The sequence below is a fragment of the Bactrocera oleae genome, chromosome 2 (genome assembly GCF_042242935.1).
Source record: "Bactrocera oleae isolate idBacOlea1 chromosome 2, idBacOlea1, whole genome shotgun sequence".
NCBI classification, from domain to species: Eukaryota; Metazoa; Arthropoda; class Insecta; order Diptera; family Tephritidae; genus Bactrocera; species Bactrocera oleae.
This window is the reverse complement of record NC_091536.1, coordinates 89,854,172-89,926,260: the sequence shown is the minus strand read 5'-3', so window position 1 is coordinate 89,926,260 and position 72,089 is coordinate 89,854,172. Positions and strand designations below refer to the sequence as shown.

The window sequence follows — 72,089 nt, the reverse complement described above, 5'->3', positions numbered from 1 at the left end:
GTTAGTGAACAAACAGTAAGCGTAATATACAACAAATAAGAATAAAAGAAAAAAATTGGAATAGAGTGTAAGGATGCTAAGTTTGCAGGCTGGACGGCTTACGGATTTATTTGAAAAAGCAGTCATTTTCACCAGGTGGCACTGTGGTCGGAATTCAGAACTTTTGCAAACCTAATATACGAAATACAAATCAAACCAATCTACTTAGTTTTTTAAAAGAAGATATATTTCAAAGAAGAATTTTAGGTACATGTCTTTAAGAGGTCTGTAGACTAAGTTAATTAAAGCTTATGTTCGAAATTCATTAAAATATTATTGTACTAAATTCACGAACTGTCTTAATGATTTTCAATGGGGTGGAAACTCGTAGTCTTGGTCTTTCTTTTTACCCTGAAACATAAATCTTTTAAAATCTTGACAACAGTTTCGTATATACAAGTATTTAAGGGAAATAATTCAAAAATATTAAATATAAAATATCGTGTAATTATACAATACAAAAAAGCGCTCAAGTCGACTTGAGCTGGGTTGGATATATAGACTTCAATTTAACACTAGAGTCATTTTTTTGTCAGTCTGAGTCACTTTTGATAAGATGATATATAACTCATATTTGCTTTACACTATACATAACTCAAGGTATTTTTTTTATTTCTCAATCCAAAATGGATCTGCATAATTTGAAATTCCACATCCGTAAGTTGTGTTCCATACTCCTCGAACATGTTAATGCCTCCTGCTTTTATTTCCCATTAACTGTTTATATTGCGCTTTATTTCATTTATCAACTATCTATCGAAATTCTTTCTTTCTTTCTACTTCCCATTACAGGGCGACTTCTCATTCGTGCCATACAATAATAATCATTATATCAGGCACTTAAACTAAAACTAAAATCACAACAACAAGTCGCAAAAGAGTTAAAAAGAATGCAGCATGAAACAACAACAGGAAACAGTGTATCCAATGGCAATATACACACACATATATAAAACATACAAGCAAACAGAGAGGCAAGCGTTAGAACACAATAATATTCGATTCGTAAGCATAGCGGAGCATTTAAGGTAGCGTTCTGACAGCAGAAAGGAAGCCAATGTCACAACAACAATAACAATAATAAAAGCAATAAAAGCGATAAAAGCGATAGATACAAAAGAGAAATGAAACACCGAAGACGAGTGCTGCCGCAGTTTCAGGAAGGTGCAGGACTAGGTGTTCAAGTTTTGTGCCGCCATCAGCCATGGATGCCATCAGCTGAGTTGGTTTTTTTTATGCTTTGCTGCAGCTTGCGGGAAAGAAATGTTTCACTTTGTTTATGTATTGCGCGTTTGTGGCAACGGTTGCAGACAAACATCGAGGATGCAACAAGCCGTAGCAACTGTAATTACCAGAGGAAAAAAGCAGTAAGCAAAATGCAACAGACAGCGGACGGACGGCCATGGATGGCGTTCAAATGGCGGCTGGCGTACAGTGCAAGGGCGGTCCCGACATTCTAACATTGGACAGTTTGATCGGAACATTAATAGCTGCTGCTGTCTCACGGAATGACTGCCACAATCGGAAAGCGGTTGTATGTATGTGCGTGTGTGTGTGAGCGCCGATGCCACAATGATTATTATTTCGTGTTGCACGCCGCCGCGCCAACATTAGCTGCTGTTTGTTGTTTGCAAGATTTGTTAGACGATTGTTTTGCTGACGCTTTTGCTCATGATTTCATGTTGCACTTGCCGCGCTTGTGTTGCACAATTCATTAAATACAATAACGTGACGAGTTGTGTTTCCGTTGATGGAAATTTAGCTGCATGCGAATTTGCTGCGTTGTTGCCGCGGTAACCCGCGTTGAGTGGATATATAGGTACTTGTATGTCTGTGGCAAGTATAAAATCAAATTTGAATGCTTTGGAATGATGGACGTTGAGACAGTTTTATGAAGCGCGAATCACAGCAAAAGCCAAATATACCTATACATTAGGGTGGAGCGAAACAAAAATTTTTTTTGCTTCGCCTAGGGGTAAAATCTGCAGACTTAACTCGAAAATTTACTTTAAAACTGAGGCGTCGCCTCTAGGTGTTAAAAAAAATTTTTTTGGCCAAAAATTTTCCTTTTTTAAAATCTACAGATTTTACCCCCAGGCTAAGCAAAAAAAAAAATTTATTTTTGTTCCATCCTACTATACATACACATTTAATAATTGCAAGTTGCTAATATGCACCTTCATTGCAATATGAATGCCAGCATGGTGGAATGCATACCACGTGTCATTATTCACCACATAGGTGCATATGTATGTGTGGAGTGCATGTTTCTTCCAGATAAATGCAACATCAGCACAAAATATACACACATACACTCATGTTAATACATAAATTTCCACTTGATCACACTTTTCACACGCCGAAGCTTCTCAGCAGTTAGCAATAATCAAAAAGTGTTCGCACAAATGTGGCAAGTGCAACATCCTTTGTTATCGGCGTCTGCGCACAGCAACGGTGTCTATTAAATGCGACATAACTATTTTATCGCCGGCGCTGCTCGTATTAAAAGCTAAATGCAGTACGCACACATACACATACATATAAAAATCTCGTGTATATTTAGAACTTGCAACTGACTGCATGCAGCATGTTGCGTCAATATTCTGTTACATAGCAAAGTAAATTATGCCACAAATCTTAAATTAATAATCTTAATAAAAGCTCGCCAATCGGCCAAAGGGAGGTGCCACCATGCCAGCGAGTGTTGCAAATGCTTTTTAGTTTAAATGCGAAAGTGATTGTTGGTGCTCCGACACTGGGCGAAATTGTAGCAATTCGACAAATGGTTGCCCTAAACTCCAGCTCCAGGGTATTGAAGGGCGCGGTGGGGAGATGTGCATTTTTGTAAGCTTGTACGTCTCCAATGTAGATTGAATTTTCAGTTGTGCAGAGGAGTTGAATATATATCAAAACCTTAAGTGACTCCAAAAAGTGATGAAAGCTCTATAGTAGAACTTAGGATTAGTTACCCTTACTATTCACTGATTTTTATTCTAGATAATATAAAACTGTCAAAGATAGTATTAGTGTAAGAATTAGTATAGAAACTGAAATTTTTTTGGCAAAAGTTCTAGAAAGCACAATGAAAGCTCAATAATTTATACTAAAAGCTCAGTAAGTGACAATTTCAGCTTCATAAACTAAGAGGAAAGCTCAAGAAGCTTTAGAGAAAGGTTTATAAGCTCCTATGATTAGTATATATAGATAAAATGAGAGCTTAATAAACTATATTGAAAGCTCAATATGCTACCACAAAAGCTTGAATAGCTGCCAGGAAAGCGCAAGCAACTATGTTAAAAGCTCAAAGGCAACAGTATGGCTTAGTTCAAACAAAAACATACAAGATTGCTAATGATGGCCTATCGATTCTCACTTTCGCGAATCACATAGGCCTATTAATGAAATCTAATTTTATTGAAACAAAATGCTCTCAGTAAATCTAAAAATTAATTAGGGAGCGATTTATGGTGTTAAGAAAACCAAGAGATTGAACTCAGTGCTGGCTTTATAGAATATTAAGTCTAGTTGGTCATTATCAACATGGGAAATAAAACTATTCTCTGAACACTTAAGAGAGAGAGAGGTTAATAAGACTCTGTCTGTTTGTAAAGTTTCCAAAAAATGCTAAAATAAGAAAACTTCTTCAAAAATCAAAATGAATCAAAAGCTCTGATAACTGAATGTCATATTTCATCAATTAAAAAATTATTTCCAAGTTTATAACATCGCATTATTCTAGTATTGTTGTAATAATATGAAGGAGAAATTATGGCTAACTGTTGGGAAAAATACAAGTGTAGGTGGTCTTGATTTGACTTGCTGAAACTCAGAACATGTTAGGATTCCTCTGCTTTGCATTCAACATATAGAAAGGGTTATAAAAACTTCGATAATCCATTGAGTAAAATGGTAATACACTATATTGAAGTAAAGCGCCTGTAGGAAGACAAGGAAAATATTTGTATTCACCGCAGCCAACACATTTTGCAAGCTCATGTCTGAGATGAATTTCATTGAATAGATCAACGCTGGTGCAACGTCAAGCGACAGCAGAACAATTAAGCCCGACAATTATAAAAAGACAGCGCCAGTGGACGGTGAGGACAATAACTTGGCTGCTTAATCGAAGGCATGAGTTCAACACTGATTCCTTGCATAGCGTGGCACAGCATAACACGGCATGACATGTACATCGCGCATGAAGTGCCTAATGACAATGACTTTAGCAAAGTAATGGCGACACAAACGGTGATGTCACCATACCGAGGAGGGTCGCCATAGTCAGGCTGTCCAAGCATTAGTCATTAACTGACACTACCGTAGTTTGCATTTTTAATAAGAAACGACAAAAATCATTATTCGTTGTGCATTTACGTTTTGAATTTGCAATTTTCTTTCGCCTTCGGTGAGTGTTAGTTGGGCTGTCTGGCATGGAGAACTGCAAAAGTAGCGGCAGTTAGTGGATGAAGGTGGCGACTGCTATCGAAGTCTACTGTGTCGTGGGTTGGGACTCCGGCACATTTGTTGTCTGGCGAATGTGAGTTGTATGGACAAAAACTTCTGTTGGCACTGAAAATTAGTGGTCACTCGCCGCTCAAAGAAGCATTTGTTGTGGCAGATGTATTACTACGGTTTTAATGACGTTAGCAGTCAGAAAAGGTAGCCTTTGAGATGGCGGCTTGTGAAAGGTTTTTTCCAAAACTTTGTGATTTAACTAGTAGAATTTTTACGAAAATGACTTAAGTAATGAGTTTGTGTAATAGCGAAAAATGAACTTGCAATAATAAAACGCCATATAGTTGACAAAATAGATCGTTTATTTTTAAGTCATTCTGTTGGGAAATTTAGATGGTTAATAATACCACCGAAATAACAACTAGCAACTTGATAAAATTCTCTTTACAATTATTCGTAACCGCAAACGATTTGGTATTTTAAAAGTTTGCGTCACACTCTTGGTACTTTGGAATGCCTTATTTATGCATTTCGCCAGCACTTGTAATATATTTGTTTGTATGTGCAGCTTATTTTGTCTGGCTGTAATGCGACTCACTCCACCCTTTGGTGCAACAATAATTTCTGTGCTGGCAAAACCGTTCGACTCGCTGGCGCACAATGTGTAATTTAATGCGCCAGACTCGTTGCAACTGCAACGCATGGAGTTTGCTTTCATGTTCAGTAGTCCGCCACATGTTTGCGACTAGGACACTGTAGCACCAAATGACAATGTCAACGCACAAACGGACAGCGAATGGAAGAAACGCATTGGATGTATTTATTACATGAACATTTGTGGTAAGTTCGCAAATACTTACATATACTAAATTCACGTGTAGGAGCAGTAAAAAGTCTGTACTATTCAAAACGAAATTAAAACGAAAGCAAAATTATGTGTATGGATACTTTTTTGTGAACTTGAGAAACACAAAATTGGCTACTGGGATTGTCTATTTTTAGACTTCATGGATGTTGGTTGTTTCACCAACCAAGACCAGATAGAACAATTCGTAAGAAGTCTCGATTACTTGCTTAGGTTTTAAATTTTCCTCTGGTCAGTTTCAAAAATGTATTAAAATTATCTGTGCTATATTTAAGATGCCAAATTTCCTGTGCAATCAGATTATATCCATGTCACTGCAAACCGTTCGTGTATAGAAACAGAAAAAATTCTGTACTTTCAATACTTTACTTGGAGAGCTATAATGAAATTCACTGAAAAGTACTAAATCCGAGGTCCTAATGTAGGCATAATGAGTGCACGAAAATACAGTAACAATTCCATGCTAAATAATTTTGCAGTGCTGACCATCCGTTGGGGGAAGTAAAAATTTAATCTGACCATGATTTGAGGCTATTTTCAAAGTAAAATTATTCCGAGTCTTCCGTAATACTTTTACTTTGAAACCCAATATATTTTATATACAGAAGCTGAATGTTCTGCTTTTAATAGTAGAGTTTAAGAATATAATGAGACTTTTTTATTCCTGAAAGAACTTTCCATTAATTACGAAGGATTGCAGGCTAAGGTACCGAAATTTTTACTTCAAGAAAGGAAAGTATCATAGTAAAAAAATGGATTTCTTAGACCACCAAATTAAGAGAGTCCAGTTAAGCCACCTTTTCTTCGAGTGATTTCCATTTCTGATAAGCAGGTTTGAAATTACTTCCACAAAAAGTATCAGATTAAAATCCATCTTGCGGTTAAGTCACTCCGGAAATGTGGGGGAGCAAGTGACATGAGGTATGATACAATACGCAATATGTTTATATATATTTTTTTTTTCCAACTTGCGGTTAGAGTACGCTTATCGAAGCGTCCCCTATTGGACATCTCTAACTAAACGAAATATAAACGCAAAGTGAAAAATGGTATCAATTTCCCGTTGCAAACAATGTTAAAGCAAATACCTCCCAGTTTGTGTTGTTTGTTTAAAATAAATGCAAAAGAGAAAAATTTCAGTGTCTTTGTTGGTGGAACAAATGGCAATCGCAGCGTTTATCGTTGATCGCAATTGTTTTCGCTTGCAACAAATAACTACAAGTATTACTGTGTGGCACCGATGATAGAACCGTATGCAACAACATGTGCATATATGCTGGCTTATACAAACGTAAATACGCATATGTGTGTGTGTTGGCAAACCCCATAAAAGCAATTGTTAATTTAACTGCAATCACGCCAATATTTTTCATTTCATCGCCGATGGCTTATTCAATTTTCCATTGTAATGGTTAAAAGGAAGGCAACAGCACAGCTATAATATGGACGATGCACCAATGAAATGCAACACTGTATATGTATGAATGTGCGTGTGTGTGCATATAACTAATACATGTAATAAATTTGAAGATCTTCGCGCTGATGCGTTGCTTTGGCAGAAGATTGCTGCCTGCTAAGACTTTGTATAGCTGTTGGCAGTGTTTGTTGTTGTTGTAGCTGTTTTTACTTTTTGCCGACATCTACTTGCAGCAGTCAACATTGGCATAACAATCAAAGTATTGTTTAAAAACGATTTCTCTCGTTAATAAAAGCGGCAAACCGCAAAAGTTGGCATGGTGGACAAATAAAGTAAACAGAAAGACTTGAACCAGGCGAGGCAGCGCTTGCGCACTGTGATTTAGTTGGTTGAATCGAAATTGAGTTTGGAGAATTGTTGGAAAGAAAAAGTGAGTTTTCTAGACCCTCGATTAAAGATGGATGATCATGTAACGATTTTGACATTCAATAAAGCTCACAAAAATAAACTGAAAATTCAATAAAATTGTCCATTTGGTAATATAATGAGGTAAGCCAAAGTTAAAAAATGTAAATCCACAATTTTAATCTAGAATAATTAATTTGGTTACATACATTGTTCATTTATTTTTGTGGCTCTTCAGTCTCCATAATGATTTAACAGATTCGGGACTTTACTAAATAATATCGCATGTATTATGTTATGTCTTGGAGCCTGAATGTAGGCAATCTTTCTTTTAATCTATATTAAAAAAAACTTTTTTAAGGCATGAAAAGTTACCAATAAAATAATGCCACAGTGCTATAAAAGCCACAGTATTGAATTGCAGCTAAAATAGCTGCAGGATATGACAGCACCAACCACAAAGGCACACCGCGGGGAAGAATAAGCGAGAAGAGCAAAGAAAAATAATACGTTGACTAGATACTTTTAGTGAGTTTTATTTTTATTCACTTTCATCTGCCACAGTGAAGTGGCAGGCGCATAAAAGTTAATTGATCTGCTTTTGCTATCGCAACACAATCGCAACAGCGAAACAACATACATTAAAAGCAACAAAAACAATGAACAGCAAGAACACTTTAATAATAGTGGCAGCAGTGGCACGCACCGTAATATACAACATACGAGTCATACCTTGGACATACAACACTTGGCAACTTGCAACACGATATGCAGACGACAAGCAACACAAGAAGGGTGCCACGTAGATGAGTGTGTATGTAAGCATATATGAGTGTGCGTGTGCTTGCCTTTGCAAATGTAATTGGTGGACGCTTTTAAATGTGAAGGGTATTATAGCTTCCGTGCAACCGAAGTTAACGTCTTTTTCTTGTTTGTTGTAGTATAGCCAACAACTGGCGACGCAGCATCATCATCAGCGTATATAAACATTTATGTTACTATATCTTGCCTGACTTTTATGCGTTCGCCTTGCGAATTATTACTTTTGTATTTTTTGTTGTTGTATTTGTTGAATTAGTCATAAAACTGATTCATTAATTGTGATCTAATATAGTGGCAAGGCGGTTGGCGCAACTCAACAACTCATTGAGCACAGCAACTTATGAAATGGACCAAGCAGTAGCTGTTGCTTTAGTTGTTGTTGTTGCCGTTGTAGCATGTTGTAAACTATAAATGTGCGATAAGTTCACTTGTTTCATGAAATTGTTCCAGTTGAAATTGCTGAGTTGATTTTGTGCGATAATTTTTTTGCAAGACGCCTGCCTTTCGCTGTGCGACGGCCAGGGCGTATACTCAACTTTTTTCTAATTCCTAAAGACCAAAGTGCGGACTAAAACTTTCGTTGCTGGAAAATTATACACCTTTTACGATTATAGGTTTGATTATTACTATTAAGAAAAGTGTTGTTTGACTACAGATTGCCACTAGATATGAGGTTAATAATTTCAAATTATGTTTTATAACGGATTAACTGTAATTTTTGTTCAAGTTCATAATAAAACATGGAGAATATGATTACTCCCTGTCATGCTGTTGCAAGAAAAACCTAATTTGGTACACGGCTTAGTTTTTGAAATATAATGATTAATTAGCAATTTAATGAATACATAAGTTAGATATATTCATTAGCGGTTTGATATTTTATGCGTTTTAAATTTAAAAAAATTAAATTTAGTAGATGCGAATTTATTTGGTGTTTTATGTCATTTACAATTAAAATTCTGGAATATTAGACAAACATCCAACTAAAAAATGTATATTTATCTTTATATTTATTATGCTGTGAAGCTGCTATTGTTTTATGATCAAGAGGAAACTTGCGACCTCCCAAAAAATTAACAGGTCTGATAAGAAAGCACACTCTAGTAATAAAAGACTTAAGCAACGAACTGGACGGAGGAATGTGCAAAATTTAGCTAATCATTATGTTTCATGATGTTTTTTTTGCATTTATACATTATTTCTTTAAAATTTATTTTTTTTTAAACAGATAAAAGTATATAAAATCTTTTTAGTATTTGTGCCCTTACCACTCTTTTCAAACTTTTATTATCGCGAAAAAATATTTCACAATTTTCTACTTACAATCACCACGGCTCTCTTCTATATCCAATATAATATTCGTTTTTCCATTTCAACTTCACACAGCTGTGATTTGCCAAAAATTTCAGCAATACATTACAACTGAGCAACAATAATAAAAGTAACGAGCGTGTTCTGGTCCCTGCTGCACTTCGGCGTATAGTAAGTGGCGCTGACATTGTATGACTGAAATGCAAAAGAAAATAAAAAAAAAAGAAATTATAAATAAATATTTTTAATTAGTAAATTAGAATAATGATGCTGAGTATTAAAATATAACTTAATGTAAATGAGTATTTAATAAAAAAAAATATAACAGAAATACAATATATAGTGGATTACATTCTGTTAAATTGTGCGATCTGCAAGAAGTGGTAAATTGTATGTATACAGAGGAGTCGATCGGAACGGAATATTTTTTTGTTCGTAAATAGGGAATAGATTTGAATCCTTCGAAATATGATAGCGCCTATTATCGTTATAGGGTCGATCGATAAAACGTGTGTATTTACATAAATTTCATGGCAATTTTGTTAGATTTTATATTAATTTAAAAAAGAACTGTATGGACTATTAACAGTTTATAACTTTGCTGAGCATCTTTTGTGAGAATTTTTGAACTCAGCGCAAGGTTTGCTATGTTAAGTATGAGATAAGAATATTTGTAGAACAACAAGAGAGAAAATAAAACTTAAAAGTACTATTTTGTGCGACAATATATTTTTTTATAAGCTCTATATATGGCAAACTGATTTGTATTAAATGCTCATCCATAATATAGTCCGAAATAGACCTTTTAAATTATAATACTCTATAAATATAAATTTTATTGCCACAATTTTCCAGAACTTAATACGTTTCAATGAAATATTGTGACATTAAATATAAGATATAATAATATATATTATATATATTATATAATATATACATTATATAATATATATTATATAAGTATGTATAACAACTTACATACAAAGAACTTAAAAAAATATTTTTTGTAGGTTTTGTTATTATTTTGTGGAACATTTTCATGCACTTTCAAGGGCGCCACTTAACTGTGGTTGGGTATTATGTAGAATTTCAAGTACAAAACGATAAAGTAAGCTTATACTATCGTTATTCTAGCTGGCTTTAAAAAAAAAAACCATCTGCAACAAACAAAGACAAACATTTTGCATGACGTCAACAGCTAAAGCACTAACCGGTTGGGTATGTAAGTAAAGACATATTTATGATGCATGTAAGTATGTATGTAAACATGCGCAAAGTAAAATAATAAGGAAAACAAAATTTTAAAAACAATATAAAAATACATTAATTTAAAGTTGGTTTTCGACAAACATTTTTATGCTTCTCAATAATTAACCTCGAACCATTTACTCATATATAGGCGTTCACTTCTCTTCCAATTGGCGTTATACGCATAATAAGTGAGCATGTTTTTGTAGTTTGTTTTCAAAGCAAATATTTTTGAAACACCCGGCATTTAATATTTGTTAGCGGTACTTTTACCTGGCATGCGTTTACTATCTTTAATTTTTATACCCATCAACTTCTCTGCAACTTATTTTCCAGTGATATTATTCAGTAAATCGTTATTGCCAGTGACTTTGCATTTGCACTTATGAAACTTCACCCATGAAACGGTGAATTCAAAGACAGTTTTTTGCGCTATTTCAACTGTTCATAGTGTTGTTGCTGCTGTTGTGTTGCTAATCGTTAATGCCACTCAGCGCACAATGTAATGTCAACGCTGTTTTTACTGTTACTTTTGTGTGTTGTTGTTTTTGTACGCCTCTACCTTCTGCACAAATTTATTTGTATTTAAAGATCTGCCACACCGAATATGGTCAAGAGTGGCAACCCATTTTGAGTGCATAAATGGGATTGTGATGTAAAAGCGGCGACTTATATAATGTTGTGTTTTTGCCACAAAATAACAAAAATAAAAGCGATATAAATTTAAGAATCTGTATGAGAGCAGCTAGAAATGTGTGTTAGTGTCGAATGGATTCAATATGTGGAAGGCAACTGTGAAAAAAACTGGGAAAAGCAGGGCTGCTGCAGCGTTTTTGGATATCGAAGTCTCGGTGATATGGCCAATACTCGTTTTGTTAAGGGCAACTTAGCCAAACCAACTGCTTTACATTTTAAAACCAGCGACACGAAAAAATTTATTTATAAATTCCGAAAAGGTTATGGTGTATTATTTCATCATGAAAGAACTAATAGAAAATTTACAATTTCGAAGCAATTATATAACATAGATAACATATATCATATCTGTTCACAGGGATAAATGATAACTTTTTCAACACTGGTTTGTTCGGAAATTTTTCTTGTTTAATATAATATAAATACCAACCTTAGAAAAATAATTAAAGAGAGTACGCATAAATTGGAAATTTATTAGCTTACGAAAGTTAAAAAACTATTACCTACAATTAGGCGTTTTGTAAAATATTCATTAAGAAATTACACTCAACAAAATTCCTTTTAAAACTTTTTATGTTTTTCGAATTTTTATAAAATATTTACAATAACTTCCAGTGTAAGCCTATCATAAATTTCCTCATGAAAATTAATAATAAACCAGCCTAGATGTAGGCAACGATTTGTTAGAGGTTGTATATCACTGAAATGAATTTTGAGGTGTGATGCTGTGTAACATAACTGGTTTAATTAAAAGTGTGTCCAGATAATCAATAATTTGGCAACAAATCAAATGTTGTCTACTTTAGCGATACGTAATATTAATAGCGAAGTTTATCATATACCGAAACTGCCGAGCTGCCAGCTCCTCAAAGCTGCGTAAGAATAGGTGTTTTTTGATGTGTACGCCCATTTACATATATAAGTAATCCTTAGTAGAGTAGTTCAGTTTCACTTTAGTACTTTAAGAATTAATCACTGTTAAACTGGTTTTTAACTAGGCACAAAATAAAAGGTTCGGTACCAATACCTTTTGAATCATTTAACTGTTAGTTGCTTAAAAAATAATTAGAAACATTTTAGATTTATTCCACTAGTAGACACGCTCCGTACCTTCCTATACATACTCAGACTAATGGGTATGAATTAAGATCCTGTGCTTCATGAGTTCCTTTCTTTATGAGTATGTGGACATAAGTCATAAAGAAAAAGCACTACATTGCTAACAAACTGCAGTTATTCACAAAGCAAAACACGCAGCGTGCCGTAGTTGCCACAAAAATATTATTGCTACAACGCGAATTTACCATGGCAATTACGGCATCTGCAGTAAAATCAAGGGCAAACAGCTGCAATGCTCGATCAGAATCAGGGGAAGTATGAGAAGTACAAAATAATTAAGAGCAACAAAGAAACCCCCAACAACAATTCAATCCAGCGAAAAATTAGTAAGCGAGTGGCGGTTATAGGATCAACTGTGGCAGCGAACGACAGCAAACTCTACTTCATAAAAAAAAATTCACAAAAAAACAAACTAAAACAAAACCAACATCAACTTAAAAGCTTACAAGCATGTGCAGCCAAAGTGGCACAAAACTGAAGGGCGCAAGACACAAAAATGCGGCATCCTGTCTTGGCCGACAGCAGAGTCGCCGAGCGTTAAAAAGGAGCTCGCAAACGGCAATCATTGCCACAGTTTCGCTAACTGTTACTTCTTTGTATGCTTTTTTTTGGCTGCTTCCTTTTAACAGCGCTTCGCCCGTGCAACATAACAGTGCCATAGAGCACATAACGGCTCTCCAACGGCATCGTTTACTCCTGCATTGCCACTGCGACATTCTAAGTGATGATGTTGTTGTAGTGCCGGTGGCTTGACTGCTGTCTGCTGCACCTGTCCAATCGACACTCACTTGTGCAGCCGAGCACGCCGTTGCATGTTGCATGTACGGCGTGTCAGCCTGTCATCATCATCATCATCATCATCAGCAGCAACAACAGCAGCAATAAGGAGAATGCGCAAGAATATCGGAAAATGAAAATAAAGCAACAGAGTGAACCAAATTGGGTACAGAGTGTGAACAACGCGCGGAAAGTTCCAGCTGCTGTTGATGCGGCGCCATTCACCATCGGTGCTGTATGTCAGGCCGTATGTAACACGTAATGCTCAAACGAGGCGGCACAATAAAGTTGCACTTAGATTGAATTGCAGATTTAATTTAATTCATGGCGTAAAATGCTTAGAAAGTATTAAATAGACTGGGTGTAAGCTGGTATATATGTATATTAGAGAGTGAATATATTTTCATGCAACTTTTTCAATATAATAAAGTCAGAACATTTTTTGTTTAATTGGGGTATAATTTCAGCTGTTAAAAAATCGATCAAACTCTATTTTTTTTAAAAGAGTGTTAAAAACATCTCCAGGGTATTTTATTGTGCCACTTGATTAAACATAAGTCATAAAAATATTAATTGATCATCGTAGAATCTTTTAGTTAAAACTGAGCAAAAACCTTATATGTAGAAGTAACCGGTTTGAGACTGTCTGATTCGAGAGCAACTTATCATGACCTCGACTTTGAATTACTTTTCTCTGTAGTTTTTTAATGACGAAAGTGCGCACTAACGACATGCAAGAGTCCAGATTTAGTTTCTTTATAGAATATAAAGCCAATTGTAAGTATTTCAGTTCCAAAGCCTGTTTCAGTAAACCCCATATTATGACTCTGCAGTTTAGAAGTAGAAAAGTTGGCTGTGTGTGCAACATTTCAAATGTTGTTATTGGAAATTCGCGGCAGAGTAACTTAAACTATGTGACTCAACATTATAACGCTTTTCCCATTAATGTCTAGTGATCTTCATTTGTGGAGGTAAATGAGAATGACATTTGCTGATGCAGTGGGAGAATACATACACCACATAATTTGGTTGGTAGGTGCAATTCCTTCGATGCTCAGTTCTAGTTACATAAGCATGTAAGGTAGAATTATTTAACATTGAAGGAGAATAAATAAAATAAAATAAAGATAAAGTGGAAAGAAAGGTTGTGCTACTTTATGAGTCGTGTTGCAAGTGTGTGCGTGGAAACTGCCAATATTTGGCATGAAGTATTGGAAATAAAATAAATTGAAGAAAATTCATGTTGCTTTGAATGAAAGTAGAAACGGATAGAAGATAGAGAAGATATTTACTTATATACATACATATACACATATATGAATATAAGTATGTATATGTATATGGGTGCTTAGAAAATTACAACCAAACTTTTCACTTTAAAATTTTTCTATGTTCTAGGTATGAATATGCCATTTACAGCTTGAAACTATACAATTTTTAGCGAGTTGTTGAAGTTGTACTTTTAAATAAGTAGTACAATTATTGAGTAAAACACACGCGACAGCAACTGTTCATGCTACTAGGCAAAGCTATAAAAACTCGTTGTAGTTGTTAAAAAGTTGCACTCAGCGAAGTTAGTAGTAATTGGGTTATTTAGGTGGCGGGCAACAAGTGCCACTGGACATCCTTTCTTTACCTTCTTCAGTATTCGAGTATTTGGCGCCTCTTATGTTTGCAACACAAGCCAGATCTTTGTTTAACTGCTCTGTTGTTAGTGTTTTCCTGTGTTCGTAGTCAGCGTTCGACAGCGTAGTCTGTGGGCTTGTAGAATTTATTTCATGCCACAAACTGCCTACCCGCCAACATAATTGCAACCGGTGATAAGTCGGACTTTCTTTTCAGTTTGTTTTTTTCTTCCGTTTTGTACAATATGTTTGCAACTGTGTTTGTTATATATTTACTTACAGTGCTGAGCACATCACATCATAACACAGTGGTAAAAAAACGATGTGTGACTTCACTAAAAATTTTGTAAAATAGTATAGTAGTAGTAACGCCTAAATGTAGGTAATACTTTGCAACTAATATTTTGGTAATTGTTATGGAAACGACATATTAGGGGTAATATTTACAAATATTCATAAAATTACATAACATAACTTAACTTAACATAATTAAATAGAGCGTAACTTAACTTAACTTAACTAACATAATTTTTGCTTAGCTTAAACATTTCCAAACTAAGTCATTTCGAAGCTGCTATGGAAATATTAAATCATTATTTGAAACATAAAAGTCAAAAATTTGTTTAATATTAGAAACACAAATTTAATAAATACTGCTACTTTCAAAAGCCAATACTCCGCTTCGACCTACTTAAACTAACTCTGTTGCATGAAAATGAATCCTAAAAAAATAAATTTCCATAATTTCTGGCATAAAAAACACCAACAATGTTTCACATTGCTTATTAGTTAATTCAGTGGTAAGCAAAATTAATGCAGCGTTACTGCAACAAACCGTTACGCCCCATATTATCATCAAAATGTTTTTGCAACACCACAGGCATATCACAACAAAGCATATAGCAGCTACTTGCAACAACACCCGGAAACGGTGTCCAAAGAACTCATTGTTAACATCCAAATAATAAGGTTAAGCAACTAGAGTGATCATTATTGCGGCAGCAGCAACAACTATAAGTCCCCAAGAAATACACCTAACAACAACAAAGAGTTTTACACCAACACTAGCAATAATAATAATAAAGCGCAGCACTTCTGTTGCAACATTTTTTCGAAAAACACAAAAATTCTGCAGGAAAAAGAACCAAAAGAAAAAATACCATATAATGCAAGAACAGTAAGAAATTCAGTAGAAACAACAACAACAGTAAAAAGTATAGCAAACCAAGGCTTTTAAGCCGCAGCGAGCGCATTCCTTGTAATTGAACTTTAACGAGAACAACTCAACTCAATTTTACAACAACAAAAACGCAGCTCAGAGCTCAACTGTGCCACACAGCATAATAATAAACTGAACTTTGAATAGTTCGAAAGAGCTTCCATGCGGGCTCTGGAGGCTGAAGCATTGCGGCAGCAGGAATGCAATCATAATATAACGGGCCCAAATCAACAGAGAACCACAAGGAGGCAGCCGGGCAGGTAATGTGGCAGTCACCATCTTGCAACAACAACGCAACTGCCAGTAAATAGTGCAAGCAACGTGAAACAAAAACAATAAAAAGGAGTTTGTAAATGAAGAAAATTGCAAGCTGCAAATATATAAACAAAAACAACAACGAAAAAAAAACAAGAAAAAATGTTAACTTAACTTAACTATTTATAATACCCTGCCAACAGACAGACGTACAAGGCTAAATCAACTCAGCTCATCATGCTGATCATTTACATATATATTTGATAGGGTCTCCGACGTTTCCTTCTGGGTGTGGCAAACTTAATATATCCTGTTCAGGGTAAAAAAATTGTGTGTGATAAGGCAAACTGCACCCAGCGAAATGCTACAGCTTTAAAAGCTCGCATATCGGATTGGCATGAGCTTAGCAGTTTTGTACAACAACTGGCAGCCATCAGCAACACAGCCGCCACCGCCCTCCGCTAGATACGAGTAGCTCAATTTTTTGCTAGTTGTGCGTGTGCTTGTTGTTGTTGTGGTTGCTGTCATAATTTTTTGCCGTATGCCAATTACAATTCCACCTAGTTGTTTTGTGTTTGTTGCTTTGTACTTTTGTTGCTATTCATTGTTGTTTGTAATCGCGCGCATCAGCTGGCAGGCTGGTAGCCATTTGGCCGCTGCCACTCAATAATGTTGTTGGCATTGACGATTCAACTATAAGCCCGCCTGCACTAAATTGGTTTGCTGGCTTACGAAAGCCGCAATTTACTCTGCATATGCACAGCAACACATTGAGACACAGACACACATGCAAACTGCCAATCAGTCACATAACATATTCCTCTTGACTTTTCTCAGACTTATCGTCGCTGCTGAGGAGAATTTCGAAATGTTGCGATCCCCAGAAGGTGCAAGCGATACAAATGTAAGCACACACGCACACATACATATATATATATATAAACACACCTGGTTCTATTTGTTCTGTAAATTGTTAATTGTGTGAACTCAAGTTGTTGAACTACTTTCGCAAAATAACGGTTGTTATCTTCGAATGGCTAATGAAGACTCAGCGATCTAAATATTTGTCTAGCTGATGTGTGGAAAATTGTGTTAGGAATTCACTGCTTTTAATTAAGTATTTACATACAAACTGCACTGCTCAGCACGGGAAGTTGGCAAGTTCACAGATTCGTTGTCTTATTTTCGTTCAACAAGACCTGTTTCTGTTGACTCCACTGTACTTTGGTGTCATTAAATTAATTAGAAATAATGTAGGAACTTATGCATATAAATACATATAGGTAAAGCAAATATACTCAGGTTTTCATTTAGACTGCAATATATAATTCAAAAGGAGATCGTTGACTTGAATTGTTATTTAATCGTGGGAAATGTTGGAGAACAAAGTTACATACTTTATTCGTTGAGTTTTTTCACAATAAACCCTGCAAAGTTACTAAAAGGTTGAAGTGATATACATTACGGCGCAACAAATCTCTTTCAAAACAGTAAAATAATAGGTTTTGTCATTCTTTGGGTATTAATTTAAAAAAAAAATTAACTTTAGATAAATTTAAATAATTTTAAACACTTTGAAAGATATAATTTTTTTTAATTTATTAAAAAAAAAACTTATATTATATAGGTAAAAAAACATCCATCCAAACTTTTTCTCAAATACAGTTTGAGCAAAAGTCTTTTCATTTCAAGTGATCATAACAATATCGGCTTGTATGAAACTTCCTACATGGGATCAAAGTCGGATCAATGAATAAATAAATTTTTTTTTTATATCAGAAATATTATCCCAATTTTGACCACTCATAGTATTTGTTGTATAAACTTGGCTGACAATTGTTATACACCATTGAAATAAGGAGAAAAGGTTAATTGTGCCCATATTTTCAGTTATCAGTAACTATTTATTATAATTAATAATAATGTTTTTTAATAAACCTAATTTCGAAATTCGACGGCAAATAATTCAGTTTCGGAGGCTAACTACGTTAAATGAAAATAATACTTTTTTACTCATGACTCAGTCTATTGAAAATAATTGTGTTAGGTTGAATACCCAGTTGAGTGTAATATGTTTGCTCCGCAACTGTAGAAATTCAATGACTTTTAGCAACAATTTAAAGCGATCTGTGCTAACACAAACTTCCTCCAAAGGCTCTGTACCCGCAGTTAACTTTATACAAAAAGTTCTATCAAAAATCGATGTAATTAAAGGTGATGCTATGTCACTTGAGGAAGTTATATTAAGTACATGCGTCGAGGTGTTGAATTTTTCATGGAAAAACTGTGAAAAGGTCTTCTTTTGAATATAGGCATACGTTTCTAGCCATATTTTACTTTAAAATATGTCGGCTTTCGTCTAGTGTTTAACTACAGCATGATATTCCTTTTTATCAATTTTTTCAAAATACTGAAACTGTCTTCACTCATCATGCTCGATCTCTCTAACCAACTGTCTGACGGGTGTGAAGTATATGCACCCTCTTTGGTAGGATACTTTTAAATATAAAATATGTGGTATCAAGTGGCGCGCTCTCATTCGAACTTTTCGGTCTGCCCGATATATCACTTATGATTCATTTAAGTTGTGAAAAATTCCGTGTATTAGTTGCCAAATATTATATCCGGATTGGGTTGCGTTTTTGGCATCCGATAAATGGACCTCTGGCCGAGATTTTCAAGAAATCTTATTTGTATGAGTATTTATTTTTCACTGTTATTACTTTTTTCGAAATGATTGTAAAACTGTGGAAGAAAAAAACTCTCACGATGAAGTATTAGGTTAAAACAGAATTCTCGAATGAAGGAGTTAACAAATCAAACCAAAAACTGAGAAAAAATTAAGCTGCAAAAGCTTGAACACTTGTTTTTTGTAGAGCTTTTCTTGCTAGTTGTGGTATATGTCTTGAGGTTACCCATAGAATCGATAGTCTAACAGATTATGAACAGAACTATTATTGGATCTGGTGAGTCTATAAAATCTACTAAGTTAATTTAAAGATATTAAAATGCTTTATATTTACTATAAATATGCATGTATAATGGACGATTTTTACCGCACCAAAGAACCTTCACCTAATATGTCAACATAATTGCCACACAAGTATTATGAAACATTTCAAAAAGTACAACTAAATTTATTTAAAACAACAAATGTTCAAAACATTTCAAAAATGTAATTTGCGGCATACAACAACAATTTAGCACACACATTAACTACATAACTATGTGTATTATAACATTTGCGGTTCAATTGCGATGCCAGTGACAGCATTGTCAGCGCATTTGGGATGCTGAAGCAGTTAACCATTTAATTTACTAACTAGTGTGCACTTGTACCTAAGCGATTATGAACACTCACATATACATGTCTACATAATAAAATGTACTTATCGGCAGTTATTTACGTACATGCCACATTTGTTGGTGGCGTGCTTGCAATTGAAAGTTGTTTTGCCGCTTGACTTGTGATAAACAGCGGAATGGCTGCAGTTGAAGGCCAATGTGACCTGCCACTAAACCAACTTGTTCAACCAAAATGAAAAAATTTGCAAAAAAATAAAATATATAAAACTTAAAAACTGGTATACAAAAGACTTAAGCGACAAACTCCATGCAATATTTTACATGGAACAGAGTTCATTAAAATTTTGTTGTTGCGCATGCGCATTTGGCATTTGCTGGCTTTGCCTAGAATTGTTGGTTTTGTTGCATTTGATGTCCGATGGTCTGTGTCGAATCTACCAAACGGTTAATTAATAGTAAATAGTTGCATTTACGGCATCTCAATGTTACGACAGGAAAGCAGACAAGTGAAAAACAATGCGACTGCAACAAAAAAGTTTTGTAGCAAAGTCGCATCTCTGCCGGAAAACCACATTTCTGCAATGCAACAAAGCGGCATCTTGCCTCGTGGTGGCATCAACTTTTTATCTGTTTGTTTTGTTTCAGTTTATACGTTCGTGTCACCTCGTTTTGCTGCATGCATAAATAATCGCAATGTCGCGCCTGTGTAGCTAAGGAGCAAAACAAGAAATCGCAAAATAATAGAAATAAGTTTAGCTGACAATAACAATGCCCCCCAGCGAGTATTCAGAGTTGTCGTTAATGTGTAGCTAATGCCGTGAAATTTGATATTTAAGTGATGTCTGTAATGAAAGAAGACTTTAGACGCAAGGCAGAGGAGGCGCTTGAATGCTAACACGAAATATTTTTTGAATATACTATTGTTAAATGTCGAAAATATGTGAATCGGTCCTCGAATTGGTACAGCTCTCATTTACTACGTATAATGATTTTTGTGATTCTAGCAGATTTTATGCCGGACATGACAAAATATCCTCTCGAGCATACTTACGTAATATTAGTCCGGACCTTTCCTAGCCCCACTATACCCGATGTAATGACTTCTGACTAGCCACCTGATTTTAATCGGTTTACTTAGGTAAAATTTAATAGATATATAAGACAATATGGTTTAGCGCTGGCTATGAAAAAAGTTTATCTGGACCTTGCCCTAAACCTCATATACCTAATACTTTGACTTCCGATTAATTGCTTGGCCTTTTTCTCACTTTTATTTTTAGTTCCAAAAACTTTGAAACCCAAACCATAGTTCAACTCAAAACATTCTTTCATCTTGCATGCGCCTTAAATAACAACCCATATCCAACAACAAAAACAAAATGCAACAGGTTAAAGTTCAAATCCACTGTCTTCCGATACCGCGTTCTCCGTTCGTGTGTTCCCACTGCACAATTTTGTTCGTGTGATGCGTCGTTGTGATGCTGTTTACCTACTTTTCGCCGAGTTCATGTCAAAAGCCGAAACGAGTATGGCAACGACAAGACAAGCAGTTGTATACTTCTGAAACCAAAACCAAAAAAAAAGATTGTTTTTCATATTTTAATAGGGTTTCGACATGTTCCACTAAGCAGATGCGGCAATATGCATGCGGAGCTTCTTCAACTAGCACTCCTTGGGCAATGACGCTGTCACGCGGCAGCAAATGTTGCACATTAATTTAACTAAATGTTCGCATGCAACTGCCACTTCCCAGCCACTAATGCTATTTGCCTTAGTTCAACGTGTTGTTGTTCTTGCTGTTTTAATATTTTTGTAGTTTTTGCTGTTACCATCGAGTCACTCTTGTCAGGCCGCGCAGGTGCAGTAGCTGTCAAGATGTGCCTAACGGTATTTTGCTAGTTACTTATGTTTTTTATCGCTTACTGCTTATGTTATTTTGTTTGCTGTTGTTGCTGCTGCTGAACAACAACAGTGGCTGCCACTTAGCATAGTCTTGAGCCACCACTACACATGTCGCTCTGCCACATCCAATAACAATGCTTGCAACACAAGTGTGCGTCACTCGCAATGGCAGTAATTTTTCTTAATGAATGCGCGAATATCCAAACGGTTTTAATGCCTCATTATATTGCTGGCTAGATATGACTGTAAATTGACTCCCAAGTGCTTAACTGATATGTTTGAAGGTATATAAATATATGTGTGTGTTTTAAAAAATTACTTTGGTCTAAGCAGTTTCTTTTTGTTGTGTCGTTGCCGGTAAAGTTGCTCATTCTTTGTATTTGCATTTGTTTTTGTATGAATATAGCAAAAAATATTATTGTTCATTGGCTTCTAATGTTACCTGCAGCGCTTGGTGGTGAGCGATTCAGTGAGTTAAGTGGCACTTATGGTGATATATTTGATGATTTTGTCAAGAGAAGTCTAAGCTCTTATGCACGCATATTTGATTTTGCAGTGAATGCTAAAATGAATATTTCAACATTTATACCCTGAACAAGGTACCTTAAGTTTGAACGCATAGTTTGTAATACCCAGAAGTATTATACTAAATAAAGTACAAAATATTAAAGATCAATGTCAATCCATTTCAGAATATTGAACAAGAAGCAAGACTTTCAGTAGCTTACCTGGCACAGTGATCTGTGTTAACTATCTTAGACAAAGTTTAAGGTAAATGAAAAAGCTGACTAATCGATTGTAGAATCATAAATGAACCACAAATATTTATGTTGAGGTGTTAAACTTTCGTTCGAAGCGTTTTTGAACATTCGAACCAAAGGCACGAGTCGAACTCGGTTATATTTACCCTGATAGGTTGTTTGAACTTGTTAGAGCTCTTTTATAAGGTGTATCGCGTGATATATATTAGTTTTTAAAATAAATCGATTGTAAAGTCATCTAGCGGACGTTTCTGAAAGTGTATGTATTTCGAAGATGGTTATGGGATAATAAGTAAGACTTTTTGAAATTATTTCCCTCGAACGCCACCTAAGTCAAAATATTGAATAGTTGTGGATAGATGTATTTCACAAATTTTAAATGCAAACTATAAAAAAATATTTTTGGAAATATGTATCTTAAAAATTTTAAATGCAAAAATTTCTTTTTTAGTGCTTACATTTTCCGTTTCATTAAAATTCACTTAGATATTGCCAATAAAACACAAATTGATATATAAACTTTGAAATTGTAACCTAGAAAAGGACACGAGTTCTTAATTCGCGTACAAATTTTAGATCGGAATGTAAAACAACACCAATAAAAATGTATTCAATTGCAATTATGTGCAAAAGTAAAAAATGTAACAAAAAATATTTCGCAATTTAAATCAAATAAATTAGCAAAGTTAGACGAGCAAAAAAAATGTGTCACGCGAGCTGGTCAAACGAACAGACAATGAAACGCAAATGAAGCACTGATAGACATATAATTGTAGTATACATATATTCGTACATACCTGTTAACTATTATTATATTCCTTTTTAAAGGTCTGTTACCATTTGATTAACAAACATATAACTGTATGTAAGTGTACTTCACAAATGTCTATCTTTGCGGGAAGTCAAAACTGTAAATCTGTATGTTGCATGAAAAGTATTGTAAATATCTCACGAGTATAATGAATTTGAAAGTGTGAAAAATTGTCAAAAACTAACAAGACCTAGCAATACTATACACTTTCAGCAATTGGTAAGCGTTGCCGCGAGTAATTATATTGCAATTCTGTAGAATGTTATGCTATTCTCCATTTGTGGTTTACATATAGCATATAAGTAGAATTTTTTATTAATTTTCTTTAATTTTCTCTTTAAGTTTTAAGCTAAAAATTTTAAGTTGTAAGTTGTAAGTTTTAAGTTCCAAATTTTTAGTTTTAAGTTGTAAGTTATGTGTTTTAAGCAAAAATATAGTGTTTTAAGCTATAATTTAATTTTAATTTTCATATCAATTTTAACTTTAATTTTAATTTTATTCTAATTAAAATTTCACTATTAACTTTAAAATTAATTTTAATTACCACTAATAAAACAATACCTACAAATTTGGCCATGAAGCTTAGAAATTACTACTATTTTCGCTAATTATAAAATTTATTTGTTCGAGCCAAGGCTTAGTGAGCCGGAGCCAACCTTGCAGACGATAAGCATCTTCCACATTTGCTCAAACAGCAATTACTGGCAAATGCAAAAGGCACAAGAATGTGTAGAAGTCTAAAAACGAGTGAGCACGTCGCAGACAAAAACAAAAACTGCAGCAGTAAATAATGAACCGTCGCACTGGCGCAGCAAACGGCAACAGCAAATGTTGCGCGTAGCCAGAAATGCCAATTTAAATTGACTGAAACTAAAATAATTGCCGAACTAAATCCAGCAGGGAATTGAAAGAGCTCCAGAAGCCGTAGAAAAGCCGATCGCTGGTACAGAGTGCAGGAGAGGTAGTGTAAAGATCTAACTCGAAATGGTTAGACAAAAGCAAAAACCTGCTACGATTTACATGGCAGGCATAAGCGGATAAATATGTTGCTGTCACTAAATGCCACAGTGACCGCACAAGCAACAAAAGCAAAAAGCACAGCGAAAAACGACAAATAATAAAGGGTAGCAACAAAGCGCCTAAGCAACTCTGCCACTTTATAAACCATTCGGCGCTTTTTCTGCATTTCCTCGCCTTTTTCTTGCTTCACTTGCTTGCGCATGCAACAACAACCAATATATGAGAAATGGAATAATAAAAAAGTTTTACGCATAATTTATGCAAAATTGGCGAAAACGTAGTGGAAATCAGGTTAAACCACATTCAACGTTTATGGTGGCGCATAGGCAGCGGCACTACTAGTTGGATCGTGTAATCGATCAGGCGTTTGCGACGACAGGCAGGGCCAGCAGGCTGTCAGACAAGTTAACAAATCTGGTCAATGGCGGTAAATGTAGCAGTTTTCATACGTAAGTACCGTTATCGTATGCAATAAATCTATTGGGATTTGCACGCACACATACATATAACCATACATATATATGTTTTGCTGAATGAGCTGGTGAAACGCCGCTTGACTTGCTGAATGAGTGAATTTCATTTTGGACAGAGAGGCTCGGCCGTAATTTGACATTAGACGAAACGGTGACATACGGCACGGGACTTGACCATAAGTGGGCGATATAGACATACGTATGTTTGAATGTACGATATTTAGCCACATTGTGTGATTTATTTTTAAAATTTTTTGCCGATGTATAAAGTATAAATTTGAAATGAAAGGTTCAAGATTTGCCTGAAAGGCTTATAAAAATTCTATACAGAATCAAGCGCCTAAAGTTATACAATTTTCATTTTCTATGTATTAAAATTTTAATTGATGAGAAAATAATCTTACTAGATATATCAATTTTTTTTTTAATTTTTAAATTATTTTTTAAATATTTTTTCGACAAAATATTTTTCAGATTATTTTCCAAAAGAAATATAAATAGGAGGAATCAGATATTTCCTGATAGTATTGAATTTTTAAGTCGCTATTTGTATTTATTGTTTGGTCAGCTTTAACTCTCTTTTGTGTGAAAATGAGAAAAATTTTTAATTTTTTTAACAAAACCTTATTGAGAAGGCAGTTAAGTTGAATGTCTAAAAATATTTAGTGATTAGATTATACGTATTGGATAACAGGAAATAAATGAAAATGAATAAATGTACATAAGCTTTATTACATTTTGTTTAATACATTGCGAAAAAATTCAAGAAAAGTAAAATAAAAAGCTTTAAGGAATTAAGTTTTTCATTGGCTCACTCAGATTTCTTTTTTGTTAACTAAGGACGTAGCTTTGCTTTTAGCTTTTTACCTACAAATATTTGCTTAGTTTCTCAAAGTTTTCTGATGACTTATTCATTTCTTTCTCCACTCACTTAAGCGATTTAGCCAATTTCGTTTTGCTCACCAAACTTAAACAACCGTATTGACCTATTGCAGACTTTAACACTTTGAACTGCAAGAGCTATAAGTCAAATGGAGTAGGCGAAAACTTCATGCCGATGAAATCAATTGAAAATAAAATAAATGCCAAATATATACAAAACGACAAAGAGAGAGAAAAAAATCTGCGAAGCACACGGCAGATGCACCAAATCTCACAAGCAACGATTTCGGGGAAAGCAAAAAACAAAAACAAATAGAATGTATGCGATGAGTTGCGAAAGAAAAAAATGCCTCTATTTTATCTATTTTTGGTTCAAGAAGTAACTGAGAAATGCCGCAATATAAAGTGGCATCGTGACCAAATGAAATTTATCATAAACCAACGAAATATTCTTATCACAGCGATCGAACCAGAGCCAACAATGACATACAAACTAACAGTCACACAGAATTAACAAAAGCTCATAGAAAGCAACGCTGAATTGGCAATAGCCAGAGCTAAAAAAGGCAATGACGTGGGCAGAAATGGACGGCGAATGTGGCGAACGAACAAATCTCTGAAATATGGCAACTTTGTTTAAATGTAAATATGTATGTATGGTATATTTATGTATTCACATTTACTTCTGCCGCGCTTTCCGTTTGGCTTATAAATTATTCATAATCTTTATGGGATAGACCGCCTTTTATTGGCTTTTCTTGACATTATCATCACTTTCAACGTTTTGACCACAAAACGAAACTTAGTTTGATGCTTTAGAAATGAACTTTTAATATGCTACTTTAATATGAAAGCAAAAAGTGAGGAAACATAAGTTAAAGAAGAAGCAAAAAGTGACAAAACTTGCTGCCACTCATTCGCATGCCACATAACGTATACGTAAGTGAAAAAAGAAATGTAAAAACAAAACTCGGAAATTATGTGCGTGACACATTTTGATTACTTGGCTTTTGTTTACAAATCTATATTGCTCGGCACACACAAGCGCCTATCTCGCTGGTTGACCCACTTTTTGTGCATGTTAACGGTAAAATTTTAATAGTTTTTCACTTACGACGTGGCGATATAAAGCGTTAAGCTGCAAATTGCCCAAATGCATTTAGAATTACTGTTGTTTTTGTATTTATATTTACAACTTGGACATTTAAAGCATCTAAGCGGGGCTTATGGCTTTGTTCGGCATGACGCACATTGACGACGCAGAAATAAACTCTTGGTCCTTTTTTGGCTTTGCAATTAGCTGGTTGATTGACTGAGTGCCTATTTTCGAAGAAGGGTCGGTGAAACGGAGTCTCAGATATGAATTTGAAATTACCAAAATGGCTTTAATTTTTTGCAACTTAAATGAAAAAAAGGAAATCGGAAATTAAGGTAATGTAAAAAAAATTAAGAAATATTAAATACAAATTCCAATTTCTTCTCCTTGAGTATAGACCAGTTTTATTATTATTCTGCCGAATTTGAGATAGCTTCTCGATTATTATTAAACAAGCAAAATTCGATTTAAAAAGGTTTTTGGAAACCTATATCCTTACTCCTAAAGGTAGTTCAACATTACTATATGATACCATCACAAACCAGTCACAAAAATTGTTGCCTACATTTTGGCGCTGAAGATTAAAATTCTGACTTCATTGAATATTTCACAAAGCATTTTAAAGTAAATGGTTATTTGTTGGAATATTATTAACACACAGCTTTCCAATTTTGTTGTCTACATTTTGGCGCAATGTATATAGTAGTATTGAAAATAGAAAGACTGAACTCCTCTAATTTTTATATGGGTATAGGATAAGCAAATAATACTGAGATTATTAGTTTACACTACGGTTTACTTAAGAAAGCTTTTGATAGCACAAATGTTGCTTTGATTTCAGCGCATTGATTTAAATCTTAACTGAAAATGAGACCTACGTTTCACAGCAGTTCTCAAGTCAGTCGTTACTATATAATTTTCGAAAATGCTTAAAAATATTTTCGAAAATTGACAAAAATGCTTCTCTAGCGATGTTCTATGAAGTTTTTTTGTCTAGAGTTTATGTATTCAAATTTATTAAATATTGTTTGAGAAATCATTCTGATCTTATTTGCCATGCACTAATGCACTTTCCTTTAATTATGAAAATCAAAACTTCATTACAGGCCACAATTAGATATACATGCCCATCAACACTCAAATAAAAAAACAATAAATAAATAAAAACGTAAATTTGAAAACTACGCCAGTGAAACTGTGCTATAAAGAAAAGCAAAAATCGAAAGCGAGAAAAAAATTCTCATACTAAACAAGAAATAAATTTAGGAAAAGTTAAAATGCACGAAAAGAAGCTCATATTTCCCCTATTGACAATGCAACTAAACATTGATATTGATCATGAAAATCTAGACAACATTTAATAATGAATAATGCTGCAACAACAAACAGCGGACTTAATAGTCCAACAATTCACATTCAAGTGAATAACGTGGCGCAAAGAGATGGTTAAAAAGAAAGTAAATAAAAAATGTAAAAACTAAAATTGTAAAAATCACATAGTAAAGCTACATGTGTACATGCATATGATAAACATACACACATCTGTACAAATGTACAGCAGTATAACTAAACCTTTTTGCATAAATCGCCAGCAGTAAACGGCACTGACAGTGATGATCGCCGAATGCATTTACTACACAATTTGGATGCAACTCTTTCAATGTACACACACATATACATACATATAGGGGTGTATGTTACTACACATGTGAATTTGTGTCGCTTCGTGTGCGCCGCTTGTTGCGGTTCGCCTGATTAAAATAATGGTTTTGTTGCGTCGACTTGAATTGAGTGAAACGACAGCAACCTACACGCTTATGGTGATTTATAGCGCAGCGCTCACACATACACGTATATAAATCTATACACTCGTTTATGCACTTGCTGGCTGCGCTTTGTGGCCATCTCTACTGCAAGCGACTGCACTTTTGTTCGCAGGCATCCGCTGTGGCAATTAGTGAATCATGTCAGTGGCTGTTTTGGTTAAAAATGTCAAGTTCGAGTTTCCACTCACAAAAACAATAAGTAAATAAAACCATATGGCAACTGGAAAATAAAGAAATAATATGTCAAAATACACTCCCACATAGGAAGTTCGAGGCAACCGAGCGTTGATTTGTGCGGTCACGGTAAACTTTTCGTGTGGGCTTACGCAGATGAAATTAGTATTTCCACACAAATTGACAATGTGCGCACTTTATTCATATATAACTCACTTGCATAGAGGTAAAATATTCAAAATTTCAGTTAACCGTAATCCAGTAGAAGAATAATAACATAATGCTTATTAACATGTATACTTTTAGTATAACGATATTTCTCTTTTGAGAGAGAGAAAGAAAGAGAGACAGAGAATGAGATAGAAATTTTCAGCTTAATGCTGCTGACAACTTAAAATTCCTAAACTCTCTCTTTTAAGGATAAAAGTCTGAAGTGAGAATGGATTTCTAGCACATCCACGAAAACAATTTCAAAATTATTGCAAAACATTTCTGCGATAAAAATTCTATATAAACTAATCTTTTTCAAACATTAAGCTGAAAATATAGTGAAATAGCGGAAATAAAAGGTTGGTTCTTTTTGTTTAGACCTGAAGTGACAGGGAATAAAACAAAATTTGCTATATGATATTCTTTTATTTGATACACTAACATTCATAACATCAGCAAGCTCTGAAAATAATTTTTCTATATCAAGAAAGAAATAAAGAATTAAGTGCGTCATTTTTTCATCCACGGTTATACCATATAGCTATAATACGTGAGAATTTATTAACTAATTTAGAATTCAGTCTCTTTTATACTTCTGTCGATCAGCATTGAAGATATTCCATTTTAGCACTTGAAGGGAATTGTTTCACGAAAATCTCTATTATTTTGCTAGTTTACAATTCTTACATAAAACTTAGCATATATCTAGGTATATAAACAGAATGTAGTTGTAGGTCTAAAAGCAGAATCTTTTGGAAAAACATCATTATTTGATAAAACAATAATTGAAGTTCTTATAATAACAGCATCATTACAATATTTTACTTTAGCATTTACTGTATCAGCTCCAAATAACATTTTTAATGTTTCTACTGCTGTAGCTTCTAGTACTGGTTCATTCCATAATATTGTATTATTCTTCTAGAAACACATTCCATTAATGGAAATGAACAATATCTATTAAAATTTCCTATTTGTCCGAAATTTAAACTATAGTGAATAAATGCATCAAAAAATAATTTTTTCCTGCATTCGGTGGAGATAAAATAAACATAGTATTTTTCTTAGGCAACTGCCGGGAACCTTTTTGCAGATAGATTGATAAACTAACCCAGTGTTGCAACGAGAATATCCAACTTGGAAACACTCGTCGAGCAAATCTTCTACCGTCGAGCAAATCTTCTACTTGTTGTTGTAAGATGGTATTAAAGACACATCTGCAGGAGTTGTTGGAATATGTGCAGTCATGTATGATGTGGAAATGGTTGCCATGGTATGTGATGATGAGGATAGTCCCTGAAATTAAAAATATAATAATAAATATAAATGCATTTAAAAAATTGCATTGCTGTTACTCACCTTTTGAGCGAAAGAAATCCGTGAAGTTGATTTAAAATTGTAATACCATACAATCAGCAAAACTGCGGCGATGCGATGCAACAGGATGTGTGCGAGCGGCCAAATATGGTGCGAAATGCGTGTACGCTGACAGCGACAGCGACAGCAACAAGAACAGCATGAACAACGCAACAATCACTATACCGAATAGTATATTTATTTCTAGTTTTTAACTGTGGTCTACTGAAGCACTGCTGATGACGCTGTAATGCCTCAAGTGAGCGAATTATTAGCAATTTCTTCGTGCAGTTTTATTTTTTGGCGCTGCAATCAGCAACCAACAATCACACACACACACACATAACACTTTTATATACACAATCTTTCATCATATGCGTGCAAACGTGTTGTATTTTTGTATGTTTGTCGGTAATTTACTTCTGATATGGCAACGCGTTTTGTTTGGCTCTTGCTGCGCGCCGTGGGTGGAAATAAAATGTGATAATTGCAAAATTACACACAACTTCGATGTGCAACAGTTTATTTAATTTTTCGATTATTTGGCTAGTTTATGCGCCTGCGTTTAACTTGCATTCTCCGGTGTCTTTGTAATTTTTTGTTATTATTTATTGGCAGGCGTGCTCTTCTTTTAGCTGATATGATGTTGAGGTTCACTTATTTTGTTTTGGAATTTACATCTTCCAATATATTGTAGAATGGCGTATTTTATTTATTTGATTTGAGTTATAATTTTTTTCAACTGAAATTAGAAAAAAATATACATATTGTATATATTTATTTTTCAATTAAATCAAATTCGAAATTTTTTGTCAACAAAATATTCTTGATGTGAGATATATAGAGAAATATAATTTATAACTCTTTTTAAACAGAGTTAGACGCTTTTCGTCATTTAATAACTCTATGTATACAACAAATAGTACTTATACGCTTCTAAAAAATTTAAACTTTTCCAAAACTTCCAGAATAGAAAATAACATCAACTAACATTATATAATATATAAAAGCATATAAGATCTAATAACTAGTTATGATAGAAATCGATGTAACCATTTTTTACACTCATGAAATATATTGCTCATAATATAATATGGACTGTATGTTATAGATTTATTCCATTACTACATATATACTCTGAATATAAAAACATCTTGTTAGAGCAGCTAGTCATAAGCATGGAGAAGTTTTGTATAGCAATTCAAAACTACATTAACATGAAAATTTAGTTTGGAAAGTTGAAGTAGAAATTAATGTTCCTTGCTGAAAAGACATTGTCATAGTTAATAATGTAAGAAAACCGAAGAATATTAACAAATAACACATTTAAATATAATAGAGGCTAGCAAAGGAAGCTTTTCAATTTTGGAAAAGTAATGTAATGATTAATAAAATCTAGTTAGGATGCTAAAAAACAAATATAATATTTAGTTTATGCAGCACATATACAAAATTTGAGTGGCACATCTAATGTAAAGTTAATAACAACAAAAAAATTTTAGTTTTACTTCGATACTTCTAAAAGTAATATACTAAAATTTTTCAGTTGATTTCTCAAATAGTTTATCTTCAAAAGCGTTTTTCTCGAAACGAAATTTTTCGAATACGCCGAATTTCGAATTTTTTGCATGATCTATGTATGCTTTTTCAGAAAATAACCTATCAGTTTTTTATCTCATCACAAATCAGACAAGCCAAAAACGACCAATATTTTAGGTAAAATTCAATTTTGTTTTTAAATGGTCGACTGTAGGTGATTGTATGATTATTATCTTCTAGTAAGAATTTTTTTTAGCTTTCAGTTAGGGAGCAAGCCTAAATAAAAAACAAAAAAAAAAGAAAAATTGCCCGAAATTATTTAAGCGGTCATTTACAACAAGCCTTTGCCGCCTGCGAAACACTGTTCGAATTAATGGCCACATAAAAATTGATTTCATTTACATTTAACGAATACACAAACACGGCGAGCAGTTATTGCGCATGCGCATCAAAATTTAATTTTCATACAATGGAGTGTTGGATAATTTTGTTTTCTTATTACTTCGCTTTTATTGTTGCTACTTTTGGCTATGCGCCGTCTTGCGTTTGTTTTATCGCTTTTTGATGCGCCGACGTGACAGCCGAACATTTCTCATATGGGACACGCTTTTATTAGCATAAATATCGATGTGTGTATATATGACATCTGCGGTTTGTCGTCGGCACTGACGGACGCATATCTATGCATGGCATCAATAATGTCACCCTATATCCTCCTCCCCCTACAAGTATGCTACTGTTGGCGGTTGCAGCGTGTATGAATAATCGCAATCAGAACTGGATCTACCAAAGTGTTCAATATCACCGACAACAACATAAATGTTTTTATGAGTGGGCACACTCGCGTGTTCATCTTGATAAACAATGCCGTCATCTGCAAGTGAGTGAGCCAACCCATTTCATGCTTTATAAGGATCTGAGTTCGTAAAAGTGATAAATGCCTAGCCGGCCACATAACACTGCATCCACTATTATTGTTGTTGCTTTTTTTGTAGCTGCTTGCAACAGCACCTTTGTTGACACGTATGCTTGCCACACCATTTTTGGCCATGACTTACAAGTGACAATGGAATTGTATGCAAAGCAGCTGTCAATAAATTAAATTGAAATTATTTCAGTTATAAATATAAAAGCAGGCTTTGCGCTGAAATATATACTAAGGAACGTTTGCTATAGCCACGTGTGAACTCAGCCTAATACTTATGTGCGCAAGAGTTAAGTTTTTTATTGGTTTTGCATAGCAATTCAAAGTCTGTCAGTGAAAAGAGCTTAATATCTTTGCTAGTTGAGTTTTTGCCTCCGGTAAATACTAGAATTATTTGTTAGCTTCTTAGCCTAGAAGTGATTGCTTTAAGCCTGCCCGTCTCATAAATTTATGGAACTTATGATATTTTTGATTTATGTATTTGTTTCTTTTGAATTTAATTTAGCACTGATACCACTAGCGACATAATTATCTAGTTCATCAAGTGGTCGGATTAATTTCTATGATATGTGGTTAATACTCATATTAAAATAAATAAATAAATGTCACGTTCTCGATTTCCATAATATTCATTGAAATTCTTTTTAAAGAAGCTAAATTTATATGTGATTGTAAAAAATGGTATTATCATCACAATATAACCCCGTCGAATTGTTGACGATTTCTTAAGTGATCAGTTGTTCATCAGCTGATTGATCAGCTGAGATTTCTTTGAGTGATCCACCGATCATTAGCCGAGTTGGTTTTTAAATTTCTGCACTAAAGATTTTGTAGCTCATACAACTTATTTTCGCTTTATCTTTACATCGTACAATTATTCGCTGTACTTGGTGCTGCTTTTCTCCCAACATCTTGACATCACAGTATTGTAAAATTACAAACACACTCAAAGCAATATTAAAAGTAATAAAAATTAATTGTTGCTCCATTCGTCTTTGTTGTTGTTGCCATTGAACCTAAAGTCTGTGTTTCTTCTCGATTTCGTTCGCCGCTTTTGCGTTGTCAGCATGATCATACGTCAGTCTTTCAACTGGTTTCAGTTTTCATGTTGCTAGCGGATGCTGCAACATATGCTATGTGTATTTGTTGGTGTTTCTTGTTTTGTTGGAGTTGAAAGTGCAGTTTGCAAACTGGATATGAAATCAGGATTTTTGTTGATTACTTTTCTTATTTTGCTCTCGCATTATCGTCGGGTGAAAATGAGTGATTAGGTTTTGTATTGCTGAAATTGGCAGCGTCGCAATGAGGATATTGATGCAGCGAAAGCTTTTGTGGTGAATCATTGGTAATGGGAGATAGTAATATGAGTTGTTTTGGTGAATAAATTATCTTGAGTCCTGCAAATTAATTGTTTTAGCATTGAATTTTTCTTTTTATTTTATTTCAAAATAACGGCACTATTGAAATGTAATGGTTATTGAAATACTAATTCCACTGTGTCAAAGGCTTATTATTTATTTAGTATAGAAATTTTAAAAATTAAATTGAAAATGCCAGTGATAGGTGGAATCTATTTTACATTGAAAATTTTTGTTTAATGTTATCATATACAAAATTATTTATAATTAAAAAAAAATTGTGAAACGAAAATATTCCTATATCCTGATAGAGAAAAGCCTTTATTGTCAGATAAGCTTATGATACAAAATTTCTAAGAGCGAAAATAAAAATTTTTTTTTTTTTAAATATAGTCATATAATATGTCAGGGAATGTAATAAAGAAGTATATTAGGAAAGAAAATTTGGTTGCGAATAATACGCAACATCTACAGTTATGTTTATAGATATCCGATTTTAATAATTTAGAAACTTTTTGAAGAAAAAAGGAGTAACTAATATATTCTGTAGTTAATAATACCCTAAGTAGAGTATTTAAATGTTGTTTTAAAAACTATTGCCTACATTTAGGCGTACAGAGCAAAATATAAGAAAGAAGTCCTTAAAAAATGCTAGAAATTTATGGGAAAGAGAAAAGAGACTAATACTTACGACAAGCGTTCATTGTATATGTATCATATCATTTAAGGCGACAAAGTGAAAGGTTTAAAAAAAAATTAAACAAATCACGCCGATGACACTTGTGGCAAAGTCTGTACATAAAAAAAAACCGAAATATTCAGTGACATAAAAACAATACTTCATTTGTATTTAAATCAACATACATTAGTGACTTAATATATATGCTGCCAAACAACAGACATTACATAGTCATATACAGTTAAAATTATGTATATAAATATATGATTATCAAAGAACATGTTAAAACAAGAAATGAGGAACAACAACCAAAAATAAATAAAACAAAAAACGCGTATATATATAAACATTAGTAAAAAAATAGCCACATAAACATGAATATTTTTATCGATCATAAATATAGAATCAAATATGAAAAGGAGAAAGATAATCGGCTTTAATCTTTAAGCGGAAATCTCTTCTTCAAAAATATTATAAATACGCTTCTAAAGCTTTGCCTGTTATTTAATAATTTTTGCTTAACGCAGCAGGTGAGTTTCATGAAAAAAATTTAACTTTTCCGTAAAAATCTGATTAGGCAACTAGTACAGAGAAATAAATGTTAATTGACTCTACGCCCTATTTGTATACAAAACAATTATTTGCTTTAAACTCTGTTCAAGCACACACATACCTACATATAATATATATGCACCAAAGTAAGACTCATAAAACTAAGAGACGCATAAGTCATGCTCACACACTCGTAAGATTTATGCTTGGCCACATAACAACAAAGTTTCACGCTCGTCGAAGAGTGTAAATATTTCACTCTTGCTCTAGACCCGTAGAATCGACTGACGTTGGTATTGACCTGAGCGACGTCGCACTTAGCTGCTTAACGTTTGAGGAGTGGCAAGTTGCTCATTTAGGAAGAAAAAATTAAATAAAGAAATATATGTTAATAAAAAGCAAATAAGAAATATCATGCGTAGAAAGAAAGAGTCGCTGAACTGCTTAGTTTTAATTTGTAGATTTCTTTCATGCCTCATGCTGAAGCAGTCCAAAACACGCGATTTAAGCGTGAGTCGATGACTTCCAAGTAAAGCGTTGTGAAAGAGAAATGAGCGCATCTTCGGGTAGCACCTTCCAATTTAGAGCATGACGTTGTATTTTGAGTATTATTTTTGTTGTGGGATAGGTAAATAATAAGAAATATATACTATTGATATGTATGTGTAGATTATTCTCATAATATATAAGCAAGTAATTTAATTACAAATTTTTACATAGACCATATATGTACAATCATTTACTCCGTCCACATTTTAAAGCATAACTTTTTGTCAAACAAATATATGAGTATGCAATTTAATTACATATCTGTATTAAGTTAGTCATTAAACTTTAAATTTTACAAAACACTTTAATCATATATATATATTTTTTTTTTGATTCCGTTATAAACATTCTGAAGTTTATGTCTTGAGTAGCCCTCACCTCAAATTTAAACCAATAAATTGCATTTCAAACTATTCTCACTTTCTATATAGTTAAGCACCTCTGTGAGCAAAAATACCCCAAGAAGAGTCAACTAAGGAATTTTGTCACGTGTAACTTTTATAAATCTATATTTATCTCTTCACAGACTATATTGCAACCGGTTTATAATGGCATTTCATCAAATGTCATGTCGTCCAACCACAATTGCTTGTCAGGCATGCTTTTCAATTTTTTTCTACTGTGTAGCTATGCTTGCGCGAAGATCCGCAAAAGACCCTGAAATGTCAAACTTTGAACATTAAACATCTGTTTAAATTGTGATTGTTGTTGAAATTCCAAAAAGGAATGCAATCACGGTGACAGAAAATGTTGCATTTATATGTTTTAATTTGAGTATCTATTGGATAAGTCAATATATGTATGTGTACACTTGTGTACATATGTACTTTCTGAAGTAGTGGCTACTTTATTATATAATGGACTAACATGAAAAGCAAAAGTATATATTATAATCAGTTTTTTAGTGGAATATTTTTGTATTTAGTATTACTTATATATAAAAATTGTACTTTCAAGTAGTTCCTTTGCTTATATACCCTGAACAGCGTATATCAAGCTTACCACGGAGTTTGTAATTTATAGAAGGAAACGTCGGAGTCCCTATAAGATGTATACTACATATATAAATGATCAGCGTGATGAGCTTAGTAAATTTAGTCATGTCCGTCTGTCTATATATATGTCTGTCTCTATGTATGCGAACTGGACCCATAGTTTTTGAGATATCGAGCACACGTCCTTTGCTCGCCAAGAACCTACTCATTTGCCGGAACCGCATACAAACTGACCGATCAAAATCAAGTTCTTGTATAAAACTGCTTTCTTATTTATAAAGGTTATTATTCATAGCTTTAGTGCAACCGAAGTTAAAGATTTTGTTTTCTTTTTCTTTAATTATTTAAACAGTTAATCGAATCGCCAGTTTCCATAAATGTTAGAGCCGGAAATATATACGGTGCCTGTAACCCAAAGATTAATTTGATATTATTTTATAGCAACTTAAGGAATATTGGAAAGTGTTTATAAGCCACTTGGTACTTTAAACTACTTGTACTATAAAATTTTTTTCTCTTAAGAAATAGTTCAGATCGCATCAATTAAACATACTTGTATATCTGCCTTACAAACTGAACGATTATAATCAAGTGGTTGTATCGAAAACTTTTTCATTTGACATTTTAACGTTTTTTCTTTTTTTATTATATTAAAAAATTTTTGTAGTACTTACCTTTAATTTTTACTCTTAGTTTGATTGTATATTAATTTTTATTTATTTATATACATTTAAGCTCCTTTCATCTTCGTCTTCTATAATCAACATAACGCATACACATAGCGCGGTACTAAAATGAACCATTCATTATAAACTACAATAGTAGTTTTTTTACCAAAAATCTTAGAAAAAGTGAAATGAACCCCAGAAGCGACAATCTTGCTTAACGACATCGATATAGGTAAAAACTGAACCACAGTCTGCGTGTCGACGCCATTAACCTGCAGCAACAATATTTTACGGCTCTGCTTACGTTGACACAATGCGATAATAAATTACGCGACATTAAAATTAGCAAGAAGAAATAAAAACAACAATAAAAGGAAGAATAAGTATTTTACCATATGCTAAAAACTAAAAGCTATGAAAAGTGAGTTAGTTAAGACGAAATGTTAACGCCATATTTGACTTAAGGTTACAAATGCATTATGGCTGCGAACGCGTTTACTTCCAGCACCAGTGTGTTTGTAAGTACTCTCATGAGCTCACTGTTGAGCTGTGTTATTAGAAGTCAAAAGCAGCACATCTGCGGTCGAGCTTATGCAAGTTGTAGCCGCACTTTGCATTTATCTGCCAGCCAACTGGCTCAGCAAGTGCGCAAATGTAATTCTATCGCGCTGCCGGCGGTTAGTCAAGGGACACACCTACTAAGATTGCACTTTGCTGAGCTCATATTTATAATGTTGTTGCTGACATGTGAATGGCTGCAAGTGAGCACTCACTACGTAATTAGTCAACATATCTATTCGTTAGCGAGTATTAAGTGGCAAGTGCTGTCGCAACTTGTCCGTATGTCAACGTACACCACGTGAAAAATTTGTTGATTTTGTTGTAGAAGATTTGTAGGAAATCGTTAAAAGGCACGTGTACTGCGGAAACGTTTTATTACCAATAATTATGTTATTAAATAGGCATGCGCTTCAGAAGGTTGCCATCTGTTTAAAAAGAGGAACTCTACAAAACCTAGAAAATTTAATGAAGGTTAAAGTTCTAAAAAATTTTCCAGGGGCTCATTTGAGGACTTTAAGTTGTAATATTTTCACTGTAAAAAAAAACATAGCTTCCACTTTTCGAAATTTGAAACTTCAAACAAGAAAAAAAAGTTAAGCACAAAAAGCTAAATAAATTTAGAAAGGCTCACCGTTGAAATGTTTGTATAGAGCAGAGTTATCAAAAACTGAATTCTGAAAAATTACTGATATAAATTAATTACAACAATGGTTATTTGAATAGGGGGTTCTATTTATATTTTTGGGAATGACTACCACACTCTTATATTTTTGTTCAAACCAAATTTATAGAATCTTTGACACCTGCCTACCTTTCTAATAAGAAATACCAAATAATGATAAATAATTGGAAAATTCAACGAAGATATTGAAATATTTAAGAAATTAGAAGAACCGGAAATTCAATATTCGAGAATCCTAATACTTATATTTATTATTTTAGGTTATAAGCTTTGTTAAATTTCAAGTTTGCTTTTCAATCTAATTTGAATTCATTCTCACAGCTGAGCAACTAATAATAGCAACTTAACTAGTAAGAACTCAAATATACAAACGCGTAAATGAACATTGCAGTTGTAAAAGCCGGATAAAATGGATATTTAATAGCTCCATACTTAAGTAGTTAGATAAGAATGCACAAAGTCCAAACAAACGGTTCTAGCTTCCACATACATATATACGAATATAAAAAGTCATTTGCTATAAAATTATCAAGGCTTATAGAAATATAGGCAAGTATGTATTATTTAGTTATATGTCTGTATATATTTTCTTTAATTTAATTGCCGTAGCTTACAACGCACACGATCCTAACTGTTGTTGCCTTTTTACACGCCTGTGCTTTATTTGTATGTAAATATGTAAACTATTATATGTATGTAAATATGTACTATTATTAATTGCAGTGATACTAGCCAGTTTTTTTTATAAATGTATAACTTTTCTTTTGTTGTTGTTGTTTTCCTTGTTTTTTGTCTTTATTGACATTTGTCACAGCTATAGAGCGCCGCCGCCACAGTTGCATTTGCATTGACGAAGATTTTATGCTTAGCAAAAGGCGCTTGTCGATTATGCCATGAAGAGGCAGCTATAGCAAGCACATGAAAAAATACAAAAACAATAAAGAAAACAGCGAAATACGAAATCAAAAAAAAAAAAAAAACAATAAAGAATAAATCAAAAAAGTAGCTAAAAAGTGGGACCGAAAAAGTAATTTCGTTGAAAACACCAACAATAGCACAATTTCCACCGCTGCTGAATGGTGCTCGCGCTGTGCATTGTGCAACAGTCACGTGTGTGTGTGTGTAAGCCTCACTTGACTGTTGCGCTTCACCAAACAATTACGCCTCACGGTCCGCAACTGCTTTGTATACGAGTGTTTTATATATAAGTGTAAGTGTGTGTGTGTGTGTGTGCGGCATATTTTGTTGCCATAATGGCTGCATAATGGACGTGTAGCTTATTGAAATTGTCGCCGTATTGTCAGCTTAATTGTCAGGTTTGTGCAACAAGTCTTTTGTTTACCTATATGTGTATGTACGTGTATTAGTGTGGTGCTGCATTGTGTACGGCTCTTGTTGCATACGCGCATTCAGTGATTTTTATGTTTTAATCAGCGCAGAAACCCCCGTGACTTTTATTTATTTAAAAAAAAAAATTTTCTTTTTTATTTTATTTAAAAATTATTTTTTTCGGCTTTTATTTTTTTTTTAGTTTATTTTTATATATATTTTATGTTTTAAAATGTCATAAAAATATTTCGCAGAAAACCTGCATTAGAAAGTGCGCTTGTTCTCAGCTTTTAGCAGCGTTTTACTGCTAAGCCGTGCTTACTTGAAATTGCTATTATTTAAGTGTTGCGTAAAAGTTTTAAGAGCATTTGCTACGGTGTCGTAAATTTTTCCGATAATATTTAAGCCCTGCATTTTTTTCCAATATAATTATAGCTTTAAACTTAAATTTTTGTAGTTTACTTTTCCGCCTTTTAATTTCTTAGTAATGTGAAAGAGCACACAAAAAAGTGGCATACTAGTTTTTCTAGCTGAAATTCAAAGCTTTTAGACTATAAAAAGTAATGCTTATACAAAGAAAGTAGACGTAGTTCGCACTCAGACACTTCATGAGTGCTTCAGAATGCCTTGCTCTTTGGCATGAACTCAATTTCACTAATAATTTCTTTAGCAAGCACCAAATAAATAGCGTGGGTGTAAGAAATGCAGTTACATTCGTACATACTGGGTTTCAGCCACTTCTATTAGCTTTTTGCTAACTTTATCTACAACATGCCATCTGCTAACTTTCGTAGTCTCACCCCTGCAGCTTACTCACAACTTCCTGCCGCATTCCACTCAACTAGCAACTGCTCAATATACAAGTACAATCCTTACAAAGCTCGAGTCTCTTATGAGTATACAAAGAAACGAATATATTTTTACCGTTTACCGCGCTTTTTCCACAAGTTAACTAAACTTATTTACATTTTTTGTTGTCTGGCAGCTTTGCGTTGCCTCTTTGTTGGCCATTTATTTGGGTTGTCTACGTGACTTAGTGTGGCGCATCTTCTGTTGGGCGCATAGCAACCGCAATGTCTGCTTAGTTGGACAACTCTCACTTGGTGCAGTGAAAAAAATGCCAAAATTGTAAATAAAAGTTAAAAAAAAATTGGCGGATAAAAGCGTCAGCTAGCGCAAATAAATAAATGGCAAGATTTATGAGCAGTCATTATGAGCAATAAGGAAGATGTGCTTCATGCAAGGGACTACACAAAAACATTAAAATATTGAAAAATAAGGTTTAAAAAAATGTAAATATAGAAATAATAAACGAAGCGGAAAATATATAAAAAGTCACCAGCAAACCGCAATGCAATAAAAGGTTAATGTAAAAAATCACATAAAGTAACTTGCCGCAGACCTCAGTTCAATAAAAACAAGGTAAATAAATATGTGTGTGTGTAAAAAGTTTGTCTAAAAGATCCTCAGTAAGTCGGCGCGCACCTTTTCTACACGCTTCCATTTTCCATGCGGTTTTCGCATTGTTTTTGCACGGGTAAAGCTTACTGGTGCTGCCGGAATTTGACATTTTACTTCAAGATTAATGTTGAATGATTGTTGTAGTTTTTGTTTGAGAGATAAAATAAAAGTCAGGCTATGTAGCAACTATCCAATAGTAGCAACAACAACAAAAACTGCATGCCGAATATTCGCAAAGTTCGCTTTAATGATATTTATTTCTAAGTTTGCTGCTTCGTTTTTGGTTGGGCACCTTAGTGGATTTATATGTCGGTAATATTTGGTGGAGAATTCGAAAAAGCAAATATGGGAAAAATTCATCAAGTACTAGCATATAATATGAAGATTAGGTTGGTCGTTAAATAAAATTGTAGGAAGTAAATTGTAGACGACTAAAACATCTATTTTTCGAAACTGATTTGCTGATTTGCGTTGATTGAAGCCTCTGAAAGCGTAACTCGTTTCAAAGCACATAATTCACGCCTCTATACATGCGTACATATGTATTTATTTATGATTCACATGTGTGTGCATGAAAAAATGTGTAATTAACTGTGGAATTTACGAACATCAAAATTGTGCTGCTAGTTGAGATTGTATCTTGTAAACAAGACAATTAAAAATTAAGAAAAATGCTCAGCAACAAAACAAAATTATAAATGTTGATGTATGTATATATGTATTAGGGTGGTTTAAAAAAATCCGAATATTTATTTTTCGCTTAGTACTTTGAAAAATAGATTCTTAGACATATCTACGAAAATCTCTCCAAGTATGAGCTCTTAATTGTAACAGGAAGGTCCTCCTTTATACAGTTCTAAAATTTATGTTATTATCAGATAGAAAACTCATATCTCGTCTCCAACTACTTGAAAAAATAACTACAAGTATAATTAAAATAACATGTTTTGTAGGAAATTACATGTTCTTCAAATAAGTCTCTTACAATTTTTTCGTAAACTTAACCCTTTAAAAGATATTAATGGTTGAAATTTCATTATTATTACCAGTGAACTATTTTTATATTAGATAGGTGTCATTACAAAAAGGAGAGATTAAAATAATAAAAAATCTCTGCGGAAGATTAATTCAAATTTTAGGAATAATCGTCCCCAGTATTTCTTTCTAATATAAATCCGGCTTTCTATATATGTGTCCGTCTCTAGCAGCATTTAGAGTTAAAATTTCGGCAAAATTGTGACACTGTAAATATAATACACTCGAATTTTGAGAAAATTAAATTTTGGGAACATTCAAAATATCATTTGAACCATAGCTACACAATTTAGCAACAATTTGACACTCGCGTCATCTAATGGATTTTCGGTAGTGACTCTCTATAATTATACAAAGAAGTCTGTAAAACTTTAGTACAATCGGTTGCAGTTTATTATATGCATAAACATACATACAAATATAAGACTATTTTTAAACATATGTTGTATAATATATAGCTCTCAGGATAATGAGGTAAGTGGGTAGCGGCTGCCGAAACCAATCTGCAGCGCAAAACTTAAATAATATTAAGAAGATGTATGACTAAACGCTGATTGATGGAAAACATTTATCATGCATGCTAATTGCTAAAACAATAGCAAAAATAAGAAGGAAAAATATAACGAAGTAATGGCAATAAAAGAAAGCAAAGACAATTCACAAAAGTAGTTTCTATAAAATAAAGGAAAAAATATAAGCTTAAGGCAGTGGAATAAAAATCTACTATTAAATTAAATAAAAAATCGGTCGCTATTCGCTTGTGCAAAGAACTTAATCGGCGAATAACTCAATCGTTGCTTATTAAAGCGTTTACGTAAGTAAGAACGAAAGCAAAAAATTGGGTAAGTCTTACGAAATAAGTGAGGAAATAAAGCCGAAAAAGAGGAAAATCAAAAGTTAGCAGCTTAAACTGCTGACCAAATGCTGAAATGCTTTAATTTTTAGTTGTGTTGTTGTTTTTGTATTTTGAGAATAATGTGGCAATTTAAGTAGCGAAAATTGGTCAGTGGCTCTTGGCAAGCAACAACAACCATAAGAGCAGAAACAGCCAACACGCAAGCACAAGCCAAGTGAATGAACTCACGGCGCAGTGGGTTGTTTTCTATTAAATAGCTGATAAGCTGCAATTCGGGCATGAAAAAATGGGAAATGATGAACATGCAAGTTGGTTTTGCAAATATGATTGGTAATGTTTACTTAAGTATTAATCAAGAAAAAGTTTTAAAAAATATTTAAAAAATAATAATCTTCGTAATAATTGTTTTTTTCTAACTGGTTTCCGAATTGTGTCTACTTTGGTAACCATTCCGTTCTTCTTAGCATATAGGCATTATCATGACTAGAAATATGTAGTGCCCGCGATCCGTGTACGTCATTTAAAGACCCCCTTTGGATACCGCACTCATTAAATTCCTTTTATAACCGAGTTATTAAGTAAGAAAAAAGTCTATAGTGACAGACAGTTGTCAATAAAAAAAATAAATTATAGACAGACATTTCAAAACCAACAGCCAAAAATCACTTCGAGTAAGAAAAAAAGGAAAATAAAAAATAACCAATTAAAAATTAATTCGCATGCAAATTAAATATGTAAAAAAATACCATAATTAAATGCGGGCGCTTCCCTATAATTTTTATTTTATTTTATAGATTAGAAACGTATTCGAAGAGTACATCAGTGAGAGGGAACAATACCTGCCTATGCAGGAATATGCAAAACAGTGTGCCTCTCCTAACAACAAATGAGCAGCGGCGACTACTGGGAACTTGGCAATAAACCACATTTGACCTCAATTCGGTGCGCAACGGGTATGCAAATGCATTCCTGGCACCGAACGACAGTCGAAGTGCAGGCGCTGCCGCCAATTCACAAGGCGTCCATTAAACAGTTGGATTCGTTGAACTGCACACACATATACTTGCAAATATGCAAATGCGCTTAAGACTTACACTCACATTCAAAACACTTAAATATCAGCTACAAGTGGCATGCTACCTGCCACATGCCGCAGCGGCGCCCACTCGCCGGAATTGCCGAAAGCAGGCGCCCAAGCAAGAACCTGCGCGCGCTAATCGCAACTATAAACAAGCATGTGAACTCCACACACAAACACTTGCATAGTTGTACAACCAAAATCGGTAAAAAGCCATACATACATGCATATATATGCGCGCGACCTACATTAAAGTTGCAACTTGCAGTCAAATATATGTGTCAGCCAAATGGCCCAACGCCGTGCGCAGCGTGTTCACCTTTCACTCACTACGCTCGCTGGCGGGTCTCCTCGCAGCTATTTTCCTTCGCCGAAGTAATTTTTTTCCTTTTACAATTTTGCTCGGCTTGCCTTTTGTGGTTACAAAATGCAGAAACATTGTAAGGTCAATTAAAAGTGGTTGAAATTGTTGCGGGCGATCGACATACAGACAAAGGAAGCCAGAAGCGAGTAGAAATGGAGCAACAAAAGCAAATGAAAAGTTCATTGCATGCACAAGTGATTAAAAGCGCAGCGACTTGTGGTTTTTTGTGACAACAATGGTGTATGGAAAAAATAAATAAATAATGCTGTCATAGCTGCATTGGCAGTTTGAGCGCAGCTAACGTTGTAAATAATCGTATTATAAATAGAAAATAAAACCAGACTAAGTGCTAGAAAAATAAAAATAATAATATTTAATGCATATTACTGTTATATTAAAAAAACTAATATTTAAATAAGAGTGGTAATGATTTTAATTTTGTTTCAGTTACTCCTGATTCAATAAAAATATTATTAAAATTAACATTTATACTTTTAACATCTTTTCTTATAGCTTGAGCTCGAAAAACTGCAGGACGGGTGTTGGCGTAGATACACAAACGTTCAGAACTTACCTGTTTCACATGCGTGCTTGATAGGCATTAGGTCCGGCGATACGTGCAGCAGCTGCAGGGAAGTGGGCATGAGAGAAGCGGTGGAACAATAATACTTATTTGGAATAAAAACCGAGTTATAAAGATCTATGCATATCCGATTCATGGATTTTACTCATAAGTTTGACTTATGGTTTTAGTTTCAATTGTGACAACGGTAAACCGAGCTCAGCAGGACAAGTCACGACATAGCGGCCACAAGGTGTACTAGTTAAATGCTTTTCTTGCACAAAAAAAATTTTAATTTATATAAGAAAGTGATTGATTATAGTACATATGTACCATAGGTGAACGGGACAGGTATCGAGGAGGTTATGGAAAAACTGTATTGATATTCTAATCTCTCAGTTGCAGTTGAGTATCTACGGAAGTAAGAAAACAATTTATTTTTATCAGAAAAATATTAAAACTAAGTCAAAACTAGTTTATTTTCTCTTACTTTATAGGAAGACAATTAACAACTTAGCTAACAATATATTATAAATAAAGCTATTATTATACTCTCAGCATGCGAAACAATAGAAAATTTAGTGATAAAAATCAGCTACCGTGAAAAAACAACAATAAAACTGGCGCTTGCTTGTTTAGACTCTAATGGCAGCCAGGGTGGCTCACGAATCGTGCTACAAAAAATATCTTTTTTTTCTCTTTGGCAGGTTACTATAAAATAAAATTTGCTATACAAAGAAAAAAAAATGTGATGCATTGATTAAAAAAAAAAAGTTATTACGAACTATTTTTGTAGCATGATTCGTGAGCCACCCTGTAGAAAAAAATAAACAATTAACAACAAACACTCGCCACAAATTAGCGTAAATCGTGGTCAATGACCAGATGGGCGAGCGGCGACACGCACATAGAAAAAAGTGAACAAGCAACCGGTCAGCAGTATAAAATATTCACATAAAACATACTTCTAGGCGTTCAAGCACTGAGTGCCGGTAGACGAGGCATTTTCACGAAATTTGCCATGATTTATTTCCTAAGGCAACAATGTAATCTCCGAAAAAGTTGTTCACGTCGGATCGCTATAGCATATAGCTGCCATATTAACTGAACGATCGGAGTAAAGTGCTTGAATATGAAAAGCGTATGCAAAGAATAAACTTTTTAATTATATACTTGTTATTGAGATCAATCACGCGTAAATAGGTAGAACATAAAATACTTAAGACACGAACTTGCGTAGTTTGAGTTGGAGGAATAAAAATGTTAATAGGTTAAAAATGTGAGACAATAATTTTCCATAGTTTTTTGTATAATTTTACATGTATAAATGACGTCTATTAAGAAATTCCTTCAGCTTGTATTGTTTAATATCGACTAAACTAGTTAATAGTATGTTTAATATGTTGAAAAAGTTCAGTTTATTTTTATATTTTTATATTTTCTTTTTAAGTTTTAAATTCTTAGATTTATTTTATCTAGTAGTATATCTTCTTATTTTAAAACCTTTACAGTTAAAAAATATACTTGACATTTTTATATACTATAAAATTGTCTATAAAATTACAGTCGGTCTTAGCCCAAGTAAAATATTGTAGATAAGCAGTAGAGATAATGCTTTTTTTAAGAAGTCTGGTTGTAAGAAAAGAGCTATGCTGCACTAAACGTGAAACCAGAAATCTTCGAAAGCTGAAAGTGAGTGAAAGAGCAAATTAGAACAAACACAACAGAAAGGCAAATGTAACAACTTTCACTTTTGAATGATTTCATTTAATTCTATAATCTAGTGATGCTGTATCAGCTATCTTTACCGCCACCGACGGCACTTATGAGTAGGTTGGTAATTCTTTTTAATTATAATTTACAATTGATTGGCGATGGAGCAGTAATGCTACAATTGCTACTATCAAAATTAGGAAAAAATTAAAGTGAAGTTTTAAGAATTATTTCTTTAATTTTTAAACTCTAAATTTTTGATTTGTCTTAAAAATACTTACAAGGTTAATACTCTCCTTCTTACAAACATTAGTGCTTAAAATTTAGTCAAGTTATGTTAACCAATCAACTTTATCAACTTCTACACTGAACACCTCTAAATAGAAAGCTTACTGCCTTGAAAATAGTCCTAATTGTACTTAAAACTGGTTTACGTCTCAAAGAGGCCTTCATTGATATATAAACATATGTCTGAGTAATATCTGTTGGGCGAAACCATAGTGAAGTGGAAAAATTTAACGTTTAATAGAGGCTATTAAAGCAATTAACGATAGAAAAGGCGGCAACAAATTTGTAAATTTAATTTTAACACCTTACGCTAATGTTGTACAGCAACAATAACTAATTTGGATTTTTGTCAAATTTTTTCAATTTAAATAAGTTTGTTGCTTGTTAAAATATTGCATATACAAAATTTTGTAGGCCATTATAAATTCATCATTAATTGTAGTATACAAAAATAAGTTATATTAAAAATATCAAACAAAATAAAAACACAAGATATGCTAAATTCGCAAATGTCGCGATTCCGATAAGCACTTTTAGCAAGCACTATAAACACCTTTTGGCGATCGCTTTGATTAAGTGGAGAAAGTAAGCGTTATTAGCAGCGGCGCAGTTTGTTAACTTTGGTTTTGTTTGCGAATTTTTGAATTAATGAATTTGTCATCAGCGGTATTATAGGTAACACTAAATTTTTGCCTTTTACAGTAATTGGTTTCCACATGCTTCTCTTTAGGTCAAGTCTTGACACTATTTTCCGAAATTTGCGGTTATTAATTTAGAAGTGGTGCGTGACTTCGCTAGACTATTAAAATTGACATTCTTTGTTACCTACATTTAGGATTCTCTTCTCTTCTTTATATACTATTAGTTTTTCAGTGAAAGAAATGATGCCTTCGAGTTATATTCAAAGTTTTCATTACTTGCATTACATTTACATTACTGAACATAAATGAAAATAAAGTATATATTATATAAAGACAGGAACAGTTTTTAATAGTTTATTCAGTAAATATAATAACGTTAACCAGCCAAACATAATAGTAGGAAAAATTGCGATTTATATGTGGTCACGACAATTTTGAGTTTCCCGAAGCTGTCATTTTTTAATCCCGAAATTACGGGATGTTCATACCCGACTCGAAATGAGTGTCTAAATTATTTTAAGTATTTTATTATAATATAATTAAATCCATTATAATTTATTATTATAATAAAATGCAATTCATATATAATTCCGAAATTTTTCGTGATCCCGAAACTGTCACTACAAAATACCAAAACTCTGAAATTACCGAATTTAAGTTAATGAGATTTGTAAATTATTTTAACTCTAAAATATTAGATCATAAAAACCTTACTTTTTAAACGTAAGATGAGAAATATATGTGTGTACACAGTTGTATCGAAATTTCAGGATTTTGAAACTGTCAAATTGCAGAATTTTGGAATTAACATAAAAAAAATATTCTTTAAAATAATTTATTTTTTTTATCAGGCCGCAAAATGAAGTAACATTTTTATAGGAAACGTGTTTTTTTTGGGAAATAAATAATAAAATCTCAACATTGTTCTTATGCATTTTGTAACGTCATGTAGAAGTATAGTAAATACATATATAATTTTTTGCAAATTCATTTCTAGGGGCAATGTGGTATTAGTCGATAAATACATACAAACATGTTCATATATTTTAATTTTATCGCCAATATTACTTTTAATATCTACTCACCAGTCAAGAAATATATAACTGTAGTTATAGCATACTTATTTCATTTAATCCAAGATGCGTGTGTTCTTGTAGTCAGTTTGTTTGAAGTTTTAAGCACACTTCATTATAATTACTTATTTCCTTTATTTCATCCACATTTGTATATAGGTATATTTGTATAAGAAACACTTGCGACGAATGACAGCAGAAATGACAATTATTTGATTAAGCTTTACAAAGGAACACTTCACACTATATTTATTTATTTTAACGCATACATGAACATGTATTTTATTGCAGTTTATGTAGAAGACAAGCTGCACTGAAAGAAATATAAAATATTTGTAAATAACGGGCATAAATTAAATTGACACAACAACATATGTACATAGTTGCTGAGTTAATAGAAAATTAATCACATACACACGCACATGCATGCATGCGTTTTACTTATCTAAACACACTGCTGCATTTTGATTCAAATATGAAATTATACTTACATTAGAATTCTAAATTAAATTCATTCACATTTTTCACAATCTCTTGTTTATCATTTTTCCTTTGAGTCTCATTTATTCTACATTACATACAAACATACATACATATACAAGTATATATAAATATAAATGTTAAATCTTTAGTAATACGCTTGCCACACACAACAGGTCTTTTATATAGACATTAATTGTAAACGTATATATACAAGTATTCTTTGGCATGCACCTACACATAAATGTTATACATACAAATATATGTATGTATAATAACAAATATTACATAAGTTACGTAATAAAATAACAGAGTGCATTAACATACTGCTTGGCGTCTGTTGCATGATAAAAGGTGCACAGGAATTTCAGTTGACACAGCAGGAAATGCTTCATAATGGAATTTCGAGATATGGTTTGTCTCAGTTCTTGTTTTTTTATTGTAATTTGAGTATAGGGTGAAAGATTATTAATTGGGAATAATTACAACAACAATTTTGGGAGCGTAATTTTTAAATGGTTATTTCTATTCAAGTATCAAATTGATGACAATTGACAACAACAGCTGATAGATTTTAGAATTTTTGATGTTTTTATTGTGTTTCTGACTTTTTCGTTTATAGCTTTATGTATTTTAATGAAAGTATTTTTATCATGTGTTGACATTTATTATTTAAATTAATTAGCTTAGAACAATCTTTAAAACACTGAGACCAATAAATATTTGTAGAAGGAAACGTCGGAGCCTCTATTAACGAGCTGAAACAATTTAGCAATGTCCGTCTGTCTATATATACGCGAACTAGTCCCTGAGTTTCTGAGATACAGGTCTGAAATTTTGCACACATCCTTACCTCCCCAATAAATGTTCATTTGTACCGCCGATATGGGATCACTAAAGCATATGTAGATGCCATACAAACTGAATGAGCTGAATGAAGTGCTTGTACGGACAAATTTTTTTATTTGACGAGGTATCTCCAACAAATTCTTCTTTGGTTATTGTCCAAGTCAACGGTATAATTTCCGACAAAATTGTTCAGATCAGACCACTATAGCATATACTTAGGTGTCATACAAACTAACCATTAACAATCAAGATACAGATGATTTTATACCCTTTACGCTTTAAGAAATACACCTTTGAATGTAATTATAGCTTCGGTGCAGCCGAATTTAACGTTTTCCTTTTTTTTTTTTTTTTTTTTTTTTAAATTGCAAAAATTAATAAAAATCTGAGTTAAAAATTGAAGATTAGTTTTTCTGAGTTATTGTTTAATGGAATTATAACGTAAATACTGCAATATATTTCCATTGAACCAAGTTGCAAAAGATTTTTTCGCAACTGTTGCTGATAAAATTATTTTTTGAATCACGCCTTTAAAATTTTTATAAAAATGCAAATTACTACAAATAAAAAATGTATTTTATTTTCTTAACAACAAATTTCCCTTTGCTTTAAATAAGAGTGAAGGGAAAATACACATTTACATGAAAATCAATATCCATGTGCAACAAAAATTTTAAGACAGATACCTACGTGGTGTGGCCGTATCAAAATATGCTGTGAGAGTAAAAAAAATAACAAAATTTGCAAAAATAAAACGAAATTCCACGAAGTTGTTGTCAGCGCTTTACTCGAGTATGAGGAATAAAGCAAAAGGCTATAAAACTAAAAACCGAAAAATAAACAAAAAAAGGAATAAAACTAAAGTTGACAAAATATTGACTGCACTTCAGTAAAAGTTGTCTGGTAACTTCTGCAACCACGTGACAATGGCGCAATGGTGACAAATGGCGGGCGGTGGAGAGAGACGCGGCCGCAAAGAGAACTCGCAGTACATTGCGACGCAGTGGGTTTGCATTATTTATGCGGTTTGTAAGTATGTATGCATGCAACCACAGCTGTTTGCTTGCCATGCTTTTTGCTGCCGCATGGAGCTGGCTGGTTGCCTTGACTGGTTAACGGCACAAAATCAGCACCAGCACCAGCACCGGCGACGCGCCAACAGCCAAGTGGCAGCCGAAGTAAATGAGGTCAACTGTTGTGCCGCCAAATGGCAACGACAGGTAAACAGTTGCAGCAACCGGCAGCGCAGGAAAAATGGCGGTTGAGAGAAAAACAATGAAAATAGATAAATAAAGTGCATGCAGCAATGGTTGTGGCACGATCAACAATCACAGCAACAACTGCAAATTTATAAAAATAAAGACTTGATTGAATTTTCTAAAGCTGGTCGGTGCAGATAAGATTAAGAGGAAGAAGCAGTCGCAATGCAGACTCAACGCCAATTTGTTCAATAATGGTTTTGTTTTTTGTGTTCTTTCGGTTGGCTTTTTTCTTTTCTCCTGTACGTTTTCGCACTGCCACAATGGCAAATGCATGCATGTGCCGTTTGAAAGCGCGTATGCACACTTTCAATAGCAAATATGTTGGTTTGCCTGCCGAGCAAGCGCATATCCAGTTAGAAGGTCATTAGGGTGCAGCGTTTAGTCGACTGTTGGCTCTGACGCATGTGTGTCGCTTTTTGCTTTTCTGTCCGATTTTAGTTATTTATTGTTTTCTTGTTGAGCCTTGAAGCATTACAGCTGTGGTAGCAACTACTTCTTTAGTGTAGTACAACAATTCTTTAGAATTTATGGTCTCCGCAACTTTAAAACTAATTTTGTAATTATTGATTTATTTTATTAAATCAGTTGTTTTAGTTGATTGAGATAATCTCAAATATTGAATTATAGTCAGTACTTTGTTTTAAAACTTTTTTGGGATCTCAAACCGATTTTGCATCATTATGCATGTAAGAAACTGAAAAACATAATTGAAGTATTTTCATTGAATAGCTCTTTTATTAATTCAAGCTATTTTAAATAATAAATTTTCTGTTTAAAAAACTATATCATTTGTATTGAAATTTTTTTTGAAACTTTATTTCATTAAAGGATGAAAAACACCTCAGGGCGAAGTTACTTTTTGTTTTAATTTTGAACTGACAAGCCCATGTAAGAATACATTAACATATATAAATTAACTTCTCACATGATTTACTCAGGTTTGGAAATATTCTGAAGAAATATAGTTTAAATTCGGATCAAAAATTTTATTTTTATTTTTACTAACGTTTTTTTAGTTGTTTCATAAATTATAATTTAAATATATTAGATATATTTTAACTTTATATGTTTAAAGCTACCAAAAAATATAATTAAAAATCTTTTCCAAGATCACAAAAATATTTTTGAATACCAACATTAGTAAATTTAAATCAAAACTTAATCAATTAATATTTTTTCGACCTTTGTTGCGCTCAAAGCAAAAAGAAAAAATTTACAATATAAAATTTTTTAGTTTAAAATTATTAAATAAAATTTAAAAGCCAAAAATTATTTTAGTTGTTGGGAACTTTTTATTTTGTTAATTAAAATTTTTTTACGTTTCATATATTTTTTTAATTCAAATTTTAAAAAGCTTTTTTCATCATTTTTCATATTATATAGTCTTTGTTATTGTTTATTTATGTATTATATTGTATTTTGTTATTTCCTTCACTTTTTGTTGTCGTACCCAATTATTTGTACCCTTTTCACTTTTGTTCGCAAACGAAATCACGAGCAAGTGGACAATTACTTCAAAACACTACTCAGATTACCAAGTGCTTTAATCCCATCACTTTTCGCAACAACAAAACACGCACACCCACACATGCACAGTACACATTAATTTACTTAAGAATAGGCATATTTTACGGCCCGCTAACCTAAACCAAAAACAACTAAAGCAATTCGACACATTTTCATTCAATTGAATTCACCTGTTGTACAAAACACAAAACTCAGCAGTAGCAGCAGCAAAAACAACAGCAACAGCAGCCCTACCGAGAAGGCTAAGACTGCAAGTTAGCAGCAGCAGTAACAGCAACAACAATTGCAACAACGCAAACGATGCAAATAAAATGTACGAACGCGAATGCACAGGCGAACTTGGAGCAGCAAGGGAGAGAACTACGAACACACACCGAGTGCATAGCGCAGAGCGTGGGCAACAAACACAAAAGCGACAAAAACGTGTTTATTTGGGGTGACGTGCCGTGTAGACCGATGCTGGGCTCGGACCGAGGGGAGCGATGGGGAATTTGTTTCCCCTTCACTGCTGTAGACCTGTCCCAAGCGAACAGGCAGGCAAGCAGACACACAAACAACACTAAGCCCAAGCGAGTAACGTAGGCTCCGGATAAACATGACAACGACGGCAAATGTAGAAACGCATGAAAGTGCAATCTTCACCGAGCTCACTCTGTGTGTTTGTTTTTGTTGCTAGTTTAATACGCTGCGATTAGATGAAGGTAACGCTCGCGATTCACGTTGACTAAACGCAGCAAAATTTCCATCAACACTGAATCGCATCGACACTGAGAGACAAGTACAGACCGAACTGGCACACAAGGAACACCTGAAAAGCGGAATGCAATGGAATTGGAATAATTGCAAGCTGAGCTCAGGTGAAGAGAGAATGAGATGTTGATTTCATTTATATTCTCTGGTTGATTTGGTTGCGATGTTTGTTGGGTTTGTTGTTCGCCGGTTCGGTTGCTAGTTGGAAAGTTGGCTGGTTGGCCAACTTGTTCGAGTGTTGACTTGCCGACTATTTGATTCGTTTTGGATCAACAGGTGCACAGCCGGTGCTCATACTGTAAATCAGTAAAACAAATAGAAATCATTGACGTTCTCTGGTAAAAGTTCGATCTGTTATCTGAAAGTTAACATTGCGCTGTTTTGTTAAATGCTAACAGCAGAGTATGTTAACAACATTTTTTAATATTTTCCGAATACAGCATGCTAACATTAAATGTTAACATTCTCTGCTCTGGTTAAGACGACAATGTTAAAGCAGTTCATGTTAAATCATGTTATTCATTAAGATGCTCTGGATAAATGTTATTTCTCAGTATTCTCTGTTAATGAAATAGAATGCTGCTCCTGGTAACAGTTCGAAGTTATAATTGTTGGTATTCAGTCAATTAAGGGGTTATATTCACTTCATAATTTCAAACAAAACAAAAATTATTTTCTTTGTATATAGGTATATATATATATATCGAATGTACATATATTTGAAAACATTCTCCGAAATATTGAAGTTGACCCGATAAATAATTTTGGAGATATGAACATGTTTGTAAGAATTTTTTAACATAATTTAATCGGTTCCCTAAACTTTAGGTGCCTTTTTCTTGAAACACTGTTTTCAGAGCCGTTGAGTAAAATTTATTTATTTATTTATTTATTTGTCAGGTAATGGTTGGAGAAATAAGGTAATTTCGATTTCTCTAATTTTTGATATTTTTTCGATCGTAGGTCACTGTGCAGATACTATCTTCTAGAGTTTTTTTTTCTTAGAACGGAGTCACTGCAGCAGTGAAGGATCTTTTTTGCCGTTAGATATATTAAAATTGGAAATGTTTTATTTCAAATCTTAAGAATCCATGTTAATATTCAGAGATGATACATTTTTTCCAGCATGTCAAATTCCAATTAAAATAATATACTTTTTTAGAGATCGATTAATATGCGGAAGCTTTCTCTAGATGAAAGCATCAAATAAAAAAAAACCTACAAAAATGTGTTTTACTAACAGAAAAGTATTTAAAACTCTGTCTTCTAAATAAATAAATAACACAAATGCTATAAACAAACGTTTATATCCTCCTAAACAGAAATACAATATTACAAATAAAAACACAAGCAACCGATTTTGAATATTTGCTCATATATTAGTATACCTCATTATTAAAATTTTATTTTATCTTATTAATTTTAAAATTTTTTAATAAATATTTTTAAATTTCCATCTAGTAGCATGGTAAACTTACTAATTTAATATTATATTATAGTCTACATTTATGAAAAGCCATTACATTATTAATATGATTTTCTATATAAATACTGTATACATATGCTGCTGAGCCGTCTAAACCGTTATGCGTAGAAAATTGTCTAAAACCTATTTTTTTCCTTATCTAGTTCTTAGTATTCAAATCCAATATACCGTTACCAAAAAATGGGCAGATATCGGGGTTTTCACTGCAGCGATGGTAACAGTTGCAGTTCAAACCCGGTTTACAATCGCTGCTTCCGCCATATTCACGGCAGACCTCACCCACACCCTTGCGACATAGTGTGCGTGGACGACAGAACTCGGGGTTAAAGTTTATATTAAAACTGCCTAAGAAATGCGAATTCAAATTAAAATATAATTTTTAAAAGCTCTGTATAATGGACAAAATCTAACTTACCATATTTGCAACTTTCAGGATACACACTGTTTGGGCCACAACTAATGGAGCGGCCGAATGATTTCCTTTGAAAGTAAAAATTTTCAAAAAAAAGTTTTGTTGTGTACAATAAAATATTCTATTAATACTTGTACTATATACTCACAGCCCTTGAATTCCATTTTGTCGCAAAACTAAGGCAAGTATCAACGTCAAGCTCAGCTTGGCGAACCAACCGATGTGTGTACGTGCACTTCGATAAGAAGCCATTTTTAATAATTTTTTCTAAACAAAACTTTGAAATTTTCGTTTGAGAGACCCTCCGCTTTCTGTTAAGAGCTAAGCTATTAATGCTTTCGATGATGTTTGCTCCATCCTTTTATAGCTTTCTCAAGTGGTTTTCACTCACATCCTTTTCTAATAATTTATGCAATTTTCTAGTTAATTATTCAAAATGCTGCTCGTGACTTTTGAATAATTCAATTTGCTTTATTGTTTCTGTCGGTCATAATTTGATTGTCATCATTTTACCCTTGACCGCTACTTATTGTTCAATGAAGTGGCGCGGATATGTGCGTAAGTAAGCAATTGACAGAAGATCGCTGTAGGTCATTGGGGTGATTATATTAATGCATTTAAGTTAGTAGTGATGAAGAATTTCTAGCAAAATGTTATTTATGTAGTTTGAAACTCAACCGTTAAATGGAAAATGGATATGATTATCTCACAATTTCATCTGGAACTCGTGTATCATTCTTTATAAATATATCTGACGAGGGACCAACTGTCAGACATTTATCTCGTTTACCTTAGTAATTTGTATTCAGAGTGTAAAAAAATGAAATAATAAAATGAAAATACAAATACTGATACCGATACCAATATCAATACCAATACCATTAACAATACCAGTACCAAAATTAAATGCGATACTAATACTTATACCAATACCGATACCAATACTTATACAAATACAAATACAAAAACAAATACCAGTACCAGTACCAAAACCAAAAGCATTACCAGTACTAATACCAATACTAATAGCAATGCCAATAACAATACCCATACCATTACAGATACTAATTCCAGTAATATTAGCATCCAAATATTAATTTCAATCCCTCTAAGATTACCATTATCAATGCCAACACCAATACTAATTTCAATACCCATGCTAAAGAAATATTACACTAGTTTATAGTCATTTTGTGATTGTGATGTTAAAGACTGTTTACTTCTTAATTTTTTCTTTTTTTTCAAAATATTAAGTGAGACCATAATACATACATACATGGGATTATTATACGTAACTGTAAAGCAAACCTCTCGTTTTTGTCTGCACCAGCATTTTGTCAGTTTAGTGTAGTTTTCGCTCGTTCTAAACTTTTTCATCATTTTATCTGTTTTATGCTTGTGCTTATGCTCTAACGGTAACACATAAAGTTATTTAAGGCTCATATTTATGAAAACCACAACAAGCTGATAAAGAAACTATATCAAAAGTCCCTGCAATCTCAAAGAGTTTATAATCGGATTCGGATATTTTCAATAATGAATTGTAATATTTTCAAAAGTTCTTTAAAACACTCGTATAATGCAATACTTATAGGATGCCTCGCAAGGATCCACATTATTCAGTCAGTAAACTTAAAACCACACAGATATTAATTTTTAAATTGACTGTGATATTATACCTAGTAAAATTATGTGCCCCAATAACAATCTGCCACTATGTAAGTATTTGTTAATGGCAACAAGTATTCACCAGCTACAATGAATTTTCAAGAATGCAGCACACCTGCGACCGCAAACACAGATGTTTGCAACCAGCACTGAAACTTAATCGATTAAAGACCCCGAACATTGGACCGGGCGTATGCAAGCAGTAGGCTTCGTAATGATAATCGACAAGCAGAGGTGGCAATAGCACAAATATTTCTTAACCGTTACATGCGCCAAACGCCGGAAATAAGGAAGCAATAAATTCGTGGAACTAAAATGAGCACGCTTCAAAGATTTAAAAAGGAGAAAGGAGTGGTAAAGAGTTGCAGTAGGGGAGAAACCAAACTGTTGCCACTTCAGCTGTTGACTATGACAAGAGACAAACAGCAAATTTCACGGCATCAAGGTATGCGCCAATCGTCGCACTTTAACCTGTGCAGCCAACATTTTATGCGCGCAGGATGTTCCGGCATCGCATTAACAATCTTGTTGTAATTTAATTGAAAGACATAAAACACAAATGCGTTGCGCTTTTCTCTTGTGCCAGCACGAAGCCTTAACTGCTAATAGTATTATATAAGCTTATGCGCATTACGGTTATTAGCCGTTGCGTCATACCCACTGGAATGTGCTTACATAGCAGAAGAGGCTGCAGTATAGGTATAATAATGACTCGTGATTGGCAAAAATGAATTTTAAAACTTGTTAGTTTGTACTAAATCACCTTGTAGCTCAAATTTTATTACTGGACTAAACAATGTTTATAAATTCACAAGGCAATTAGGCTGATTTCTACAAAATTTATCGGTAATTCAATTATATCGGATGATTCTGTGTGCAAGTACATGACAATGATTACATGACTATAATTAATTTTTGAAAAAAAAAAGATTTATTATTCTACTGATTCGTTCGTATGTTCGAATTTAATATTCTAGGATATGTACTCATTTCCTTTGGAAATTTTGTTATTTTCAATGAGAGCCTTTCAGCTTTTAGTATTTTTATGCTTGCAGTGTACTTGTGAAAAGGCAACTGTTGAATGATTCGCCAATTAACGAGAACGAACATTTCAAACCTAATTCTCCAAAAATGTAGCAACAGATATTCATAATGAGAATATGTGATCTCGCTATAAGGAAAGAGGTTTCATTCCGTTTCTTTTCAATTATTTGTAATAATGATCGTCCTGCTTTGTTAGAATTCTGATTTCTTGTAAAAAATAAAGGAGAATAGTTCAAACTCACAGACTGACTGTGTGTGCTCGGGTTCGCCAGTGAACGCAAACGTATCAATATGACTTAGAAAGCTTCGTTGAACTTAGTTGAACTTAGCAGAAGGTGAGAATTTTCTTAAGCTATCCAATTTTGTTATTTATGCAACCTCGGTTGGATATCTTGCAGGACAAAGAGTTACAATTATTTTATAAAAATGTCCTTAAAGTGGATTTAAATAACCATTAACCGTTGTTAGTGTTTAAAACTCAATAACTAATGCCTAATGCTTTATAACCGTTGCTGTTTTGTTGTTGTTATTACTTCGCATGCTGTCACAGCGTGTTTTGCGTAGGCAGGATACACAGCCGCCAAACGCGTTTAATATTTATGCAAAATGGTGCAAAGGAAATACAAAAAATAAATGAAATAAACTAAAATATACAAATTAAGCCAAAAAATAGAAAAAACGATAACCTCGACTGCACCGAAGCTATAACACCCTTCACAGATGCATTTCTATAAGCATAAAAGGGTCTTTTTGATCGATCAGCTATATCCTATCGTGGTCCAATATCAACCGTTCCAACAAATGATAGCTTCTTGGGAAAAAAAGAAGGTGTGCAAAATTTGAAACTGTTTTTTTTAAAAGCTGGTCCTATAGCTTTTGAGATATATAAAGACGGGCAGACGCTAGTGGAACAGTCGAGTCGAGGGTGCTTTATAGGTTCTCCGACGTGTTTTTCTGGGCGTTGCACACTTCGTGCCATACCTAATAGGTTTACCATATTTACAGTATAACAACAAAAACAACATTGTGGAAAATCATTAAACAAGTCTGTAGATAAATGAACATATTAAAAATAAAATACGCCAATAAAATCGCATTGCCCATTCATTGCACTGAAACAAGTGTTGTATTATATTTTAGCGGTTGTTTGTGTTGTTGTTGACAGTGACAAGTGTTGTACCGCGCGTGCGCATAAAGCAATTCACATTCCCAGGTAGCTTTGTTTGTTTTCCACGCTGTGACTGTGGCTGTGCGTGTGTTGGTTGTAGCACAGACAATATTTCTGCTCCGACCTACGCGAGATCTGGTCGATTTCGCTGATTTTCCTTGTTAAAACTTTTGCAAAACGCCTTCTTTCTGCTTTCAGTTTTTGTTGCTGTTGCTCATATCAACGCATTACAAGTTGTCGTACTTATTTTTATGGCTGATCTAGCCGATTTTTCGTTTGTAATCAGTGTGTCATTGGGTCTCAAAATAAAATCAACGGAAGGTTTTAGATTAGGTTTCGATTGTAATCATAAATGTCAGCGCAATTCGAATGTAAAGTGAGCGTGTAAGGGCTAATTTAGAATGCATGTAATAAAATAAATGTAAATATATCACAATATACATAAGTCAGCGCTCATTTAAAAATTCTCTAATGGATCATTTTTTTTCAAAATACCTTTTATGAGAACTCCACAGCCGGTGAATATCCTTATACCGAAAATTTGATATGGAAAAATGGTCGAAGACGACTATATTTTTTCGAGAACCTAGGTACCTAATATGAGAACCCTAGAGCAAGTGTATACCTTTGTAGTAAAAATATAAGTCAGTTTGTAAGATATTTTAATAAAATTAAGCTGGCATCATTTCTCCATAATAACGTGATATTGTGCCACAAATGGATAAAAACAATTCGATACTTCCGCTAGCCTCAAATACTTAATATAAATATTTTCAAACTTCCGATTGGCTTTGTACGATATATTTCGATCGGTGTATAAGATATATTAACAGAATTAAAAAACCTAGTAAAATGGGTTGAAGAAGCATCCCAAAATCAGTATCTTATATATTATAGTTGGTAACAATCGATTCAACGAATGTCGAATGCCGTATTTATTACCTCTTACCTTCTCTTATTCAATATCTTCTTTACATCGATGCTCAATAGATAATGTCCCAAATTTTACGCATGAGGAGTCCCTTGGTTGATCACAACTAGTCTATGAATTATCATTGACTATGAACCTTAATATCAAGGAACTTATGATAACTAGAAAAAAGTCGATTAAGACGTTTACTTATAGCACCACCTGGTGTAATAGCATGAAAGATCAATGCAGAAAGCAGCATCCTCTCATTAATCTCTAATATTCTAGGCTTATCACTCACTTCACACATCTTCTAATCAGATCTTCAACAATTGATATTTTTCAAAGAAATACAAAGAAAATTGTTTGGTTTCACAATAATAAAAAGCAGTGAGCACTGAGTTGTAGACAAATTTTAACTGTTTATTTTTACAACATAAATGTATGATTGATTTTTTTCACTGATAAAATAATAAAATAATATTTTCAAAATCATATTAACAAGTAAGGAAGGGCTAAGTTCGGATGTAACCGAACATTATATACTCTCGCAAAGTCAAATGGTATACTCGTTTGAGATTTCTTTGTGGATTGACTGATATTTTCGGTAGAGGAAGTGGGGTCCACATATTTAGTACTTAGGGGTTTGAACAGTTTTGGTTTGATTTAGACAATTTCTGGTCACAAGGTGGCATACTTTAAACGTATTATTCACGCAAAGTTTTACTCCGATATAATCATTGTTACCTGATTTGCATAGTGGAAAGTGAAAGAATCAGATGGAATTGAAAATGATGTTACATGGGAAGTAAGCGTGGTTGTAGTCCGATTTCGCCCATTTTCGCGCTATGACATAGAAACATGAAAAGAACGTTATGCACCGCATTTTGTTGAAATCGGTTAAGCAGATCTCAAGATATGATTTTTCACCTAAAAGTGGGCGGTGACACGCCCACTGACTAATTTTGAACACGGTTCCTATAAAGCCAATTTATACCATCTCAGAGATAAAATTTAATGTTTCTGACGTGTTTAGTGCTTGATTTATCGCGCTTTTAGTAGTTTTAAACAGTACCGTTATATGGGGAGTGGGCGGAGTTGCCGCCCGATTTCAACTATTTTCACATCGTCAATAGAAGTGCTAAGAACATTTCCTTCTAGTGAATTTTGTTATTATAGCATTAGCGGTTTAGGAGATATGCACATTAAACCTATTAGAGGCGGGACCACGCCCACTTTTAAAAAAAAAGTTTTAACTGCAGATGCCCCTCCCTAATGTGATCCTGTGTACCAAATAACAGTCTTGTACCTTATTGCGGAGCTTAGTTATGGCAAGTTATTTGTTTTTGATTAATGGCGTTTTGTGGGCGTGGCAGTGGTCCGATTACGCCCATCTGCAATACCAACCGTCTCACGGTGCCAAGAAACATGTCTACCAAGTTTCATAAAGATATCTAAATTTTTACTCAAGTTAGAGCTTGCACGGACGGACGGACCCACAGACATTCACCCGGATTTCAACTCGTCTCTTCATCCTGATCATTTATATATATATAACCCTATATCTAACTCGATTAGTTTTAGGTGATACAAACAACCGTTAGGTGAACAAAACTATTATACTCTGTAGCAACAGGTTGCGAGAGTATAAAAATGAATAAAAGGTGAAATCACAGAGTGTGTCTAATGATAAGTAAGACTTTTAAATGCCAAAAACAAATTTGCCTACATTTAGGGTGAAATTAAATTTGTGTGTGTCTATGTTTATTTCGGTTTAGTTTTAGGCACTTTATTTAAAATATTGTATTTCCAAAAATATTGTATTATAATTAATTTTATTTTATTGACGATTTTTGCTGAGAAGTACCACTTAAAATATTGTAAAATTACCACTTTTTCCTGTATTCATATACAATATTAAATATCACAACATTATATGTATGAATTATCTGGTCTTTGATTTGAAAAATAAAGTGTTGCTTTTTTGGGCTTACACGGAGCAAAAGAAGTATATCTTTTAGATGGTATGTAGCAGTCAATGCAAATAATAAAATTCAACGTGGAATTAACTAGCCTTTGCCTGTACCATAAAATTTATTAGAGAAACTTTTTTTTTTTTAGCTTTAATTAATATTTTAAGAAAATAAAACATAAATAATAATGGGATAATAAAGTATGAAACACCTTCCATTCTCAATATCCTGACTCACTTTCCAATTAAGGTTTTACAGCTTTAAAAAATTTTATAATTTCTAGGCTCCTGTAAATTACCATTTATCGTGATCATTGCCAATACATTATATGATAAGTTAGTCATGTATTGAATATAACAGTAAATTAATCCTGTCATTATATAACCAATATTTTCAATACCCCTATTCAACCAAAATATAATAAAAGTACTGTTTACATACAAACATATTCACAACTTGCGCTTGAGGCAATAGAATGAAGAATAAATAAGTTGTGACTGGAATCATCCCATTGTGTGCATGCTACCTCAACGATAGCAATTTGTGGAGCAATTTCTCAACGAAAAACGTGTGAGCCAGGGCTTTGCGGCAAAGAAAATATACCTCTGCATATTTTCGTATATTTGCAGGTGTGTGTGCTGGCAAAACTGTAGGTAAATCTTAGCAACTAGTTAGCTTGCTGATGAATTCTTGAATATATGTGTATGTGTGCATTTGAAGAGCCGTTAAACCGCAAGACTTGCCGGAAGTGCCACTCTCACCGCTTCTAGCCAAACGGTGAAAAAAAAGTAAAAAAGTGAAGCTAAAAATATAAGCACAACAAAAGTACGAACATAAAATGCAATGAGGTTCAGCATCTTTAAACCTTCACGAAGACGAACTGTTCGTTGGTCGCGCTGTCCATGCAGCCTATGCGGCAAGCGGGCTGTGGCAAGCCAGCCGCACCAATTGAAGATGCCAATGAAAATAACTCAACAACATGATTTTCGATATTCAAGCCGAGGCTTGCATTTGTGTCGAACGCAGTTAATGTTTGGCAAATTATGGCAATCGAGTGTAGTGCGGTGTGTGGGTGCTGCATGCAACAAGGTTTATGTTTTTCATTGTTGCCGGGCTGTCATATCAGCGTACCTATCATCGGCTTGTTGGCGCGCGCAGCAGGTGATCGTTCGATTTTGCTTTTCATGTTTCTTTGTGAACTTTTCTCTTTTTTAGATTTTTTCTGTTTAGCAGTGAAAGTGAAAATGTGCGCAAGCAACTGACCTCTGGTCCATGCGACATGGGTGAATAAATTACAATGGGCTCGGCTCGATTGATGTTGGCAGGAAACTTTTGCTTCGCCGGTTTTCGCAGATAAACACTTTTTCTGATTGTTTGACAGCAGAATCGGTAAAATCAGGAAAAAAGTAAAAACAAAATTTGAACAAAACTATTTTTATTTTATTGTGAGCATTTTCAGTTTGTTGATATGGGGTGAGAAACATAATAGGATTCAAAAATTTTGAAGATTCTGAGTTATAAGTAGAAAGTTCGTTTAAAATACATATAGCTATGTACGTTAGCAAATCTTGTCAGGTATTTTAGAAATCGAATTATTTTTCTTTATAAGAAGAAATGATGCCATTGGCCAACGAATTTTTTGTCCACATAGCATAAAGTGATATTCTTCACATAACTGAAGCTGTCAACTCACTATAAGGAAACTTTTTTTGTGACTTCGCAAGAAAGTCAACAAAAAAATTTTATCTGAACCCATAGAAAAGTCAACTCGTTTTAAATGTGAAACAATTACATAAGCATATATCAAGTTTGCCATATTTCGGTAAGCAACATTCACTACACGGTATGCAACATCAATAAAACAAAATACGACAAAGCAAAACCAAGAACAAAGCACACAAATCCTGCATGGAAGTCACTTTCACAAAAGGAAGAAAAAGATAAATTTCTCATATTGCAGCATGAAATTACGATTATGATTGACAGCTACGTTGCAACTGTGTGGCTGCACCGCACCGCCACTTTTGGTGCCGTTATCTTACTAGCGGCTCGCTCGCAACGCCATTTTGGCACGTCAATCAAACAATAAAATTTTCCGTCTGCTCGCGCAGCCATAAATGTACCATGCAACATGACTTTGCGTTATGGCATGAGCATGCAAAAAAATCCATACATTACATGTGTTTTGGTGTGCCACCGTCGCGCCGCGTCGCTTAGTGGCGTTTCTGTTTGTGCAACATGACAGTACGGCAACACCATATGAACAACGTGCGCTTAATAACTGCAACATTTGTAAACAACGCTGCAAACACAATCATCTCAATGAACGTAACCAGGTATCTCGGCCTGTGTTTGCTTGGCACAAGCTTTACTGTTGTTCAAAACACACACACATAGATACATATATCGACAGTCCCATCGATTAAACATTAAGCAAACATCGTGGCTCGATAGCGTTGCCTTACACGTCGCATAATCAATTAAAAACACTTGTCGCTGCTGTCGTCTGATCGGTATGCAGCGTTCGCTGTTAAATGTGAATATTAAGCATAGTCGTAGCTGGATCGCTTGAGGACTTGCTACGGATGGTTTTAGTTATTCAAGAGATTTTACTGGTTTCAGCACTATTATTAATGTGCACTTGTTGTTGTACATCAGTTATTTCGTGCTTGGCGAGGAAATTAATGAAAATTGTTTTTTTATCATCAATATTAAGCAAACAAAACGGGTCCATATATAAAAAAATAAAGATGCGACTTCTATTCAAAAAGAAGTTACCACGTTATTAGATTCATATCGTCTACAGAAAAAACCCTCCATAGAGGATTGATAATGAACATGGAACCGACTATGGAGCAACTGGTTCAAAAATAAACCTCTGGTTTCAAGCAAATATGCTCTCTATGAGATATGCCTTCCACAAGAGTGGAAGTTCCCAATGTTTAAACTCCAAAAATCCACTTTTGACTAACTCATAATCAGTAATTTGCAAATTTACGACGACTTCTTTATGTCGGATTAAAATCAACGCAAGTCAAGCGCGATTAAAGACACGATTAACGATAGTTCGTAATTAATCGTGTGCAATTTTTTATGAATGTAAAGTGCTTATATAACTACTAAAAGCAAAGCTAAGAGCACATGTGTGTAAAATGTTTGTGTGTGTCCACTGACACGCTGCACAAGCGAACACCTACACTTCAGCTACGAAATTCATAGCAGATTGTTGTTGTCGTTTTGCTACTTTCAAATTGTATCCGTAAATTTTTCCAACAGAAACGTGAGTGGAAATCGATTGATTTACATGTGACCAGAACAACGCGTGATCCAGTGCAACTGTTGCAGTAATTACAAAAGTCAAATGCAACAGCGTTGAGTCACATCAACATGTCGCAAGAGCAGCCGCGCTGCTGTGGCAAGCCAAGAAACAGTTTCAGTTTAGAGAAATCCAAAAAAAGATAAGACATTTTCCAAGCATTAAGTAATTAATTACAACAACAATAAAAGTGGCAGCAGCAGCAACTGTTGCAAGTGACAAGCGAGGCTGAGCGCCAGGTCAGCGCCTGGTACCCAACGGGTGTTGCAACATGCTAGCAGAGACGCGCAAATATTTCAAATGCCTATCCAATGAAATAGGTAGTTGCCACGCTGACAAAAAAATTTAAAAAAAAAGTTAAAAATTAAATACTTAAAATAAAATAAAAACTGAACAAACATACAAATTGCTTAATTACATAAATGTGCCTTTGCATTTGTTGCTGTTTCTGCGTCGCTCTCCGTTTGCAAGCATTATGGTCAACGTTGTTATATGAAAGTGTGTTTGTGTGTGCCAGCGCGCACTCACCAGCGACCCATAAAACCGCACGTCGCCCACTCAGCTAAATTTTATTGCACTTTAATGGCCATTGGTTGTCTCCGCTAATTTTTTATTGTCAATTGTGCAACACTAATTGCACTTTGCGCGGCAAATCACTGAGTTCTTTTAATTCAAGCAAAAGTGGTTTCTTTTTGCAATTCTCCTTTTTACTTTCTGTCTTACTGCTAATTTTATTAATCATTTGAGGTCACTGCTCTTTCGTATAACTGCGGAAACTCTCACGATTGTGGGTGAATTTGGAGACTTTTGGGGTATTTGGTGTCGCTCATTCATTAATTTAACACATTGAAACAATTTTTGGAATTAGTTCGGATTGTTTTGGGTATTTAGAGTACTGATACGTATATATGTACATACATACCAATGTATAAATAACTAATCCTAAATAAAAATATTGGGAATACTTTGAAAGTTCGCGAGCTCCTGGAAAACGAATAAAGAGCTCACAAAAAGAGCCTACTTTCGGAAATTTCTTCTAACAATTTGTATTTAGGTTTTGATCTAAATGAGGACTATTGCGTCAAGTAACAGTTCGAAAAGTACTGAAGCTACATGTATCCAACGGTTGCCCACTACATAGGATTGTATAAGGATATTTCTTTAGTAAATGCTCTTAAGTGTAAATCAAGCTAAAAACTTGATTTTTAGAAAATCAAAGACAGCTTTTACCGCTTGCGGTCATGCACATAAAATAGTATATCACGCTAATTTAAATGCTATGTGACTTTACTAATCACATATAATAAGATATGTATACCCCGTTCCTGCTATAGTTGCATCTACATCAGTTACTATTGTAGTATAGATTATCTACTACTCCGTTTGGTAACAAGATAAGGTATTTTTTTTATCGAAGTAATATAAAGGTTGGCCTAGGTAACGGAAGGCGTCGATGGATTACAAGAGGTGTAAAATAACTTGACTAAAGCAGACGAGCAAGGAGAGGGATAAAGGTGTGGAATCTGTTTGCATGCAGAACATATGTTGAATATGACTGTCGAAATGTAGTTGAGTATTAAGTCTGACTGGTCTGTCTGTAATACTTGATTTTTCTAAGAGGCGGTTCCGATTCAAGCAAGTTATGGCAAGTATGGTTTCTACGTCCAAGCATAGATTGACTTACTAAGTAGTAGCTCTTGATATGCATCAAGATGTGCCTCTTTATGGTCTGCAGTTTATGTCTATTTAGTATTATTATTTTATTTATTGTCGTGTAGATAATTCTTCATAAACTATATATGTACATCACTTGAACAATAAATTATATAAACGAGTTACTTCTGCAGTCTTTCCAAAAATCATTTACTGAAAAAATATTGTGATTATAAAAAACAAAACAATAGTCCTGATCAATTCGATCTTTGTCTATTGTTATTTAGTGAGTAATGGCCCAATACCTAGAGCACAAATACTCTTGGTTATACAAATCTCTCACAAAAAACTGATTTCTGTTGAATGAAGCCGTCCATTTATCGCTCTTTTTTATTTAAGTGAGATACTACAACAGCGCCTATCGGAACGATATTTTTTAATGTTAATTTAGCATTTGTTAATAGTTTAAATCAGACTTTAATAAAATATACCAACGTTTTTTTGTCTAAGTAAAACTTGTAAATTTTCTAAAGCTTTTTTCTTATACCGAGAATGATATCTAATTGACGTTGCAACCCACAGAAAATATTTGGTGAAATGTTTCATCTTCATAAGATCCGCTAACAACCCACGGCCTAACCTAACACAAATATCAGCACGACGATCACATTTCTATTAGACAATTGTGTGACAGCTGAAAGCACATACTCAAACACACATACATAAAAACTTGCTGAAAGAACAATCATCATTTCCTTCCTTTTCGTATGTAAATTCTTGTCACTGCTGAAGCCCACCAGCTATGAGTACCAGCACAACACACACCATTAGGGAGGCAATGGGTGAATTTGCTTGCCATCAAAACTGGCCGGCGATTTGCAATATTTCCTTTTCTAGTTTCACGCGATGCGGCAACAGCCACATACCGTCATGCTGGCTTTACGCGCTGACAATTCATGTCGCATGTTGTTGCACGCCACTTGTTGCACGTTGGCTGCCACGTTGCTGTCGCACGTCTGACAATTTTGCGCCCAAATGTAGCGCATGCGCATTGAAAATCACATACTTTTACTTATTCTCTCCAAAATGTTGCACCTCATCGCGCCGGGAAGCATGTGTGTGAGAGTAGCTCTGGTGCATGTGTGTGGGCAAGCTTTCCAATGTGCAACAATGTAGCAGACATGATAGTTCGCAGTGTTGTTATTTTCGCTTATTGGGGTTACCATGTTGTTATTGTTGTTGGTATTGTGATTTAGTTTCTTATGGTTTTTTCTTATTTATTGTCTTTGCTATTTGACTTTGCTTTTGGCATTTTGTGTTGTGTTGACAGCTGAAAATTGGCAATTGTTCATTGTAGCGGATCTTCTTATCCGGTGTCACCTTACGTGTGGGCTTCTAAGTAGAAAGGATATTTGAACAAGCAGCGACCATCCACCTACTCAGAGATCGAAGTGAGTTCGAACGATGAGGCATTACCAAATTATACATTCATGCGCCACATTATAGAATAGTACTATAATTCCAATGAAGAGAGGTTCTGACTTTATTTTCTTAAACCAGGTATTTTGATAACGGTAGGCGACCGCCTAAGTGTGTATGATTTTAAAGTATTCGAAAGACATGTCGTCATTTCTGTTTTAATTAAGCACGACAGTTTCAGAACTACGTTGGATCTTCACGAATAAATATTTGTCACCCACATCAAGGAGAGGATCTGTCGACTTCGCTGTGGTAAAACGATTACTAAGTACATATTTAGAGATCCTAAAGCAGTTGTTGTTATTTTCATATATAACAAATGACAAATATTTAAAAAGAAGACCTCCAAGCAGTATTTCGCGTTTATTTGAAAAGGTTTGCAGTAGTCATCAAAAAGACCCATGCTAAGATGTCAAACCAATAAAATATGATTATCCGACCATCAAAAATTAATTTAACAATGAAGAAAACATAGAAAATACCTTACTCCTAAAAAATCGCCTATTAATATGACTTTCAGCTAATATATTTCAAGGAAGAATAATACACGCTGTTCCATCTTCCAATGGAGTTAGCAGAAATTAGTGTCTCAAGACAGAGCACATTGCGAGCTGAAATAAATTTTTATAAGAAAAATTATAACTTCTTTGTAAACGATCAATTAATAATGATTCGATATGATTGGGCTCATCCAATGTAACCTGATAACTTAATAACTTTCCACTCTTCCTTAAACACTTATTCAATCTTATTGCAAAGTAAAAGTTTTAATTAATCTTATACCTGTAGAATTTGACTACATTTGATGTAAGATTTTACCACGGAGAATCAAGTCAAATCATGTTTCTATATTTGACGAAGGCTCTCTTCTAATATAATAAGTTTACATCGCACAATTAAAAAGTTACATCTCTAAACTCTTTTGTTATATTATCTTCTAACATTTTTATTAAAAACCACCATAAATCAACTTATATCTTTTAATTCCTGAATAGCTAACAGTTATATAAAATAAAAATTTTCAAAGCTTACCGACAGAGTTTGTCAAGACGCCCTCGTAACACGATGAGCTGCGAGACATGCTGAAAATAATTAATAACATATGAAAAAAATTTTTCGATAAAAACTATCAAATTATTATAAAAAAATTACTGTAAATATGAATAGGCAGATATAGAAAGCTTTTGCAAACGCCTTTGAAGAAACACCTACAAAATATTTCTTATAAGGAAGTAAACTTTCGTTCGCTGCATGAATTTTGCGTGGCTCGAACAACGCATTGTTGTGTTGTAAATAAATGAATAAATGTGTGAATAATTATATAAAAATAATATATTAATACAATAATTACACAATATAATCAACACCCATTGTATAATCCACCGGTCACACCTGCCGCTGTTAACAAGAATTCACCAAAAAACGTTAGAGGAGGCAAAGATAAATGTTGCTGTATAAATACACCTAATGAATGGAAAAAAGCCTCATCAACATGGCTACAAGAGACAGAGTTTTATAAAAAGGGCATTAAAACCCAATTTATGCAAAATAAGTTTTTAAATTCGAATTAAAAGAGAATAATAAATAGGTGAAAATTCTATGGTAACAACATTTCACTATAGTAGGACTGAATTCCAAACCACTACTGCCTTGTACGGTCTGGTAACTAGTGAACTGATTGTAAAACTTTTTAAAAATTTTTAATATTTAGGGCTTTATGAGTAAATAATGATCATACGATTGAAATATGCGTATGCCTCGTCACAAGTACTGAATTTCACTAGGAAATCTAAATTCGACCATTCATTTTGTGCGAAAATTTGATCAAATTCAATATAGTAGACATTTATTTATACAAATTATCTTAATTTAATTGTGACTCACTGGTTACTTTTCAACAAAAATTTCTTTAACCAAAAAAAAATTTCTTTCAACCACAAATCTGGATTAAGTTTTTGAAAAGTCGAATAGAATTGAATATGCCCTTTAAAAGACTTAATTGTAGTTGTTTTTTTTTCAATTCTAGGAGGCCAACATATCGGGCCGAACTCTATATAGTTCTAAGTCAAGTCAGTTATTCTCTTTCGAAATCAGCGTAGCAGTCATCAATAAAGTACAGTTTGCAAAGAAGCTGTGATTCAACTCCTTTCGATTATATTTTTTCAAAACATATTTTCATTACTACTGTCAATTTCGTCACAAACATTTAAATATCACCCCTTTTCGTCATTCACTTGGAATTACTAAACATTGGAAGAACTCGTGAACAAGAAGCGCAGATTTGCTGACGATCCAAGTTGCAACTATACCTATACCCGTTATATTACAAAGTTATTAGAAATAGAATTAGGGAACTTTAACAATTGATTCAGGTCGCGCCAAATGCTTTTCGGTATAAGAATATTGCTTATGTTCTTTCCAGCGGTTTGTATTGAGTCAGCTTTATATTTGTTGTGATGAGTCTCGCATTTATTTCGTCATTCAATTAACTAAAGAGAATTAACGATAACAATCGCACATTTGAAAGATTTGCTTTTATTTATTTTCTATTTTTGAATATTTTGCAAAATTTCTTACCTGCTGGTGGTAAAAATAACATTAACATTTATTTACTTTGTCAAAACTGTCAAAATAAGTAGGAAATATAGTAAGGCGTGTCTCTAATTGACTCGGCGGCGAAGCTTTGGACGAACATTGTTTTTTTTTCACTTCACATTGGTTGGTTGTTGTTGTGTTCGTTTATATTCGTCTCGTAAACACTTCCTTTAGTTTGTAGCAACAAAAGAATAAAAAAGTCAAATCACTTGGTGATTTCATTCACCTGCTACGCCAACAACAATAGTATTTATAGAATTGTTGTTTTTGCACGCTGCTGCCCATTTGAGCGCTTTAATTGCATTTTATGTCACTGATAAAGCCAAAACAAAGACTGTCAGCCAAACGGACAGCCCAAGCGGCCGATCGCAAGAGGAGAAGAAGAGTGATTGTGTTGTGTGGAGCAGGCAGCAAGTGTATGCACTGAAATTATATAAATACTTTGAATAACATATACACACTCATGCGCACAAAAAGGCAATTGTGACAGAAAAGAGCTATAACATATAAACCAAACAACCAACACCAACAACAACTGC

The 72,089-nt window shown here is 33.7% G+C and overlaps 1 protein-coding gene, 1 long non-coding RNA gene and 1 pseudogene across 3 annotated transcripts; all 3 read right to left on the bottom strand.

The window, feature by feature from the left end:
• LOC138857266 (cadherin-99C-like) overlaps positions 1–9,369 on the bottom strand; it is a 10,734-nt pseudogene extending 1,365 nt beyond the window's left edge.
• Positions 9,370–29,120: 19,751 nt separating this feature from the next.
• LOC118679837 (uncharacterized) lies at positions 29,121–53,843 on the bottom strand. 2 transcript variants are annotated; one of them, XR_004975330.2, is made up of 4 exons: positions 53,267–53,843; positions 48,991–49,291; positions 30,074–30,812; positions 29,121–30,010 (listed from the first exon to the last, which is right to left on the bottom strand). It is a non-coding gene; the product is annotated as an uncharacterized lncRNA (long non-coding RNA). The 2 variants fall into 2 exon arrangements; XR_004975331.2 differs by having other exon boundaries at positions 48,991–49,286.
• A 1,397-nt stretch (positions 53,844–55,240) lies between these two features.
• LOC106625895 (uncharacterized) lies at positions 55,241–56,065 on the bottom strand. Its single transcript, XM_070105745.1, has 3 exons — positions 55,893–56,065; positions 55,748–55,812; positions 55,241–55,677 (listed from the first exon to the last, which is right to left on the bottom strand). Exons 1-3 carry the CDS (start codon positions 55,994–55,996, stop codon positions 55,472–55,474), a joined length of 375 nt encoding a protein of 124 aa, XP_069961846.1. The 5' UTR covers positions 55,997–56,065; the 3' UTR covers positions 55,241–55,471.
• Between the last annotated feature and the right edge of the window lie 16,024 nt (positions 56,066–72,089).

Bases quoted from the DNA above. Each gene is read 5' to 3' on its own strand.
- LOC106625895 (XM_070105745.1), bottom strand. From the start codon at position 55,996: ATGGCTTCTTATCGAAGTGCACGTACACACATCGGTTGGTTCGCCAAG. The intron at 55,813-55,892 runs GTGAGTATATAG...TTACTTTCAAAG, and splicing joins CAAAATGGAATTCAAGGGCT to GAAATCATTCGGCCGCTCCA. The intron at 55,678-55,747 runs GTAAGTTAGATT...CGCATTTCTTAG, and splicing joins TCCTGAAAGTTGCAAATATG to GCAGTTTTAATATAAACTTT.